Source organism: Cibotium barometz, chromosome 55 (genome assembly GCF_041138505.1).
Source record: "Cibotium barometz isolate CiBa-2024 chromosome 55, ASM4113850v1, whole genome shotgun sequence".
Lineage (NCBI taxonomy): Eukaryota > Viridiplantae > Streptophyta > Polypodiopsida > Cyatheales > Cibotiaceae > Cibotium > Cibotium barometz.
The window spans coordinates 989,826-1,061,914 of NC_141100.1; the positions used below are offsets into that span (position 1 = coordinate 989,826).

The 72,089-nt window shown below is 40.8% G+C and overlaps 1 protein-coding gene and 1 pseudogene across 4 annotated transcripts; one reads left to right on the plus strand and one right to left on the minus strand.

The window, feature by feature from the left end:
• Positions 1-12,803: 12,803 nt before the first annotated feature.
• Positions 12,804-20,484, minus strand: LOC147607237 (expansin-A1 pseudogene; annotated as a pseudogene).
• Positions 20,485-39,578: 19,094 nt separating this feature from the next.
• Positions 39,579-42,503, plus strand: LOC147607238 (uncharacterized). Of its 4 annotated transcripts, XM_086790600.1 has the most exons (3): positions 39,580-40,981; positions 41,203-41,885; positions 42,007-42,503. In XM_086790600.1, exons 1-2 carry the CDS (start codon positions 39,751-39,753, stop codon positions 41,280-41,282), a joined length of 1,311 nt encoding a protein of 436 aa, XP_086646726.1. In that variant the 5' UTR covers positions 39,580-39,750; the 3' UTR covers positions 41,283-41,885; positions 42,007-42,503. The 4 variants fall into 4 exon arrangements, with proteins under 4 accessions (XP_086646725.1, XP_086646723.1, XP_086646724.1 ...); XM_086790599.1 differs by having other exon boundaries at positions 39,579-41,885; positions 41,984-42,503; XM_086790597.1 differs by having other exon boundaries at positions 39,579-41,885.
• Positions 42,504-72,089: the final 29,586 nt, after the last annotated feature.

Genomic DNA, 72,089 nt, shown 5'->3' on the forward strand with positions numbered 1-72,089 from the left:
TGGCTAGTAATGCTCAAGGTATATGTGATAAAGTGGGAATAATCTTGCAATCATATTCTATGATCTACAAGCATTTGGATCAAGGGTTTAAGACCGCGTTGAAGAGGAAAAGGGGTCTGCCTCTCCCAAAACCCTTTAATGTATCACAAGCACAGAAAGTGTTGAATGCAGAGATCTTGGAGCTCATTAATATAAGCTTGTTTATCTCTATCACATGCACATTTATAAATCAGGCTCAAAGGAGGTAATATTCAAGATGAATACTTACAAAACTTGTGTTAGATATGTGTAGGTACAATAATCCAATGGTTAAGTTCTATAACATGACAGTTGGAGAATGTGGTGGTTTGTTAAAATTTGTTTTGAAGCTTAATGAAAGTGAAACTGTAAAGGGCAAGAACAAGTTTGCTCAACCATCATGAATAGAGCATTGAATCCTAATATCTTATTGAATAATCCAAATTATTTTAGTGTCCAGTAAAAAATAGGAATATGTTGGATTTTGGTACATTTAAGGTATTGAAAGAAATATTGAAGGTATTCTTTAATTCAACACAAATACCACGATATTGTGAAACATGAAAGTAGTAGGGAAATTTTAAAGTTTAATGATTTTAATGTGAGTATTTGGTAGAATGGCATCTTTCAGGGGATCTAAAAAATTTGAAGTGCATGTTTGGTGTGCCAAATGCAGCTAATGTAGGGTTTCCTTGCTTATATTATATTTGATTGAGAAGTAAAGGCAAGGATGGAAAGAAACATTGGATTGCACAGAGACAAGAAGATATGGTGTCCCAACCCATGAACAACTTAGAGGTCATGGATGCAAAATGGTGCCAATGGATCCAAAGTAGTATCCTATAAGATCCCTCCTTAAAGCCTCATAAATTGGGAAGTCAAAATTTTCTTATTTTTATAATAAAACAATAGAGAGAGAAAGGAAGTCTAGGAGAGAAGTTTAAGTTCTAAAAATCTATTTGAATGAAAAAATTTCATTTAGCTAAACTCCTATTAAGGTAATTTCATGAAATTAAAGAGAGTTGCTAGGAGGGTTTATATGGGATAAAACTTCATGGAAGCTTGAATATGAGTTGATTGATGAAATAAAAAGGTCCCAAAACTCATAAAATCACCCACATAGGTAATTGGAACCTTTCATTGCCTTAGGGGCACGTGAACCATGTCTGGCACCCAAGTACAATGGAAATATGAAGGAAAAAGGGATAAGTTATATCTTAGATCGTGATCGGATGCCAAAGATTATTATTGAGTTGTAAATAACTCATATGGATTAAATGCAACCCTTTATTAAAAAAGGATCGCTCCACACATGACACCCCCCCAACTAGTATTTTTTGTGTAGCACTCTATAAGTGACCCACCAAAAATAGGGAAAGAGGTGTCATAGCTTAGATGAGAAATCCTTAGAAAAAGCAAGGAAATTGGGTAATTAAAGAGACCTTAGTTATTTACATAAAGAGGTGTCATAGCTTAGATGAGAAATCCTTAGAAAAAGCAAGGAAATTGGGTAATTAAAGAGACCTTAGTTATTTACATAAATCTAAGGTTAATATCCAAAGGCTTAAAATTCTTAAGAAAATGAACTAGGATAAAACATATAACACTACAAGGCTTAAACCTTAAGTAACGAATATTGCAAGGTTCACATACCCTTATGACATTTTTAGCATATGCATATACATAAAAATAAGCTAAGTCAAAAGAAATAGAAAAATAGTGATTGGGAGAGATAAGGGCCCAAAAGCTTACATTGACTTTCTCCATATACCTTATGTAAAATTTTTAAAGTGATGCATGCCCATCGAGCTTGAAGCCTCAAAGGACATTTGTTGTCAGCTAAAAGAATTTCTAAAGCTTACATTGGTCCTTGTCCATGTAATAGATGTGATATATAAAAGACAACAAATGAGCTTGAAGCCTCAAAGGACCTTATGTGTCAACTAAAAGAATTTTTAAGGCTTACATTGTCCTTCTCCATGTGATGCATAAAAGAGGCCCAATCAGCTTGAAGCCTCAAGGACCTTATGTGTCAATGAAAAGAATTTCTAAAGTGGTACCCATGTGATGAGAAAAAGGTCCCAATGATCTTAAAACCTCAAGACCTCATGTATCAATAAAAATAATTCCTAAAAACACCATCATAAGCATAGCTTTACTCGAGATAGGAGCCAATCACAACCTGATATAATATAAAACATGGGAATCCTTCGGCATACTTAAGTTAATAAAAACCAATGCAAAGACCTAAAGTTTCCATGGTAGCATAGCTAAGGTTAAAGGATGTTTAAATGTGTAAATTCTTGTTAGTAGTGCTAACCCTGTGGGGTCAAAAAGGTATATGTCATGCTTGCAGGTGTGATGGAAAAAAAATGTATTACCAGGAAGATAATGGATTATTGTGTTGGATTTTTTCATACAATGAAAGAAACAGACCATCCAAGTGTAAACAAAGGATGGCTGAACAATGGTACCTTTTGAGTCTCGAGTTTGGAACAAGAACTATTTTTGACAATGGCTTAGGGTAGTTCAATCTCAAAGAATGATCTAATGAGCAAAGAGATCGACACCAAGGAAAGGCCAATTAAGGTGACAACTCCAACGATTTCCAAAAGCAACAAATTGCCAAATCAACAACAAGGAAGTAGTAGGTCTCAGTAAACCTTCTTAAGACACAAGATTCCTATGAAGGGAAGAAAGAGGTTTGGCTACTATTGAAGTAGAAGGGAGGAAGCCTCTGCCTCAGACCAAAAAGAATAATGCCATTGACTCTTGGCTAGCTAAACTAAGCCGAAGTTGGGTATCAAATGCAATTCTAATAGTGCAAGGGTACTAACAAGGTGCCATAAAAATTTAGATACCAAAAAGGGTATAGAAAATTAAGGCATCAACCATTGAAACACCGGAGGTCTAGCAACAACGGAATGCTAGGCCAATAAATAGAGGGGCCACTAAAAGTAAATAAGCAATGGATTAGAAAATAAAACTACAAGTGCCATCATGTCTTATATAGATAACAGGGTCGAGATGATCCATAATGAATTGGCTGAACCAAAGCTACCAAAGATGGGTAATATCAGTAACAAGGGTAAGTGCAAGGACAATAAAGAAGGAGAGGCCACTAAAAGCAAACAAGAAGTGGTGTGGAAAAGAAAACTACCATGTCTCATAGAAAACTACCATGTCTCATAGATAACAAGGAGAGGCCACTAAAAGCAAACAAGAAGTGGTGTGGAAAAGAAAACTACCATGTCTCATAGATAACAAGGTCAAGACGACCCAGAAGGAACTATTTGAACCAAAGCTACTAAAGATGAGTAACATCAGTAGTGACAAGGGTAAGTGTAATGTTGAGAAGGAAATTGCCCTAGTTTCTGGTTTTCGTTATTATAGATCCAACAAATAGATCCAACAACTAGTTTTATCCAGTGGTTGGGAAGAGGAGATGCGCAACTCAACGAGGGAGCTGGAAGTAACAATATCCTTCTACAACCAAATAGGGAAAGGCTACCACATATTGGAGGGAGAGGAAGTAAAAACTTAGAAAATTTCACGAAAAAGCAGGTAAATTGACTAAGTCAAGTTCTGCCACTCGTAAGGGGGTCCCTGGTGGAACAAAACTCATGCCAAATATATCACAAGGTAAGGTTAAGGGGATCAATCTTTATGAAGTCATGGGCATGAAATCATGAAAAATAGTTGACGTGAAAACCCAGGATTCGTAAGTAGCTTGAGGTTTTAACACCCAAAAAAGTCTGCATTAAGAAAAAAAGGTATACCCAACAAAAACACAGGACATTATGGTGAAGATGACCGATGTGACTGGCTTGAACAACTCGGCATCTACTACAGATACGAACAGGGGGAGAGGGGCGGCGGGGGGGGGCGCTCATGGCGTCACAGAAGACATTACAGAGTAGAAACATCTTGTAGTAGTTTGAATGACGCCAATTAAGTGAGGCGGCCAGAAAGATGAGTATGGTCACCACCACTGTTAATTTTTTGTTTGATAAGAGTAAGTGAAGGTGGCCGATATAGTCGATGAGGATGCTGCTGTTGTCATGGATAGGAGCAGTTTTTTTACAAGGCTGGGCTATAGATGGTGGAGGTAGCAGTTGTGGGAGATGGCAGTCTTGCTTTCACAAGGTTTTCCATGCAGGAAAACTACTAGGCAATAGCTATAGTGTTAACATGCTCTGATTCCAACCAATTGGACAAGGGGATGAGCTATGGTGGCATGAAGGTGAAGGCAGCCATGGCTACTGAGCAATAGTCAGGGAGAGAGAGAGTTAGATAGAGAAGAAAATTCTTAAGAGAGAGTGTTGAACATGACTCAAAGATGTGATAGATGTGTATATTACTTCAAACAAGTACAAGTACCTTTATAGGTTACAAAGGCTACCTCTTGACATCACTGCTTATGTCACTCACACACAAATATATAGATATTATTTTACCCCTATAAGAGGTGGTTCACACACACAAGCACATACACATGGTACATACACAAACGCATAGAGATAAGGCATTGCTCCTAACACTGAGTATTGTGATGAAGATGTCTTAGTAATATATGATTACCGAAGGTGGAAGAAGGATCACTTGGTTGAAACAAGAGGTGGATACACCAAGATAGACACAAATGAAGTCGGGCTAAGAACCAATAACTTGGAGGCCGATCTGCGTGATCCACCCTACTCCAAAGAGTGCGAAACTTAGCTGCATAATATTTTATTGGTAACATTTTCTGCTCCAAATGACGTAGCTTATTTAGTACCTGCTGCGAGGATGTTGGGATGATGCTACAATGCCAAGACTTTTGGAACCCAACGTCTAACGTTTGTACACCAAGACTGGCGAAAAGAAGGCATCAACTGATTTTCTGCTCCAAATGACGTAGCTTATTTAGTACCTGCTGCGAGGATGTTGGGATGATGCTACAATGCCAAGACTTTTGGAACCCAACGTCTAACGTTTGTACACCAAGACTGGCGAAAAGAAGGCATCAACTGATTTTGCACCCAGACAACCTCATCCGGGGTCCCTGATTTGAATGTCAAAATCCTCCTAAGTGAAGGTCTCCTCCCACATGTTCTTTGTGTCCTCATCTGGGCAATCGCTAGCCTCCATTGGATAATCGTCCCATTAGCTATCTCAATGAGTTGAGCACACTCTAGACGAGCTTTATAACGTTGCCCACAATCGGTCATACACTCCACTGCCTTTAGTCATAACCTTGCTTGTTCCAAAGTTCTTTCTTGGTACATGGATCAAAAATTACAGACATTCCACTCAATAATGGAAGAAACAAACAAAAATCCTCAAACCACATGGGACGGGGAATGTCAACATGAAATTGTTGATAATAACCCAACCCATTAGAAAAATGGACAGTATTATTCAATATGGTTATTGACAATACCCTAATGACTAGCTAATTTAATAGTAGATAAGTCAGCCAAATAAGAATACATATATGATAAAGCATAGGCATCGATAGACATAACCCAAATATAAACTAGTTGCCTTTAGTCTCCAAAAGACATTTGACAATTGCGTGCTTAGATGAGAGAGGTAATCCCTTAACCAATGGTAAGTCCATGATAACGGAACAACATTCCAAAGTAAATTTGTAAAAATCACAAGAGAATTGAATGCAGCAGGATCACCAAAAGTGTCCAACACATACAGTTTAACATGTTAATGCATACTAGACATTTACAAGATAAATAGATATCAATACTACTAGGCATTTACAAGATACACATATTTATGTACTTTTGTATTATTGTAAAGCTATCATTACATTATGAGCTTAGGCTTTGCACTATATGATAATCAAAAAAGATACAAAAAGACACCTACTATTTTAGGATGCTGGTTTATATCTCCTTGCAAAAATAATGAGTAAGGTGACTAAGGTTTTAATACTATATGGGTAATACTATAGATTAACATGAGTAAGCAAAACCATGTTAACCAATGGAGTGATTAATAGGGCACCTCTCCCACCTTGTATTTAACCCACTCATTATATTCCTACCCTTGTGTAAAATCTTAAGCTCTAAGCCAAAATTATAGCCTATGCACATGTGATAGAGCACTCTAGCAAATGACTACGAGTATAGATCCAATGTATATATAGTGATAGTAGTTCATCACTTGAGGGGGAGTGTTGACATAGCTAGTGATGTTGGATAAATGTTAGGATCAAGGGGGAGTGTTGACATAGCTAGTGATGTTGGATAAATGTTAGGATCAAGGGGGAGTGTTATGTAACACTCAATCAATTATATGAGTTGCATATGTCATATGTTGAGATATCGAGCTCATCTAGTGAGGCGGTGGACACTGATGCACCTGGGGGATAGGCCCCACACTTACACCACTGGCATGGTTGGTGAGATCATGGGTGATATGTGGCCAGTGGGATGACACGCTATGTGACAGCCATTCTAGAGACTATTCAGTTGGGTTCACACTATAGAGAACCCTAGTATGTATTTGGTTAAGTACCTTTTCATATGGTGTGTACTCTTATCTTTGTATATGGTGTGTTGAGTGTTGTGTGAAGAAGAAGAAGATTTTCAGCCTCTCACCTTGTGTGTTCTCTTTTAGGGTTTTGTGAGTGTGTGTGTGCTTGCAAGAGCTCAAGCTCTCTTCTCCCCTGTATCTTTTCATGGTATTAGAGCTTGGTTCATGCTAAGGGCTGAGCTGCAAGCAAGAGAAGCACAGGAAGCGGTATGAGGGTAAGAGCTTCATCTACTCTTCCCTATTTGTGTTGACGACTATACCCTTGTCGGGAGCTCTACAGGAGGCACCGGCAAACGATCTCTGATTGAGGAGCTTTCTTCTCGGGAGTAAAGCTATAGGGCAACTATACTGTCTTATGACACAACTATGTTTCAGGCCAAAAACGCGTTTCGGGCGCGTTAGGACCTCCATTTTTCAGAAAGCAGGCAATTTTGAGCACTGCGAGTAAGTCATCGATTCTCTGCAGAACTTTGCTTTAAGAACTGCAGGAAGACAGATTTGTTGTGCAGACATTGTGTGTGCTGCAAGGAGGTCAACAGTTGCCATTGGGTGTATGTATGCACATTGAAATCACTAATTGTGACATTTGAGTGTAGTACAATACCGCTGCAGAAAATACAGCAGTTTGTGCAGGACAAACCAGAGTGCTATTTTTTTTGGTAAATTTGTGAGTCTAGCAAGATATCAAATGATAGCATAAACCAGATTGTTGCTGTGAGAAGCTTGGATAAGAACAACTTCCATGCTTGGAGGTTCAGGTTAACAAACTTCTTGATGGGAAAGGGTTACTGGGACTACATAGAAGGTGAGCATGAAGAGGCACCGGAGATACCGGAGATCAATCCGACTGCCGCAGATGTGAAAGACTTCAAGGATTGGAACCAAGGAGCCAAAAAAGTTATGTATTGGCTCTCTATCAGTATATAGGACACCATGATTGGGCACATGCAGGATGCCAAGCCCCCCAAGGAGGCATGGACAGTTGAAGAATGAACTTCATACTGTGGAGAAAAAGAGTATGTCTGTGAATGACTATGCATTGAAGATCAAGGGTATTGTGGAATCCCTTGCATCTATTGGTGTTTCAGTAGATGATGATGATAAGGTGGAAGTCTGTCTACATGGTCTCAGGCCACAATACAAGGCATTCAAGATATCTATTCAGACTCGGGAAAACATTTCCAATTTTACAGCTTTGGTGTCTATGTTGATTATAGAAGAGAAGAGCTTGGGTGAAGACCAACAGTCTTCACAAAACAAAAACAGTTCAGAGCAACAGGCCTTCTACACAAGTTCAGGAAGAGGACGAGGTAGAGGAGGCCGTGGACGCGGTCAAGGAGGTGGCTGAATAGGTAATTAGAATTATAGCGGCCAGCAACAATAACAACAGTCCTAGAATTCACAACAACAACAACACGCAGGTGGAAGAGGCCAATTCAGAGGCAAGGGGAGTCAAATAGCATGTATTTCCACGTGACACAAATGTGAGCAGAAATGCACGAGATGTTGTGCATTCAGATGTATGGGGTCCTACGAAGACCATGTCTATGGGAGGCTGCAAGTATTATGTGACATTTATTGATGTGACCACACGAAGAAAGTGTGGGTATACTTCATGAAGGAGAAGGGTGAGGTGTTCACTCATTTTCAGAATTTCAGAGTTATGGTTGAAAAGCAAACAGGGAAATATGTAAAGTGCCTAAGGTCAGATATAGGGGGAGAGTACTTCTCCATTGAGTTCTCTGAATTTTTGAAGAAGAATGGTATTCGGAGATAGTTTACATGCAAATACACTCCACAACAAAATGGAGTTGCTGAGCGAAAAAACTGGCACATTGCTGAGATTGCGCGAGCATTGATGGGAGAGAAGAATATGCCGCATAGCTATTGGGCTGAGGCTATTTCTACAGCAGTTTACATCATGAACATGACTCCAACTGCTGCAGCCATACATGATGTAACTTCAGAGGAGAGGTTTACTGGCGGCAGAAAACCTGATTTGTCTCATCTGAAAGTCTTTGGATGCATTGCATATGTGCATGTGCCAGATGAGCTGAGAACTAAGCTGATCCAAAAGCTGAAAAATGTGTGTTTATTGGGTATTCCCTTGAGCAAAAGGGATATAGGTGTTATAACCTTGCTACACGTGAGTTGAGGGTAAGCAGGGATGTTGTTTTTGATGAGATGAGCAGCTACTAGTATGCTGCTGAAAAAGAAGTTGTTGGGGCTGATGTGAGTGGAAATGTGGTTGCACAGAATGCAAGTCAACAATCACAGTCTTTGAGTGGACCAGGAGAGTCCTCATCTAGTGGTTCAGTTGATAGACCATGGAGTGGCAGGCTGCGTCATAATACCAGTTTTGCAAATGTGATTATTACATCACATAAAGGCAAAGAGAAAGTGGTTGAGCCCCTTAGTATGCCTGACATTTCTGCAGGGCATTCTCATGTTGATGGAGAGTCTAGTGGCTCAGAGATGAGCCTTAATGAGGATCTTGGGATACCAGCTATGAGAACACCTGGTGTAAAGAAGGTTATGGAAGCCATGAATGCAAAGCTGCAAAGATCTAGGAGAGTAAAGAATCCTGTGTAGAGGTTTACCTATGATGGTTATGTGGCACATCACTACCTGCATACATGGCCGAGTACAGAGGTGCTGCTATGGCAGCATGTGAGGTAGCTTGGTTGAGAAAGCTACTCAGATTTGGGTCTATCAATGGATAGACAAGTTGTCATTTTTTGTGACAATATTAGCAGTATACAGTTGGCCAAGAATCCAATTTTTCATGCCTGCACGAAGCATATAGAGCTCCACTACCATTTTGTCAGAGAGAAGGTTTTGGCAGGAGACGTTGACCTTGTTTATGTCAGCACACAGGATCAAGTCGTCGTTCGCTGACATCTTCATCAAAGCATTGGGTACAGAGAAGCTCCACAGATTCAGGGCTTCTCTTGGTGTACATGAGATGGAGTTGAGCTCAAGGGGAGTGTTGAGATATCGAGCTCATGTAGTGAGGCGGTGGACAGTGATGACCTGCCTAGGGGATAGGCCCCACACTTACACCACTGGCATGGTTGGTGAGATCATGGGTGATATGCGGCCAGTGGGATGACAGGCTATGTGATAGCCATGGCATAGTTATAGCACCAACTCATTTAGTTGGGTTCACAACACTATAGAGAACCCTAGTGAGCCCAAATATGAAAGAATATGCGGAATATCTAGCTCATGTGGATGCCAAAAGTAGGCACCTACTAGAGCAAGGAGGGAAAGAGGCCAAGTGGGTGCTCACTTCAACAAGAAGGGAGATGGTGCTGAAATCCAAGAAAGATTAGGGATAGTTTAATTAAGCTTTTGGGCCAACATTAGTTGGCTAATGGAGATGTATTCAAGCCTATATAAAGAACTCTATCTAATAAAATGTGTGTGATTTAAGCAAGACCATCTACACGGTAAAGGCATGAGGCTTTGTGATATCTGGGGAGATGGATCATTATAGTACACATGCTCATCTAGCTCTATTCTCCATCTTTTGTCTCATTTACTCCATGCCCATCTACTCATGTCCAAAATGATGTCTTAAAGAACTTTGTCAAGCATTTCCAACTAGTCTACTCCATTGGTGAGGGGCTCTAGTGGGACTGCTCGCCAGCTCCCCACTAGCCTCCCCACCTAGAGCAGCTAGTTACAACATAGTTACAACATCACACTGCTCCCCCACACAACTTTGGATCTAGTTGTGCAGCCTCTACTAGGGGATACAACCGCTTGGTCATCTAGCGATTACAAAAGATGAAGCTCCTAATATCTGAATCCAACTATGGCTTGTGAGATGGGTTGTTGCTACTACTCAGGCACCTAAGTATGTTGCCTTATAAACCCTTGGATTGTTTGCCAAAAGGAGGGTGTATCACACCCTTTCTCCTTCACATAATCTATTAGACTTGTCAAGTACGCACATGCCTGCTTCATAGTAGCTTCCTTGCTTTGCCTTGTTGCCTCCTTCCCTTGAGCTCCATCCTTGCCTCTTTTACTCTTTCCTCTCTAGGCTCCTTTTTATGTAACTTCTAGGCATCTGAGAGAGCATCTTTTTGCATTTTATGGGTATGTCTTGTGGTTGATGTCTTCTAGTTGGTTGCTTATCTCCTTTTTGAGTGTTTTGATTATTTCATTTTCCTCTTTCTACGCTTGTTTGTACTCTTCTATCACACCTTCTGTCCCTTTAATGCGGACTCAAAGTGTAGATACTTCATTGGGTTTTTCATCAAGGCACCTAGTGGTGGTGGCTCCTTGAGGAGGTGTTGCAATGGTACTACATCTATTGATGGTTATTCCACAACACCAGTGCTTTTCCTTCCAAATTTGGCCTTGTTTTCACCTTTTTCCCTTTAGCTTTGAGGTTATAGAACTTTGATTTCCAATTATTCAGTCCTACTTGCAACTTTACATTCTCTTCCTTGAGTGCTGTATCCTCATCAGTTGCTTTTACTTTCACCTAATGTACCCATTCCAAATCCTTCCTTTTGTCTTGCATGTTGTTTGGACTCCGGGCCCTTACCAATCAAAAACTTTTCTTGTTCCTTCTTACTATCTAGATTTTTCGTCATTTGGGAGAAGTAACATCACTAGCTTACAAGCGAGTGTGAGGGCCTTTATGGATAATTTTCCCACCGCCCACAATTCTCTTTTGATGTGTGTTGTCCTAGTCATTCATATTTGTTCTGTCTAGCTTGTAAATTTCCAAAGTTCCATCCACCTCATACATAACACCAGCTTATCTTTGTTTTTTTTAAATGTCCTTGGACACTTCGAATTACATCTTGATGCACTTTAAAGAGGTCCTCTGACCTATTTCTATTATTGCTTGTATTTCTTCTTTTAGTTTCTAGAATTCTTGCTCTTGCTTGGCCACAAATGCTTTGATGATAAGCAACTTCTTTTTCTATGCTTTTGTTAGATTCTTGCATGCACACTATCTACATTTGGACTTTGGGAAATTGCACGACTTTTACTTTCAAGCAGTTCACACCTTGTGTAGAGCTATGTTGTAGTGGGCATCTCTGTCCTTTTCCTTCAGGGCATTTTGCAGTTCTGAATCTCCTTTCGACCTTCTACTACATACATCAAACACCTCACATCTACCCACAATACTTTTATTATTTTCCTAGCCTTGTGTAGAGCTATGTTACAATGGGCATCTGTGTCCTTTTCCTTCAGGGCATTTTTCATTTTCTGAATCTCCTTTTTAGACCTTCTACTACACACATATGCAAATAATCCAATGTTGCATGTGCCTAGTCTGCTTCCACAAAATTTATAGGTTGAGGGGTGGTTGGTGCTAGTGTGGTCCTTGTCGGCCCTTACATTGGCAATGTTGCTTCCAATTGTTGCTTTCCTTCTTATCTAGTTAGTACATTCTAGAAGGTTGGTTGGTGGTGGATTTAGTAGTATTGGGTGGCACAGTGTCTGATGCATTGGTGGGTTGGCACCTCTAGCTTTGCTGGCTTCTACTTGGGTTCTCCGATTCTAGCTTTTTGCTTTGTTTTCTCAAGTCCATATGCGATATTGAGAAGGGTGTCAAGCTAGTCGTGTTCTTGTAAGCTATGCAAAAAGCACATAATATAGAGCATAGCTTTTGGTCCCAATCTGTATGGTTCTCATTGATTGCCTTTTGATACGGATTCCCTTTAGGATTATGTTAGTTGACTCTGCTAGTCTGTGTTGGTATACATTGTTAATTTCTTGTCTATCTGCTCTCTCTCAAATCACTCATAAACTTCATTGGATATTTAAATCTAGTCATGATCACTTTATAGAGGAGTTTTGCTATATTAATGTGGCTTTATGATTCCTCATTGCTTTGTACTCCACCCACACTTATAGTACAGTAGTCTGTTTTCACCACCAGAATGAACTTGCTGCCTATTTACTGAGTTGTTGGTTTGAATGGTACAACAACACCGAATCCTTGTTTCTCGAAAGGCTAAAGAGGCAAATTGGGTTGTGTGGCATTCAGTCTGCTAATACATTTTTCTTCCTCAGTCTCTAACAAGTATCGCACTCTTTTGCAAAGCTGTATGTATCCTTCATTGATGTTGGCCACACCAGAATCCTATCTAGAACACTTTTGGTGTGTGGCTTCTCTAAAAAAATGTCCTCCACTAACTCCTTATATGCTTCTACTAGTACCTACGCTTATTGCTCATGGTCTAGAACACATGATCGATTGCCTATCTTATATAATTGACTAACTACCATGAATGATTTGTTGTTTCCAAGAGCCTGTAACCCAAAAAGTCACATTTATTAGGAACAGTAGCATTTCAACTCACATCGGCTGTCATAAGTAGTTGTGCATGTGGAAAGTCATCTTCCACACTAGTTGGGCTTCTCTCAAGATTCTAATCTTGATAAAAATTTAGCTACTACATGTTCATTCTCCTAGGAGTGTGTTTGATGGTGAAGTTGAATTCTTGAAATAGCATCCATTTGGTAAGTTTTCTTGCCAAATCTAGTTTATTAACCAAGTTTTCCTACCAAATCTGGTTTATTAACCAAGTTTTCCTACCAAATCTGGTTTATTAACCAAGTTTTCCTACCAAATCTGGTTTATTGACCAGGTAAATCTATGGTTTATCATCCACATGAAATTCAAAAGTGTTACTCGCAAAACAAGTAGTGTCTGAACTTCTTAATTGAATAAATAATTCCCAATGCCGTTTTCTCCTTTGTGAAATGGCTCCTTTCTACTTTAGACAGTCTTTAGCTTACATAATAATACATAGGTCTGAACTTCTTAATTGAATAAATAATTCCCAATGCCGTTTTCTCCTTTGTGAAATGGCTCCTTTCTACTTTAGACAGTCTTTAGCTTACATAATAATACATAGGTCTGCTTGGGATTCTTGCATCAAAGCACTTCTAGTGGCTACATGAGATGCATCCGCAAATACATGCAACATCAGATCAAAATTTGGTTGAATTATTGGTGTTGCAAGCATTCTCCTCAAATTCAAAATGCCTCTTGACACCTCTTTGACCAAACATACTTCACAACTTTCACAGTCAAATAGTATAGTGATGTTACCACATTTTCCAATGCCTCAAGGATCTGCTATGCCAGTTAATGTGTCCGAAGGATCTTGCCAATTCTTTGATATTCCTTGGTGGTGACAGTTTTACAATCGCTTCTATCTTAGCGGGATCTACTACTAAGCCTTTTGCTAATAGTGTGTGCCCTAGTAGGGGTCCACTTGCTAATGTAATGTGCGCTTTTGCCGCACAGGTTGTATAGCTGGGGACTTGCCGGACACCGTATGCGAGCCACGAATGGCTGCAAGCATACAACCAGGGAAGGAAGCTCAAACAGAATGCCAAAGGGTGTGTCACTCACACCGCTCAACCGCCGCCTTGAAGGATTCCCGCGTCGCAACCGTGAAGGAGGAGCCACCGTCGCCGCTCTACCGCCTCTCCGCCGCCGTGCCGCTACACAGTGCTCGATCGCTCTCTCACTCTCTCTCTCTCTCTCTCACACACGCAGGAGAAGGAAACCAAAGAGATAAGGCAAGAGCACTCTTGTATTCACAACACATGAGAATGAGGATTTTAGGGTTACATTTGACTCTTATAGGTGACTTGGCCGTTCACACTTGGGCGCCCATACATGGCCGGCCGATCCTAACCCTTATCCTACTAATATTCAAGGTGCACCTCTCATCGGCAATCACCCAATCCCTTCATCCTTAACATATGGTGCCGACAAGCCCGGCCCATGACTCAGAATATTTAAATAAATGACGTAAAACATAGTACGTCTCAATGTCCGTCATGGGTTAACATGCCCCCCTTCCTGATATAGATTCCGTCCTCGGAAGCTATGGTATGGTAAGCTCGAGAGGGCTGTTGTTGACCGTCTGCAAAACAGGGAAGTAGAGTGAAAGTATGCTGGAATTCAAAAGATATAAAGTGTATAAATTCAAGCATGTTAGACCACAATGGATGTTGCTATGAGAACTTAGTTTAAGGGTTACATGAATGAGCTAGTGTAGCAAATTAACAGGTGTTTAAAATTATTGAAAGTAAATCAAGAGTAAGCAAGGTGTCAAAGGTTAATCAAGGTTTATAACTGGCCTAAGTCAAGGAAAATAACCAAGCTTAATAAATAAACAGATGACCACACTGTGTCTACTCTAAGAACAAGTTAATACCATAAGCCTTGGGACACAAGAAACATTAGAGTTACAGGAGCTTTTTGCCTTCTTTTTTTTTAAAAAAATACACGTGACAATTTTTACACACAATGGCGACCTTCCTAAGGCAAAACTAACATCGATCCTGGTACCATGTTTAACACAAGGCATTATCCAGGAATCTATTAGCTTACTTTAGGCAAGGCTACCCCCTACCAACCAAGGCATCGTTCTGGAGTAGAATACTCCTCGCCTACCAAGTATCAATAAGGCGATAGGCCAACATTAAAGCACATCATAGACTTGTATTGCCATTTATTGTAGGCTTTTTTTTTATAATCTATTTCTTTTGATCTTCGCTCCTGAACTATAATTTGTCTTGCATCCTTTCGACAAAGGGGTAATAGCTATGTCCTAGAGGTCAACACACACATGGCCAGGTGTCAAACATTAAGATGGTTTGACCCTAGACCTAAGACAATCGTATTCCAAGGTTAACTAAAGACGTCATGCTGCCTAGGAATATTTCCAATAAAGTTAAGCTCATTAATGATTTACACTAGCATGCAAGCAACTTCAAAAACTAAGTAGTACATTGACAATTTCCATGTGGTCATGCATTATAGTTTATGCAATTGATTGAACAGTAAAAACGAAAGAGAGTGGGTATGGAAGAATTACACCTGTAATTGGAGATCTCCTTGATTCGATGAGACAGCTTGCAATTTGATGTAGATATATTTTGATGAACATTGCGGCAGTCTCAGGACTTGAAAGCGAACCCACCTCAAACTTTTTTAACCTGTACAATCAACTAACAAGCACTATACCTCGAGAGGCACATCAGTGTGAAAATTTCAAGACTTGTTTAAGGAATCTAAACTAGAAAAAACTTAAAAACACTAACCTACCTACCAGTCACCACACTACTACTGAGGATACGGTAAGAGGATGTTGTAGAGTCCTGGCTCTAGCCCTAAGGCTAAGCCTCTATCCGCATCATCCAAACAAATAAAGCCAACCTCAGTAGTGCCATGAGTTTCATCCGTCCATTCATCATTGTCAGATATTTCCTTTTCATTTTCCCATCCACATAAACTCATCAAAAATGTAACCATGCGAGGATAGTCGTCTTGTGGAAAAGGAAAGCATTGGGCTATCGGGGATATGCCCTCTACGGAGTAGGGGTCAGTCATGGTCATCAATAGGCAAATTAGCCATTCTAATTCTTCAACATTTTCCTCTCTGGCTAGTACATCTATATGATCCCATTCAGTTTCAATTACAGGATAGCACATGTGGAATATCTGAGAAAGGTACAGATGATACCTCTCACCAAAGGTAGGAGTGGATGAAGTGTATGATGATCGGGCATCTGCCATATCTGCAAACACAGATATAGCATCAGTAGGTTTATGACAGGTCAATCTAGTTCTTGATTGTATACGGATATTTCTCTTGTTTTTGTGCTCTTGCTCTTTTTACTATTTTTGTTTTTCTCTTTTCTTTTCTATGTATGAAGCTATATATATACATCCCCTTGAATTTGGCAATTACATGGTCAGGGGAGAAGGTTAAGGAGGAAGCAATAGAATTTCGAGCGTGAGTACATGCTCCCCCTTTCCTTGGGTAGATCATATTATTTGCAATGATGTTGCAGCCTCTTGGAACCAATTTGTCCAGCGGGTCATAGGTTGTGATGTGGGCAGATAGCTTTTTATGATCCTTGTGGCCACATCCAATTGCAAAGATGGTAGTGTACGCTCCCATTGACGAATGGAGGAAATGGTTTCCGACGATACTATTACAAGGGGAGACGTAGACTCATCGGTTTTTTGTTGGGTGTTGACAAGAGTAGGTGCAGAGCATGTAGAAACTTCTATATGAGTGTGTGCCTGGCATGAGGAGCTAGAAGCTTCATGTGGCTCCCCCCTTCCTGAGCTAGGTGGTAATGATTGATATCGTTTGGGAATCCAAACTAACTCTGGAAGAAGTGGTGTGGAGCACTCTATTACCTTTCCCTTACCACGGTCTTGAATTGTCATTGGGGTGGCAACAATTGGTTTGCAAGGTTTTATAGGTGATGTAGAGGGATTCAACTTATGTTTAGGGACCCAAATCTGGTCATTCCCCTCGTAGTACCCTTGGGCTACTAATAATTTTTTAGGGATCCATCGTGATGTTACATTGCCCTTTCTCGGGTGGGTAGCTGCTTTCTTTTTACGAGGCTTCTTGGTGGCTAAACGAGATTGAGCAGGGGAAGTAGCTGTTAACGAAGCTTTGGGGACCCATTTGTATGTACTCTTTGGCATAGTAAGCGAAGCTTTAGGGACCACCTTGCCTATTTCCACTCTTAGCGTTGAAGCGTTAGAGGGGTGGCCAACAATCGAAGATGGTTTTGCCACCACTGGACTTTGTGATTTTTCGTTATCCAGCATTTTGTCCAGAGTCGATGGCTTAGGAGCGGGATTTTGAGCGGTCCGACCTAGTGTTGGTTCTTGCGTTGTGACTTGTCTGGTTGCCCAATCGATATTGCACTTGGTGGCCATCATCCATTTGCGCCCTAAGATTACAGTCCCTTCCATGGTACCAGCAGGCATAACCAAAAAGCTTTGAATTATGGTTCCCTTGTGATAAGCAACCGGAGTGTGCAGAATTCCTGAGACATGGGTTTTCTTCTTGTTGATTCCTTGAACTTGGATAGGACTCTTGGATAAAGGTGGGTTTCCCAGTTGACACCACACGCCATATGATAGCAAATTGTGTTGAGCTCCTGTATCCAATAATGCATTATACAGCACCTCCCCGTAAGGACTCTGTAACTCAATTGGGTATCTTAGAGGTGGGTCAGATTCCAGTGCATCCTCCTCTGCTTCCTCGAAAAATACTTGCGTAATTCCCAAGTTGGCTTCTCGTTGTCGCCTAGCACGCTGTTGACGTTCTTTGGCTTCGACTCTCGCTTGTATCTTTTTAAGCTCAGCTTGTTCTTTAGCTGCCTTCTTTTGATAGATTGCATGTAACTCCTCTTGGCTCAGGGGGTCATAGTATCTTTTGAATTTACTCCCATTAAGGAATCCAATGGTTTCAACTCCGTCGAGAGTCTCCACTCTGATGGTACCTTGTGGGGTAATTTCACATACTCTATACGGTCCCTTACCAGCATATTTGAGCTTTTTCTTTTCGTTTCGCACTCCATACATCAGGACTTTATCCCCAACCTTGATGTCCTTGTCCTTTAGATGGCGATCAAACCATTTTTTCCTTCTATCCTTCTCCACAAGGGCATTGTACACAGCCAATTGTCTTTCTTCATTTAGCCGCTCAAGGATATACAGACGCTCTGCTAAGGGATTACCATCCCAACCCTCTTGAGTAGCAATACGAAGACTTGGAATGACAAATTCCCACGGCATGACTGCTTCTTGGCCATATACCATTTTGAATGGTGTGCAATTAATAGCCACTTTGTACGCAGTACGATAGGCCCATAAAGCTATTATAAGCTTTAGATCCCAATCCGTGCGATGAGCTTCAACAGTCTTTGTCAGAACAGAGATTAATGTCTTGTTTGTACTCTTGGCTTGGCCATTCGCTTGCGGATAATAAGGAGTAGATTTATGATGGGATATCATGAAATTTGTTGTGAGCTCCTTAATCACTTCATTTATAAAATGCGTACCATTGTCGCTCACGAGTTCAAAAGGACAACCGAATCGTGTGATTATATTTTCAAAGAGGAACTTGGCTGTTGTCCTCGCATCTGCCTTACGTGTCGCTTTCGCTTCAGCCCATTTGGTCATATAGTCAGTGGCCACAATAATATAGCGAGATTGTGTGTTTCGGGCCGCTGGACTAATTGGACCTACAAAGTCTAAACCCCACTTTTCAAATGGTTGGTTTACTTTGATTGGATGTAGGGGCATCTGATCTTTCCTCTGGGGTTTCTTATATCGTTGGCATTCATCGCAACCCTTCACAAAGAGTGATGCATCTTGGAACATAGTGGGCCACCAATACCCTGATTGTAAGATCTTTCGCGCAGTTAAGTCTCCTGAGAAGTGACCACCGGCTACGCCCATATGTGCCTCTTGCAAAATGTATAGATACTCATCCTCTCGGGCACAACGCCTAAGAACGTCATCCTTTCCTCTTTTATAAAGAGTCCCACCTATCAGGCAATAGGGTTCGCATTCTTTGATTAGCTTTCGAGCTAGATCTTTACGAAGCTCTGTTGAAGATTAATACAAGGATGCAACAAAAAAGATACTTAGGGCTCTTGTAAAGAGTTCCACTTTGTAGATGTATGTGTGGGAGAGGGCTTCACAATAATCCCACATGGGAACTTTTGAGAGTTCTAGAATTTTTGTATGAAAGGTGGCTCATTTGAGAGCATGGACACATTGGGCAAACTCATGTTTGAGCTCTCTTGAGACTAGCTCTCCCTCTTCTTCCATAGAGGTGCAAGCTCTTCTCACTCCCCATCTACATTGTTGTAAGTTCTATTCTTTTGTTAATTCAATGCAATGAGTTGATATTTGTCTCTCTTCTTTTGTCAATTCTCTAGTATGCATGTTTCTTATTGATAGCTTCAAGAGTTGTGTGCATGCTAGGGAAATGATTATTTGAGAATGAAGAATGCTTGATCTTGTGTAAGCAATAGCTAGGCTTTCTTCTTGTTTGGATGTATGGATGAATGGAATGTGGAGTTGAGCAATAGCAAGATTGAGCTTGAGTGTGTGTTGAGTCTATGTCAATAGTAGTAGTTTTCTTAGCATTCTCTCCATCAAATGGATAAGCTTTTGTGCACCGGTACGGGTTGAATCCCTAGCTCCGAAAGGGATGCAAATCCCATTGGATTGAGCTAAGTGTGGATCATACTACTCTTGCTACAAGTGAGAGAGTTATTCCGTCTCTCCATTGGCGCCGCTGCCGGGGAGAAGACTCAAAACCGGTTGAGAAGCTTGCATTACTACCACTAATTCTTTTTGTTTTGAGGTTTAGGGCATTGAGTGTGTGATCTCAAGGGCGCCTTGTGTATTTTCGTTTTTTTTTATGAGAAGCAAGAAAAAAATTTAAACCCCATTGCGGTTGAGTAATCCCGTTTAAGTACTTTCTGTTTTTGTATTTTTGTTGCAAGTTGGCGAGAGGTAGATAGGAAGTAGTGGAAGCGGCTTTCTTTTATTGTTTTGATTTGTTATTGTGTGAGGAGGCGTCTTCATAGGGCGCAGTGAAGAAAAAGAAATATATATATATATATATCTATATATTTATTTCTTTATATATGTACTCTACTGTAGACAGGCGAAGGACAGCAGTTGAAAGCCGGCTGAAAGGAGAATAGAGGCGGCTTTAAAAATATATATATATATATATCATTCTGTTTGTTGGGTGGACAGAAATTGGTGGCCGTCACTACCACCGACCGGTCACTTAGACACCACTTGGGATCGGCAGACGAGTCGCATTTGATCTCAAAGCAGGCGCCGCAGCTCAACCCTCCGTTGAAGATGGCCGTGCTCAGAGCAGCTGTGTTGGTGCCATAGCCGGACGGGTAGAGATCTCCATAGCCACAAGCGCCACCCATGGTACCAGACGCGTCGCTGCCACCATAGAAAGTGGCGTGTGCATTGCTCCACCCACTCTCATCAGAGCTTCCACCCCCATAATATGAAGCCATTGCAGGAGCCCCCAAAACAGATATAGTCAAAACCAATATGCACAGAGACGACGAGGGAGGCGTCATGGTTGGGAGCTACAACTAGGAAGGCTAGGCTTGCTCAAGGACTCTATTTGATATATATATCATTCTGTTTGTTGACGTGGCAGCTGGTCGACTGGGCGGGCAGAGAAAGACGGGCGAGGACGGCCATGTGGAAAGCAAGGCTGTCGACTGCTGGCTAGTGGAGAGGCAAGCAAACGGGCGAAGGCAGCTGAGAGGAAGGAGACGAAGAAGACCGGCAGTTGGCTGCACAGCAGCAGCAGAGCTGTGTAGAAGAAGGCGAGGAAGACGAAGCGGTGAGGAGGCACGTGGAGCAGCGAAAAATCCGGCGAGCGGCGGCTAAGGTTAGTGGATTTTTTATTTTTTTTTTATTTTTTATTTTTTTCAATGTTTTTTTGTATTTTTAAATAAAAAACAAAAAAATAATATTTTTTTTATTAAAAAAAAGAGATTAAAAAAGAAAAAGAAAAAAAAGAAAAATAATTAAATTGAGAAAAAGACATTTAAAAAAATAAAAAAAATAAAAATAAAAATAAATTTATTATTATTATTATTATTATTTTTAGGAGTCCATATTGTTTGCATATTTTTTATTTTTTATTTCTGTAATTTTTAGCATAATTAGAGTGATTTGCATTGTTTTAACTTTTTGTTATTGAAAAAAAAAGACAAAAACAAAAACAAAACAAAACCAAAAAAAAAAAGGAAGAAGAAGAAGAAAAAACAATTTTTATTTTTGTATTTTGAAACCATTGTTCATCATTTAAATTTTTGCATAGTTAAGGTAGCTTGCATTTTTTATTTTTTATTTTTTTTAGAAGTATGTAAATGATGCATAATTAGTAAACTCATATTTTTTGGCACAAAATTTATTTAAAATAAAATAAAATAAAATAAAAATAAAAACAAACAAAAGAAGACAAAAGAAAATTTTTTGATTTTTTAGGAGTCTACTTTTTTGCATAATTTGTAATTCTTCATTCTTTAATTTTTTGCATAATTAGTTTAACCTGCATTTTTTAATTTTTGTAACTTTGTGCATAATTAGTATTTTTTAGTGTGATTCATAATTTTTGTGTAAATTTAAAAAAAGGTAAAAATCTTAAAAACATAAAATCATTAAAAAAACATTTAAAAAACAAATAATAAAAAAAAATAGGGTAGATAGTACACTACACATATTCTTTTTAGTTGCCTTTAGTGGTTAGGTAGGGTGAAAAATATATATATATATATATTCATATATATATATATATATATATATATATATATTTCTATTAAAAAAAACAAAACACAAAAACCAAAACCAAAACAAAACAAAAACACATAAAAAAAACCCAAAAAAAAATTTTGACCTTATGCACTTGCGGTCGGGACGTCGTGTAGATTCTGCCATAGGACCTAGGGCACCTTCTAGAGTACCTGCGCAAGAAAGTGGGACCCAATCGGTAGGAAATTTGGCAGATATTGCTGAAACCCTTTCTGAATCCCAATCCGATACCCTTTCCTCTAGAACAACTAGTTCATTGTCCATGGACAATCTAGGACCGACAAATAGTCATCCCGTAGCCCCAAATAGAACACCCACAAGATCCTTTAATCCATTTGAAGCCGACACCATGGGGTTAACACTCAATCTGAGACTCCAATATGTCTACACAAATGCTCAAGGAGCTGAGATCTTTAGGGACCCACAACAACGGTATCTTGTTAAGATCGCCGACTTTTTCTCAGAACTTGATAGAGCACCTCTAGTCAATGACCAGGGTAACATGTATATGGGTGGAGATGGTGTTCGCTACGAAGTCACCTACCATCCAAAAAAGGTAGACAAATTAGGGGAGCTCTCTAAAACCGAGTTCTTAGACTTATCAGAACTTTCCAGAGCAAGGGAGTTTAGAAATGACTGGCTCATTGAGCCGGACATACCTGGACCATCCAATGCCCAGTCCTCAAAGCCATCCATAGATGATTTACTCCTTGTAGATCTAAATTTGGAAAGGGATAGGAAAGGCAAGAGTAAACTGGATCAGGGGGCTGAAAGCCAATGGGAGTTTGTACGACAAATTCCTGTGACAAAGGTCTTACAGGATGGCCCACTTCAAGAGGTCTATAAGGACTCGTTAGAGGGATATTATGCCACGACTAAATTGCCACAGCTAGATCTTCCTCTAGCTCATGTGGTGGTAGTTGAGAAGCTCGCAGGACACATGAACAGAATAGTTGATAAATGGGCCAATGAATACCAAACCTTAGATTGGAAAGAGATTAGGGAACTCACGTGGAAAGGACAACCATTATTTATGGAAGTGTTCTCAACAAATACAGCCAAACCAGGAGAGACAGCCTTTCTTGGAGAAACTGTTGCTCCTCCCCTACGAGAGTTCACTAGAGAGGGACCTTCAACATCTAAGTGGACCACTGCTAGTAGCCCAACTCTAGCACCAAGATATTGTCCTACACCAAATGTGCGACCACCGGTCACACCACAACAACATCTTTCTCATTATAACAATCGGAGGATAGGGGAGCCAACTCGGCCTCCTATAAATGCACCTCCTGAAATGAGGGCGACAAGATCTTTGGAGGGGTTTGGTGAGGCTGGTAATAGGGTACCCACACCAATTTTGGAAACATGTGGACCATCTTTCCAACGAGAGGAACAATTCCCACTAAGAATGAGAGGCCGTAGGCCCTACGATGAGTATTCACGACAAGTAAGGCCATCAACTCTTCAGAAATTGGTTAAGAAGTATGAAGGGTCAGGAGATCCATACGATCATGTAGCAGCTTTTAGGCAAGCAGTTCGAGCTGAGCAAGTTGCTGATAAGCATACTCAAATAGAAGGGTTTGGACTCACTCTTGAAGGAAAAGCCCTTGCTTGGTTTCAGGCATTAGAAGCTTCTGACAAAACTTCTTTACGAGTTTTGGAAGAGCGATTCTTTGCAGCTTTTTCCTTGATGGGAATTCAACATGACACGGTAGCACACATCTACTCTTTCAAGCAAGGTGAGAATGAGAGTGTTAGAGACTGTGTAAATAGAATGAAGCAGTACATTAATCGTTGCCCAGAAGATGAGAAGCCCGCCCAAAGTCGACCGCCCAAAGTCGATTAATTTCTCTCTTCTTAAAAGGCCTCAAAAATTCGACACTGCATACACATCTCTATGCAAAGAAGCATACAAGTTTCAATGAGTGTTGCCATGATGCTATGGATTTCACCGATAACTTCAAGTTCCAAGATGGTTCTGGCCCAGAGGTGAAACCTAGAAATCAATGGGGTGATGACCAAAGTTCAGGGTCTAACGCGCTAGTAAATCCTGACTAGATAGCCAACCTAGTGCTAAGGAGATTAGGACAAACCTATCATCCACCCATGCAGCCACAACAACAGCAGCAGAGAATGAGGAGTGTGCTTCCTACAGGTCCTCATCTTTGTGGAGCATGTGGCGGTGACCATAAAACAGAGGACTGTAATACCTTTTCTCCTCTAGTCACAAACCAACCCACAAAGAAGTGGTGCCAAGCCTGTGCTTGGAACTTTACCCATACCACACAGGATTGTACTCGCATTGCGAGAATGAGACAGGAACGTGAGCAGCCGAGGGGTGGAGTGGCTCCACAAATGTATCAACAGTATACTAGTTTTGAACGTAAGCCACCGATGACACAAGAACAAGCACGACCTGTTCTTGGTGCTCAACCTCCTGCTCCAGGGACTGCTCCTGTGAGGGTTGTCGACTACGACAATTCAAATATGTGTAGAGAATTGGTAAACCCAGGCTATGTGGAGGAAGAATATGTATCATATTCATCCAAAGAAAATATTTTTGAAAGTCCCGTATACCCAAGCCCAGCACTGGAGACTCAACCAGGGGAACAAAACTCTTTAATGTTGCTAGGCGGCTACCAACCTAGGACTCCAGGCCCCTCAGGTCAATGGTAGCCAAGGAAAGTAGAGGCCAAACCAATGGGCCCCTGTTATGAGTGCGGAGAACCCCATTGGGCTCGTGATTGTCCACATCGCTCTAGGCAAGCATCTCGATCCAATACAACAGTACAACAGTTTCCACCAATTGAAAGATATTGTCTAGGGTGTTGTGTAGAACACTTCCCAAAAGACTGTCTGCTGAAACCACATGAGGAAGGCACCTCTCAACCAAAGGTTTCACTCAACCTTGTAGGGGCAGTTCCATTTCCACCTTCATCTGAGAATGAGGATGTCGTGCCACTTAGAGTCATGACTAGATCACAAACACGAAATGCAGAAATGCAAACTGATGAGACACCTCGAACTAGGGATGCAAAGACAAATCTAGTGGACAAGACCCTACAGTCTAGTAGAAAAAAAACCACTCGGAGGAAGAAGAACCGAAACAAACAAACTAAAAGTACATCCACTAGTTCTCAGGAGACCTCTAAACAAAACATACGGGATAAAACTTTTACATCCCAGGAAGTGCGTGAGGAACATCAACCTCAACCTGAGCCTAGTGTTAAACAAGATGAGGCTAGTACGACTGAGGTTAGTTCTGGGGGTTCTGTTTTTGTGGATAAAGTGAATGAGACTCTAGAGGCCATCATTGATGCTCATAAAAGTCGCATTACAGCCTTATCTGAACTACCCAAGAAGCTTCAAGAATACCCAAACCCTCGTGAGGAGAAGATCAATTTAGCTGTACACCAGCAACTCATTAGGGAAGCTCAGTCAATACTTGAGGGACCACCACCACCTATTCCTCGGGGCCCAACCTCTCTTAAGCCAACATTAGAAACTATACCAGAAGTGTCGTCAAGTCGGGAAATGAAAAGTGAGCTCATTTCACAAGCTCATAGCGTAAGGTCTGCATCAATTGACACCCAATTGAAAGATGAAATTCTGCCACCACCTAGCCTTGTCTTCCCATACAATGATGAAGTTATTGATGCTAATGAGGACATGGCAAATGAAATGTGGGCCGCAGTAACTGAGAAAATTAATGAGAACATGTCTTCTGTTAATTCGCCTCCATTCTCTAAGGTGGATTTTACCAGAGGCACGGAAAACAAATTTAGACACCTGAGCATCCAGGAGGAAGTTCAAACAATTGTTTCTCCTAGAAGTAAGCATACAATGAAAACCTTACCATCATATCTGGGAGAATATGAGAACTGTTCTCAAACCTTGAGGATACCCTCCATGCATAAAAGGTTGACAAAGGAGAAGGATATGAGTATGGTACAAGCTATTTTGTCAGCACCAGTGGCTTGTACCTTACCTTTGCTTGATTTGATAAAAAGTCGACCTGAGTTGTGGAATGATATTGCCACATGTTTGTCAGAGCAGGTATGGCTACAAAAGGGTCACCATGAGTGTACTATACACCCTGAGAGACAAAGCATGTAATGCCAGTTCCTATCAACAAAGTAGGAAAATTTTGTGAAGACGATCAGGGAAATGCTACCCTCCCATTAGAAGTGCGAAAAGTATCTTCAACTGCAATACTTGATAGTGGCGCAGGAGTGGGCATTGTGACAAGGTCCATTTGGGAAAAGTGGGGCAAACCAGCTATTAGGAGTACTAGGATGCGCTTGCAGCTAGCAGATGGAAGCTTAGAACATCCCCTTGGGCTGCTTGAGAACATATTGGTCACCACATGTGGGATTGAATATGAGCATACCTTTGCAGTAGTGGATTTCGGAAAGCATCCAAACTATGAAGTGATATTGGGTAGACCATTCATGCGACAAGATTGGGGATACAATTATTTGTACCTCCGACATGATTCTGTCACATCATCACAAGGGTCAACCTAAGGAATCACTCATATCGTGATGTAACAAGATCTCCAATAGATGAGTTTGATTCTGCTTCATCCGAGGGCTCAAGAGTTACATTGTCTGATGGGCGAGAAGATCTATGGATGTGTGGAGCCTCATGTAGGGATTTCAACACTGAGAGACTTAAGGGTAATCGAAGTGTATCAGACGAGGCATACATTCCACAACCCTTCCCTGAGCATTTAATTGATCCATTAGAATGGAGTCATGTCCTTGCAACATTATCGACATGTGTTTTACCAAAGCCAATTCAATTTTGTGACTCAGATGGATATGATATTATTCCTCTACGAATGGTACAAACACGTGACCTTTTAGATGATTTGTACTATAGAGATACATCCACAATAGCTATGCATGTCGAGGAAATCTCAGTAGAGGATTTGACACTCGAATCTGCTAATGATGCTGATAAGGAAGATGGCTGGGACTCTGATTTTAATAATGAGGTGACAATCCCTGAGGAAGAGTTAGGAAAGGCACGCCTACTCTTGAGAGGAAGGGAGGTTCAGGTAGAGATCCCTAGAAGCCGACCTAAACGTAAATGCTGTAAGAGCCATAAAAAAATCCGTAGACAAGATGAGCGTGAACAACGTGAGAGACTGCAGAAAGAAAAGGAGGAGTCTAAGAGTGAAAACTCTCGACCACCACCTCACTTCTCAAGAAAGAACGGATATCTATACTATGTCCAAGCATAAGATAGTATCAAAGACCAAGTCAAACGATCAGATGGATTCCAAGCAGGGGAAAAGCTAACAACGGTTAGCAAAAATCGTAAAAAGACAAAGAAACAAAAACCACAACTCAAGTCTAAAACTGATTCAAAAAAGAGTGTGGGAAGTGCAAAGACAACGGTTGAACAAAAAAATCTGATGCAAGATAGCAAAGGAGAGCTCAAAACCGCATGGTCTTCAATGAGTGAAGACTCAAGTGGACAAGAGCAAGGTCTAAATGTTCCTCCCAATTTCACACAGTACACTCTTCAAGATCGGAAGATTGTTCTTCAACAGCCCATGCGTCAAAAACCAAGCGTGCCAGGAATTTCATACGATGGTCCTCCAGAGGATGCAAAAAAGATTGATATTGCTAAGCCAGGAGAAGAGCCTCGCTATGTGTGGATTGCCACAGACTTATCCTTGGATGAGGAGAAGTTATTAATACAAACAATAAAGGAGTATCGCGATGTTTTTGCTTGGAGTTATAAAGACCTCAAAGGAGTTGATCCAAGCATATGTCAGCATACAATTCCATTGCGAGAGGATGCAAAACCCTCCAAGCAACGTCCTTATACTTACAATGAAAACTTTGCACGGAAGATAAAGGAAGAAATAGACAAGCTCTTAGAGGCAGAATTTATCTATGAGATTGAACACACTGAATGGGTCTCCCCTATTGTAGTGGTGCCCAAGAAAAATGGAAAACTTCGAGTATGTGTAAACCTCAAGAAGGTAAATGCAGCTACTGTGCGTGATCATTACCCACTTCCAATCTCACGGATCATGTTCTGGAACGAGTTGAAGGGAAAAAGGCATATAGTTTCTTGGATGGATTCTCCGGGTACAATCAAGTGTCAATTGATCCAAAGGATCAACACAAGACAGCCTTTGCTACTGAAGATGGCATCTTTGCCTATCGTGTTATGCCATTTGGTCTAACAAATGCACCAGCAACCTTTCGGCGGTTAATGAGTCATGTATTCAAGGAGTACCTTAGGCAATTTCTTGAGATTTTCATGGATGATTTATGTGTTCACTCACAAGAGCGTGATGATCATATAAAACACCTGAGACTTGTGTTTCAAAAGTGTCAACTTTATCGTATATGCTTGAATCCTGACAAGTGCAAATTCATGGTAAGACAAGGGAAAATTTTGGGCCATATTGTTTCTCGCAATGGGATTTCAACAGATATGGATAAAATTGATGTCATTGTCTCATTACCTCGGCCTATCAACCCTAAAGGGGTACAAACATTCATGGGACATTGTGGCTATTACCGTAGATTCATCTACATGTATGCTGTCCTAGCCAGACCGTTATATGCTCTTCTTGTAAAGTTTAATTGGACTGATGAGTGCGAGGAATCCTTTGAAAAGTTGAAGCAAGCATTAGTGACTGCACCCATTTTACGAGCACCAGATTGGAACCAAATCTTTCATGTCCATATTGATGCTTCCAACTTTGCAATTGGATGTATTTTGGCTCAATCGGGTGAACACAATAAGGATTTCCCAATCTCATATGCTAGTCGACAGTTGAACAATGCTGAGAGGAATTACACCACAACAGAAAGAGAAGGATTGTCCATGATATATGCAGTGAAAAAGTTTCGCCATTACCTTTTGGCAAACAAATTCATATTCTTTGTGGACCATCAAGCATTGCTATATTTGGTGAATAAGCCTTGTGCAACTGAAAGGATAGTAAGGTGGTTTATCATCCTTCTTGAGTTTGATTTTGAAGTTGCAGTTCGAAAAGGAACAACTCATCTAAGGGCAGATCATTTGTCTCGAATCACCTCTGGCGAAGCTCCTGTGGGTGTGGATGATGATATGTTAGATTCAACACTTTTCCTTGTAGAGACAGCTCCTAGATGGTCTGAATCCATTTTAGAAATTTTGACAAGTGGGCAAATACAACTAGCGGGTCCTAATGTGGACCTATGGCGACCATTCAAGCTAATCTCAGGGAGATTATATCGTCAGGGTAATGATGGAGTGTTGAGGCTTATACCTAACCCCGACCACTACGAGGAGATCTTGGAATGGGCACATGCGGGTATCGACGGAATCCATGCATCAGCTACAACTTGTGTGCGACGTATATCTCAAGATGGGCAATGGTGGCCTACCATGCATGCAGATGCTGAAACATTTGTTCGTAACTGTGCTTCATGTAAAATTCAGAAGCCAATTCATAATGTCACATTATTCCAAATTTCAACTACACCAAGTTGGAGTAAGTATATTGTGGACTATCTTCAGCATGGTCATAAGGATCAAACAATTCCTAAACATCGAAAGCAGGCTATTAAAATTGAAGCGGCAAACTATATGCTAATAGAGGGCCAACTCTACAAGAGGGGCAAAGATGGCAACTTACGCATGTGTGTATGTGAAGCTGACTATCTAAAAATCTTAACTCATGCACATGCAGGTGTTGGGGGTGGACACTTTTCTGGCAATACCACAGCAAAGTTGATTAGGTGGTCTGGGCTTTGGTGGCCAACCTTACAAATGGATGCCGAAGAATATGACGATTGTCAAAGGACCAAACCTCCCATCACAAAGGATAACATGCCATTGCAGCCTATGTTAAGCACACGTGCTTTTGCAAAATGGGGTATTGATTTTGTCGGTCCCATTAAACCTCCAGCTCGTAACACGCATGCAGAATATATTATAGTTGCAACCGACTATTTGACTAAATGGGTAGAGGCAAAGGCAACAGTCAAAAATGATGCCAGAACCACAGCCAAGTTCTTGTATGAGTACGTGTTTACACGCTATGGCTTACCAATTGAGATCGTTAGTGATCAAGGTGTACATTTTGTAAATGAAGTCATAGAATTTTTGCTTCAAGAATTTATGGTAATTCACAAGCGTTCTGCACCCTATCATCCCCAGACTAATGGACAAGCCGAGAGTACTAATAAGATTCTCTGCACAGCACTCACAAAGATTGTTGAGGGACATAGGACTGATTGGGAGCAAAAGTTGCACTCAGTTCTCTGGGCATATAGGACAGCCTATAAAACATCTGTGGGCACAACCCCATTTGAACTTGCTTTTGGGCTAGACACAATTCTTCCCATTGAATTTCTTGTACCTACTCTACGAGTAGCTAAACAATTGGATTGGACTGGTCATGAACTTTCACAACGCATTGACGAATTGGAAAAGCTTGATGAGACCCGCTTATTAGCGGTAATGGGGATGTATGCTGAGAAGAGGAGACAAAAGCAATGGTATGATAGAAATGTAACAACTGGCCGATTCAAAAAAGGAGACCTGGTGCTCTTATACACACTTAAGAAGCATAAGAGAAAGCTCAAGAAACGTGGCTTAGGACCGTTTGTGATTAATGAGCTTACCCCTAGTGGTGCAGTGCGTTTAGAGACACTAGAAGGTGAGCAAATGCCTAACTTCATTAACGGAAGTCGTCTCAAGAAATACAATGAACCATTAACTGAAGCCATGCTTCAACAGATGCATGCTGCACAAACACGGAAAAAAGCACTTGACCTACTTAAACGGCAGGCTCAAGAGGAGGCTAAAGCTAGAGTTGCAAAAGCCAAGGAGCGTCGCAAAGCTTCTATGTTAGCCATACAGTTGGCTACTGATGAGCCATATGTCGAACCATTCAATATTCAAGTGTGCCTTCATCTTCATGAGACTACCTACTTTGTCTCTGCTTTAATTGACTCTGGTGCAGATTATAATGTTCTCTCGTTTGACACCTGGATAGCCTTGGGTCAACCACCACTTGTGCAAATTCCTGTGGACCTACGAAGCTTCTCAGGAGAAGATAACCCTATAGAGGGAAAATGTGTCATTATGATGACCATTCATGATCACCAGATGTCAGTGCCCTTTTATGTGGCACGTAAGTCCAAGGCAGTAGTAGAGGTTGTTCTCGGTAGATCGTGGTTAAGTGCTACCAATTGCTCATTAGATTGGAAAAATAGACAATACAAGTTGCAAATTGATTCTGATTGCATCTTGGGATCTGCTACACCACGAGCTTTATCGTGTCAAAGGGGTAATGTTTCTACCTTACCCTACCCACAATCAAAATCTGCTTTTGAAGCTCCAAAACAAATGATGTGGATAATTGATGAGTACTCAAGTGAGGGCCATGGCTGGCATGTTCCAACTACTCTAGTTGCTGCTCAAAGAAGGCCAGGTAAGAAGGAATTATCAATGTGGCTACCCAAAGCTGCGTACAAACTTGTACCATCTAGTCCAGTTGCTAAGCCTCTTAAGAAGCACATCATTTCCAAGCCTAAACCTCGAATTATTACTCGATGGGTCCCGAAACATGTTCTCAAAGCACAAGGCTATTATGAGGGTGCAACAGCAATTTGGCTTCCAAAATGCCATGCTTTGACAGGGGTAAAAGAGTGTTTCAGAAAGATTCCAAAAGTCACCCCTGATTGCCCATATCAGTGGGTGCAAAAGAAATCAACACAAACTCTTCAAGAAAGGAAAGGTGGCTGTGGTAGCACCTACAAAACAACTTGTGTTGATCTTCCTAAAACATGTATTGAAACACCTGCTGTCCCTATTTCTCCTTGTTTCACAATTCAACCAACAACTTGTGTACCTACGACAAGTCCAAATGTGTCTCATTTGAGCATAGATTCTAGCATTTCAATGCCTAAATCCTCTTATCTTGCTCAAATTCCAAGACAATTGCTAAAGTGTCCACCTCTTAAAAAGGATATACCAAAAACTAATGATAAGGCATTAACACTACAATTAAAGCTCTTTGGTAAATCAATGTTTGAATAATGTAGTTCCTTATACCTTTAGAAGATGTATTTTCTTTGAAATAATCTTGTTTTTGATTGGAATTGTCATGATGGATATGAGTGTTCTAAATTTCATTGTTCTACGTCCAGATAACTCCTGATGGATATTTGGCGAGATACATGTCCACCATGCATTGACCCTGATAGTACTCGACCAGATCATCGCGGGGGTTATAGTGCTCCTCCATTTCAAACACATTCTAGGTACTTCTATGCTCCCTTAGGTGAAAATTGCTGTGGGCATCACTTTGTCACATTATTCTATCAACAGCATCACCCATTTCCACATTGTCAAGAGTGTGCACGGCTTGTATTAGAAGAAGCTTCACATATTTGTTGGATATGCCGCTCTTACTTTAGACGATATGGCACGGGCTTAATGAAGCAAATTGTGGGAGTTACACCCCAACGCCATAATCTTCTTAATGTGAGAATACCAGAGAGGGGACCAAATCAACGACGATTACCTGAGGAGGTTCAAGCACAACAATGGAGGGATGCAAGCCTAAATGACTTGCACAACCACCGATCTTGCAAGCCCTCCTTCCCCAAGCCTCCACATGTCAATATTGGATCAATATGAGTACCTACATTGCACAGTTCCAAAATCGAAACTGTCTGATTAACCTTCCCATAGAACCAATGCCATACTTTAGTGAGGAAGCACTCCTTCCTCTACCACCTTCTCCAGCGGCAGGTTTTTGTGAGGGGTTGTCTCTGCATCCTGAGGAAATTGATACCATCTTTCCAGCAGACGAGGACACGGATCCACCACCAGCGCAAGGGTAAGCACATCGACTCCACAATAAGATCGACAAGCCAGGGCACTTTTCTCCCATTGGGTTTTTCCCCTCGGCTATATTCGGTGTTTGGCACCAATAGCAAATTTTATTTTTTTTCTTTTCTTTTCTTGTTTGTTAATAAAAATTTTGCAGAGATCCTCGCTAAAACAAGAGCATCAAACACGCCCCACTAGTCCACCTACCTTGCACACAAATTAGGAAGGGGGGAGACATGCTACGCTTACAAAGATCAAGGAGGAGCAATCTGCACCAAAATCAGCAATGCATCAATGCAAACGAACAACATCAACAGGGCACTACAACAGGTGTATTCAAATCTTAATCTCTACTTCTTTTTGTGCTCTTATCTTTCGAATATATGGTTTGCATGTTCACACAATATTGGCTGGTTTGAGTTTTTGATTAGTTGTTAAAATATGGTGAGTGAGTTCTAGAGTCTTAGAAGACTTAGTAAAAGATATTTCTATCTAAAGACAGTGTAGGATATATACCAAGGGAGTATGCCAAGTACTTATGTTTCCAAGGTATATTAGTTATCCCTAGTGGTAGCTACCTCTTAGATATGAGCTAGGTGCTAGGAGTCATAAAAATTTATGAAAATATACCCTAAAAAATATATATATATACAAAATAAATTGAGACATGAAGTGTCTACCGCTGTGTGAAATGCTTGGTAGGACCTGGGGTTGTCTTAGCACCTTGGGGCCGATGCCTTGGTTTCCATGGGGTGAACACTGATGTCTAAAAAAGCCTCTGAAGAAGACCATTGAGGAACCTATCGCCTTGATAGATGTTGGTAGGACTTGGGGGTACACTATGGGCCCTCAAGACCGATGCTTTCATCTTCAAGGGGTACTCCTTAGGTCATAACAGAAAGAAAAAGGGTCTGTCGCCCTTGAGATACTTAGCGGTCTTTAGATTCTCTTGGCGGAGGTCTCTTGGCCATTGCTTGGGTCTCTTTGGGATAGAACCTTAATCTTTATCACCTTCTACACACATATCAAAAAAGAAAAGGAAAATAAAAAAAAAAAGAAAAAAAAAACGAGAGTTCCAATCACCTTTGCTCATATTTAGGAGTAGATATGCCACTTAGGAATAACTTACATACTTGTAGGACATTGAGACTGCGGTCATAACCGGCGGTGTACAAAGCACACTTGCCTTTGCATAGCATTATCTACCACTTAAGTCTCACTTTGACTAGTCTTTACTCACCTATTTTAGGACTCATTAAAACTTTAACCAGCCTTGCACTTATATGCTCACGTGTGAAATCATCATTGCTGATTTTTCTTTTCTTTTCTCTTCTTTTTCTTTTTCAATAAAAGACTTCAATGTATCAATTGTTTTTTGTTGCAGCTCTTGCTACTACCGCGCTCGAGGACGTGCGCAAAATAGGAAGGGGGGAGTGTTGAAGATTAATACAAGGATGCAACAAAAAAGGTACTTAGGGCTCTTGTAAAGAGTTCCACTTTGTAGATGTATGTGTGGGAGAGGGCTTCACAATAATCCCACATGGGAACTTTTGAGAGTTCTAGAATTTTTGTATAAAAGGTGGCTCATTTGAGAGCATGGACACATTGGGCAAACTCATGTTTGAGATCTCTTGAGACTAGCTCTCCCTCTTCTTCCATAGAGGTGCAAGCTCTTCTCACTCCCCATCTACATTGTTGTAAGTTCTATTCTTTTGTTAATTCAATGCAATGAGTTGATATTTGTCTCTCTTCTTTTGTCAATTCTCTAGTATGCATGTTTCTTATTGATAGCTCCAAGAGTTGTGTGCATGCTAGGGAAATGATTATTTGAGAATGAAGAATGCTTGATCTTGTGTAAGCAATAGCTAGGCTTTCTTCTTGTTTGGATGTATGGATGAATGGAATGTGGAGTTGAGCAATAGCAAGATTGAGCTTGAGTGTGTGTTGAGTCTATGTCAATAGTAGTAGTTTTCTTAGCATTCTCTCCATCAAATGGATAAGCTTTTGTGCACCGGTACGGGTTGAATCCCTAGCTCCGAAAGGGATGCAAATCCCATTGGATTGAGCTAAGTGTGGATCATACTACTCTTGCTACAAGTGAGAGAGTTATTCCGTCTCTCCATTGGCGCCGCTGCCGGGGAATAACTCTCTTCATACTACTCTTGCTACAAATACTCGTGCTATGTGGTCCTAAGCACACCGAACACCATTGTTGCTCTCTTCTTGGGTACATATGGCTATTCTGAGGAGCTCGATTACCCCTAAAGTATTCTTGGAGAGCCTTAGTAAGGTCGGTCACAGACATTTCAGATATCTTGGGCTCCTTGGCAATAGGTTTCATCGTCATTGACTCGTGCCCAGATACTTGCGAACTAACGGATTTTGTTTCTGAAGACACCTTTTTACCTGCAATCATCAAGTTGTCTTCTAACTGGATTGCATTGGCAGTGACTGCTTCCCACGTTGTAAGACCTCTAATGACTAGGCCATTGTAAATGTCCTCGTGGCGCAATCCTCGGATGAATCTATCAAGAAGTTGGTTGTTATTGAAGCGTTCATCGGGAGTGCAGCGAGAATTTAGATGCTTCAATCGACTTATAAAGTCTCTCACTGACTCCCCTTTCTCGCGTTCAGCTTTTTGGAGTTGAGATGCTACCCCCCAAAGCACACCCTCACGTATGTATTCTTTCAAGAACAATCTCTTGAGAGTGGGGTAGTGAGTGCGCTCTTCAACCCTTAAGGTTCGATACCAATCTCCGGCCTTCCCACTCAAGGTTAAGCCTAGGGCTCTTATGCAGCTCATTGTGCTCTTCCAAGGAATCACACACGTGTTCAAAGACTTCAATGTGCTTCCTAACGTCCTCGTTACCACCACTGAAGTTTTGAGTGAACTTAGCCACTTGTACTGCCTTGCTTCTAGGTTCTCTCTCAGGCATGCCCTGCATGTTTTCCGCAATGGATCGTCCGATCGTCTGAGCAAACGCTGCGAGATCACCTAAGTGAGCAGGCATAGTTGGTGGAGGCACTTCTGGGATAGCCTGGCTGATAGGAGTTGGCGTTGGTCTGAGTATGTTGGCAAATGACGTAGGATATGATATGTGGCTAGGCCTAGCTCCCCTTGGATAATGGTTATGATAAGGTGGTCGTGGAGCATACGCCATTGGCATACTAAGAGGCGTAGGAGCTACATGAGCATGAGTAGCGATAGGTACATATGGTTGATAGGCACTGGCACGCACTGTTGTAGGTACTGTTCCACTAGGTAGCGGTGTCGTACTAACTACAGCGGTAACAGGTGCACTTTCAGCTATGCTCATCATTGGGGTAGGCATTGCGGATTCCCTAATGGAAAGTTGAGCCAAGGTTGGAAAGCTAAAGTTACTGCTCGTGGGCTCAACCTGCATTGAGACTCCAGGCAAAACAACATATGAAGGGTCTATGGGACTCACCGAGGGAGTCTCCATTGTGATAGGGTTGGTTGTTTGGCCTTGCTCGTATCCAAAAACCTCATAGGGCCAGTGGAAACTAGGTTCACTCCCCTATTTTGCCTCTCAATTTGGATAATTCTATGAATAACCTCACATATCATTTGCTGTTGCTCTTCTAGATTAGTGGCGCTAGATGTAGATCGTAGGACTTCTAACCAACCCACATGGTATGTGTAACCCGTGTATAGGTCCGTTAGAGTCTCTGTGTGTAGATCATATTCCCAATTTTCATTGAGAAATATCCCATCTAGACTTGGTGTGCCAAACGGTTCTCTTGAAGTGGACGCAATGTCACTTCTTATGGATTGGCTTCTAGGGACCTCTCCTTTAGGAAGAGTATCGGAAGGTGGTAGCTCAGTAGGGCCCTCATTAAACGAAGTGGGTAGAATATCCACATGGACACTCTTTGGGAAGGTAGGGTCCACATAAGATGTGAATGGCGAATCTACTACCCCTCCTTCCTCATTTACTTCGCTTGTCGCATGCTCAGAGCGTGTAGCTCTACTAAAGGTCTCTATTAGACGACTAAACATGCTAGATCCGGGTTGTGGGGCCCACACTGGCATGTTTTGGCTTGTCTCCTCAGGGTTCTTGGTAGGGTGTCCTTCCATGGCTTCTGAGTCAGAGGACGAGTCACTATCCACTATTCGTGGATCTTGGGTTGCACTCCCTTGGGTTCCAGCCGAAGGCCAAGATGCCAACGTGGAGGGATGGTGTGAGCCTGCGTAGACTGAAACGCTTTCTAGTGGCTCGGACTCCAGCACCCGACCAAAGCGTAGATGCATGTGACGTGGGTACCCTACGTGCGTTGGTAACTACCCTTGAAACTCACACAAGTGGTTTCTTAGGTGTTTCGCACCCCGTTTTTACTTGTTTTTGTGTTGTTTTTAACCTGTTTTTGACCCCCTTACATACGGTCGAACTTGGACTAGGGCGTGTGATAGCTCGAAACGAGCGTATCGTTCAAAGGGTCCTAGTGTGCTTTACAGCACCGTGTTCGCCTATCTAGAGCTCCTGTAGTCCTCAAAACAATGAGGGCTTTATCCCACATGCTCACTTTACTCCTTGTTGGGGAGTGGGCTACATATAGGGCCTGACTTCCCATAAGCTCTCACTTGAAAAGAAAGCTATGGAGGCTCACTTTACTCCTTGTTGGGGAGTGGGCTACATATAGGGCATGACTTCCCATAAGCTCTCACTTGAAAGAAAGCTATGGAGGCTCACTCTCCTATATATATATATCAAAAGACCGAGGCCGGGGCCGTGGGTCGTGGGTCAATTGGGGTTCTTTCTTTTCAAAAATTTTTTCTCCAATTAGAAAATCTTTCCTCTCCACACGTTTGGTTCTTTCTTTAAAAATAAAATTTAATTTTTAATTTTTTATATTTTTTTTAATTTTTATTTTCTGTTTTTTTTCTGAGATAAGTTTTCTAGGGTTTCTAGCCTTAGGCGCGGCGCAGTTTGCGCACATAGCACAGCTCTGGGGATTCAGAAACCCCCCTCACACGCAGAAAACCAGATAACCGATCGTGCGCCCACACGCGGAGCGGAAAAATAACAAAAGAAACAGAAATGCAGAAGACAAATTGCAGAAACAGAGATTGTAAACCACAGAAACACCTCAACAGCAGCAAACACACAGTCGCTTTCCTACAGTGTAGATTAAACTTCATGCAGCAGCCGAGCTGCAAACTGGAGCTTGGTGCAGGGCAACTCCCCGGCAACGGCGCCAAAAATGTGCGCTTTTGCCGCACAGGTCGTAGCTGGGGACTTGCCGGACACCGTATGCGAGCCACGAATGGCTGCAAGCATACAACCAGGGAAGGAAGCTCAAACAGAATGCCAAAGGGTGTGTCACTCACCGCTCAACCGCCGCCTTGAAGGATTCCCGCGTCGCAGCCGTGAAGGAGGAGCCGCCGTCTCACTGCTCTACCGCCTCTCCGCCGCCATGCCGCTACACAGTGCTCGATCGCTCTCTCACTCTCTCTCTCTCTCTCTCACACACACGCAGGAGAAGGAAACCAAAGAGATAAGGCAAGAGCACTCTTGTATTCACAACACATGAGAATGAGGATTTTAGGGTTACATTTGACTCTTATAGGTGACTTGGCCGTTCACACTTGGGCGTCCATACATGGCCGGTCGATCCTAACCCTTATCCTACTAATATTCAAGGTGCACCTCTCATCGGTGATCACCCAATCCCTTCATCCTTAACATATGGTGCCGACAAAACCCGGCCCATGACTCAGAATATTTAAATAAATGACGTAAAACATAGTACGTCTCAATGTCCGTCATGGGTTAACATGTAATTGCACACTTGGTTGGATCTACTGCTAAGACTTTTATTGACATGATGTGCCTACTTGCTACTATAAATGCACATTTGGATGGATTTAGACTAAGCTTGCTTTCTTACATTTCTCCAAACACAGCATTAGCTAATATGGTTTTAGACTCACATCTATTTTTAAAGAAGTTTAGCTTGCATGCTCAAGAAAGCTATCTTTTAAGTAAGCGAATTTTGAAAAGCAAGTTATTCTTGAAGAACTCGACATATTTGTAAAGCACACTATTTTGAGCCCCAAAAGCTATCTCAAGAAATATATTTAAGTACACCAAGAGGAAGCGTGGGCTCACTCTTGTATGGGGGCAAATTGGACCCAATCTTGTGTCTTGAGCAATTGTTTATTCTATTTATGCTTAATATTTTATATTGTTGCAATCATTATTTGGGTTCATGCCAACCTCCCACAACAAGTCTCTACATATGACAATGTGGCAAATATGGTCACGAAGACTCTCTCACGAGAGAAGTTTGAAGCTTTTTGCAAAGTTTTGGGCTAATTGCAATTTGGGGTTGGTTAGCCACATGATCCCTATACATGTTCACATGATCACTAGAGGAGAGATTTGTAGCCATTTATATAGTAGTGACGTGTGAACGTAGGCTATTATTGGGCCAGGGTACCTTTTCCCTCTTTAAGAGGTTCTTTCTCCCGAGCGTATGTACACACTCTTATGAGTGTGTGTAAGTGACCTTATCATGTCACTTTACTTGTACTCTACTCATTCTCATCAATTTACTTTGAGTGCTATGTGCTTCCATTCTTGCTTATTGGTGGTGGATGGAAGAACAGAGCTAAGCCCTAGGCTAGTTCCCATCGGCGGCGCGACAGCCGGCCACATAAGTTCAAGTCAAGTGCTCACCTTAGCCTTACCAAATCACATGTCGTTGGGTCTTGCCTTCGAGCTACAATGCAACTCCCTCATGTGTCGTTGGGTCTTGCCTTTAAACTTAGGACATGATGAAAGTCAAGTGCTTATCTTAGCCATGCCAAATCATGTGTCGCTAAACTAAGCTAGTCTACCCAGTCTCGTGGCATTGTAGGAGGATTCATCTCCAAGTCTAGCCTAATTACTTGTGGAGTCACATGGCATGATAAAGTGATTCATCTTCTAACTACTTGTGGTGACTTGCACATTCCTTGATCTCCTTCCCCTTTAGTCCAGGACTAACCAGTAACTGACCTCAAAAAAAGACTTGGATTGTCTTGGATCACAGAGCTCTTTTCCCAGCCGACAAGCTGGATGTCTACATAGACTCGCCCCTCCCGTGCTCGCGATGGTGTTTCGTTTTGCGATCGAGACGGTGGAGAGCTATCCCGCATGGCTATGGTAGCGTGCACGAATTTGGTGGCGCGGCAATTCGTGCCCAGGCCTTTTCCTTGGGCATGCAGGGCGAGGGGAGGAGGAAGGAGATGGTGCTGCGTAATGGCTTCCCTTCTTCCTCCTCCGCCTATTGCAGCATCAGAGGACGAAGAGGGTGGTGCTGCTGCTGTGGTGGCGGGTCTCTCCGATTTTCTGCTCAAGGGCTGCAGCGGATGGCGGGAAGCCCCCAAGTGCCCAGACTATGTGGGGCCGGTGGCGGTCGCTCGGACTGCAGACGGGCGGGGCCGGGGGCTTTTCGCCACTGAGGACGTGCGAGCGGGCAGCCTCCTCGTCATCAGCAACGCCATGGCCATCTCCCACGACGACCCCCACCGCATCCTCCTCCTCTCCAAGCTCATATCCCTTGCACAGGAAAACCATAATTTTTTACGCAGGATTTACTCACTGGCTGCCAGCCTCTCCTCTCAGAACGACATGGCAGTGCCCACCATGGGCTTCCTGACTTCAAAGACTTCAAAAGAGGAGGAGGAGGAGGAAGAAGATGATGACGTCCCACAGCTTGATCCCCAAAGAATAATGGACATCATGCTGCTCAACTCTTTTGAAGGCGAGTTCACCTCCCGCGACCCAGAAAACCCCAAAACCAGGTTCTGTGGCCTCTGGCTCATCCCTTCGCTCATCAATCACTCATGCCACCGCAATGCCAGCCGGCTTGTGGTTGGAGATGCCATGATCATCCATGCTGCCGCTGACATCCGCATGGGCGAGGAAATCACTATCACCTATGTGGATGTCTTGGCCCCTCTTCGGCTTCGCCAAGAGGCATCCCAGGCCATGAAGTTTGGCTTCTCTTGCAACTGTAGGAGATGTGTCTTGGAGAAATCAATCGATCCTTTGCTGAATGATGTAAGTCATGCATTTTGTGGTCTACACAACAAGGCTACAGAGGAGGTACATGCTGCAATCTTCTCTCAAGAGCCTTTACCTCTCGAGTCATCCTTTCCAGCATGCATGGAGCTCTGGAATATCTTCGAGACATTGCACAAGAGAATACACTCATTTGATGGGCTTTCCAAGCTGGAAAAGCAGTGGATCTTGGCTGGTTACTCCTCAGCTTTTCTAGCCAAATGGCTTGTCACCGGTTACTCCACTGGTTTTGCAGATAGATCAGCCTTTGTAAACCAAACTGTTGTGGAATTTGTAGAGGCCATGAAGGCAACGATACCAGGTTTGCTCCACACTCTATGGCTGATTACACTGTTGGTGGGTATTGCTCAGAAGATGGAAGGCAATGAAGCTGTTGCGAGAAAACTGTTCAAGCTAGGCCTAAACGAGTGTTCACGTGTTTATGGGAACCAAAAGCTGGATGTTCTTGTGAAACTCATGGAGCAGTCTACAGAAGTGATACCTTTTTTCTGATGATTATCAGTGCTCTTGATGGATTTACAGGACCAATACAGGTTTTATGGAGTGGTTTCATGCCGGTAGGCATCACATGCTCTACCTATTGCTGTTCTGGGAATCTCTGAAGTGAGGATTCCAACATTTTTCTATGGAAGAACTGGTGCATGACATTCTTGGTGGATTATTTTCTACTCATTCATCTATGGAGGATGACTTCCCAAGCGATTTAAGGGAGTGCTGTTGTGCTTTTTTCGTCCAGGACTATTTGCATTTGTCTGCTATAATTGGCATAGATTAAGAAGGGATTGGAGCCATGTGTTTTTTTGTCAAGGACTTTTGTTTGCCATAATTGGCATAGATTAAGAAGGGATTACAGCCATGTGCATCACCCTCTATACAAAAGGAGCTGTCGTGGAACCATGGGCTCATCCTTTTTGTTTTGTATGGTTCTTAGGTTCATGTTTTCAAGGTCTTCCCAGGTGGGGTTCTGTTTCTCTTTCTTGATGAAGAGCGACATTGCCTATGGCAGATTTAAAAGAAACCTTATGCTGGCACTTCAAACAGAAGCAGCCATGGATAGTGCATTTTTATGCATGTCTCATCGAGTTGAACCTGTTGTCCCACATACTACTGACAAAATCTGAATCTTAAATTCTTGATCTAGATTCCTCAACACCATCATTGAGGTGGAAGACTCTGAAGTGGATGATACTGTATGCTCTTCCAAGGTAAAGTTAAGACTGACTGCTTTTATTGATATAGGGAAGTAGGATTTCAGCATATTCTCTTTGCATCAAGATGACAAGTGATTTCAGCTTCTTTTTAGGATTCTAAGAGATTTCCTTGCAGTATCAGCAAACATGCAATGTGAAGATTTTCATCAAAGCGAAATTACGAGGAACCTAGCATTTCTGAAGGGGTGTCTTCTCACAAAATAACTTTGACATGAGTAAATGAGCTGCCTCAAAACACCATGGCCAATTCTGGTGATAGGGATGGCCTTGAACAAACCTTTACACAAGTTTGGCTGTGGGAAGTAAAGGGTTGTGAAAATTTGATGGCTTGCTTGGATGCAATGATAAGTCACATGTTTGGCTGCAAAGTAAAGAAGAGCAACTAGAGTTCGTCTAAAAAAGAGCTTCTTAAGTTTTGTTGTTTGTTGATGCATGTTAACCACTCCATTGGTTAACATGGTTACGCCCACCCGTCTAAAAAAGGTCTTTTGAAGTGTTGTTGTCTGTTGATGCCTGTTAGCCATTGCATTGGTTAACATGGTTTCGCCCGGATGACCTAACGTAAGGCACTTTGCCATCTTGCTTGCGTAAATGGACACTTAACTTTTGTAAGACGGCATTGGAGATTTGTTTACAATGCGTGCAATGTTAAATAGGGAAAGTCTATGGACTTAGTGTACATAGTTGCTTAAGACTATAATAAGGAAAGTCTATGGACTTACTGTACATAGTTGCTTAAGACTATAATAATGGTTGGATCATTTTTAAGTTTGGTTGGTTTAGTGAAAATTAGTCACTTTTATGTGTGTCAGTTTGGACAATAAACAATACACAATCATTTCCTTGCAATAGTTTACTTGTGAGCTCTCGTTCTTCTCTTTGTTTGCTTGCTTGTATGCTTTTGACTTCATGCTTGCTTGATAAATGCATGCTTGGAGTAGGTTTGATTTCAGGCTTCTCTCTTCAATTAGCTTCTTCTTTTCTTGTCTATTGTGAGAGAGAACTTTTGTGAAGGACCATTTTTTCTTGCTTTCATCTAGGCATTGAGAGCTCTTCTTTTGTTCCTTTAGCAAGGGCCATTCCAGAGTGAATGATAATGACGCGATAGAGGAGCTAGTGCACTATACATGAAGTATTAATTAGGAGATCACACTATGAAAAGCATACGGTTTTGGAGCATAGGATGTGTTTGTTTGTTGCTTTCGATTTCATTTTGAAGTTTATTTTGCATTAGGGCATTTTATGTTTATTTATTAGTAAGGCAAAGCTCTAATTTTTTAGTGATTTGTGTGAAATTGGATTTCATTGCTTTAATCTAAGAATTTGCTTAGTAATTGAGATTAGAACCATATCCATTGTGAAAACATGAGAATTGAGCTTCATTAGATTGAATTAGAGTAAAGTTGTGAATTTTTGTTCATGCGTTTCATAATTTTTTATAATTTATTCATGCATTGTTGAATTGCCTAGAGACGTGAGCCCAGACACGTGAACCTATAGATGTGAGCATGGAAACTTAAGTTTAGAGGCATTAACTTGGACGCAATACAAAAAAACACTTTATATAAAAAAATTTGTTTGAAATAATTGTCAGATACTTGGGATCTTTGATGCGAACCTGATGTGGATTGATTGTTGGAAACGACAATACAGTTGGAGTGTATCAAACCATACCTCCTCAAACCCACTAAGCCTTTGGCTCAAGCAATGACCAGCACTCATCAGCAGAGTGCTTTCGCTCCCCATATTAGAAGGCTAGACTTCTTCGGGTCCACTCAAGCGAGGAGCTTTAGGAAGAAATGAGTCAATGAAACACAAATATGAGTGGAGGAATAGTAGAACACTTGGAAACAAGAGCCGCTATGGTCCTCCAAACTTCGGATTCACCAACTGGCTTTGTAGACAATGCCTTAAGTTTTATAAAGAAGGCATTCGATCGTTCTATCTTTGGGCATAACTCTGGCGAAGGATTGGGAGCAAAATCTAAAACCTTGTCTTATTCCATAATGTTTCAAACATTTGGTATCAATCTTGAGCTACGTTTATTCCAAGCCGACCTTGATCAAATCTTGAGCTGCGTTTATTCCAAGTCGACCCTGATCAACGAACAACTCAATAACCGGAGTTATGGCAATTTTATTGTACCACCAGAGACAAGTGTTCCACAATACACCCAATTGCAAGCATGCAGAGCGCAAGAAGCAGGAGTCCCACTCTCCACAAGAACCCACTATAGAAGTGCCTTTACTGTAGAATCAAGTTCTAGTTCTTCTTCGTTTAGACCAAAAATAGAGAATGCAGGGAATAATCAAGAGCTAATGTTAGGGATTACCTCACACAAAGAAATCCGCAAGGGCCTTCACAAAATGTAACCTAAGCCCGCAATGAGCGTGCAATCTCAAAGCCAACAAGCCGACAGTGAACAAGTTCCATTGTAAATTGTAAAACCCAACCCCATAGAGTAAGAGATCCCATACCCTAAAATAGAGAGTCGCATGCAACCACCTCCTTACATTCAACCGCCACACATGAATACGGAGACGACATGCTAAGGACATCATTTGAAGGGGGGTTGCAACCAACATAGCACCTAGAGGCTCAGAGTTGGGCAAAACAATCCACATCTCAAAGATTGGAGATCCCATTTAGTACCTAGAGAAGCTCGATCAAATTTGCTTGGCCATGGGACGAGTTGATGATCACACCACGATTTTCTCATTATGACTTTGCTTGGAAAAGGCAAAGCAAGCTAGTGGTTTAGGTCATTAAGCCCACTTGAAAAGGCTAGAGGTCTTGAGACAGACTTTCATAGTGGGATTCTCGCCCAATGGAGCCAGACGGAGCCCTATTTCACAGGTCTATAACCTTAAGCAAGAGGAGGAAGAAACCATGTGGGACTACATTGCTAGAACCAAGTATCTCCACATGGATAGCTTATCGCTCATCGATTGATTTATGATTAATCTTAAGAGCAAGAGGAAAGTTATAACCATCTCTATAGGTTTAGACACTCTATCTTTGATGAGTGCTTCCATAAGGAAATTGACCTAGTAGACAACCTACGAGACAAGGATGATGTAGAAGTCATCCAAACAAACTAAGAAATAGGGAACACATCATCTAAAGCCTCATCGTTGGTCAAGGGTGCCCAACCAGAACTAGTTAGAGCCTAGTTAAGGACATGAACATGGATGAGTTAGTAGAGAAAATGCTCAATTGTTTAGGCCAATAATGGCATAGATAGCCCCAAGGGTAACCTTAAAGCCAACATCTCAAGCATGACACCCACATCTATTCCCACAAAGATATTTGATTTGGTGCACAATTCTCGGCAAAGAATCATACAAGTACACAATGTCCATTGCTAAGACCTAGACAGTAACAATATTGCTAAGACCTAGACAGTAACAATATTGCGCTCATTGCCAATACCACTGGAACCATGACACAACTCTTTGTTAGTACCAAGGAAGCCCAACACCACAACCTATGTTCTTGGCACCAAAACCCATAAAAAATGCTTCTCGACCGGCTCATGACCCAGTACCCTTTCATCATAACTTTATATAAATGTGATTGGTTTCCCAATCATAAACCAACCTTGCATCTCTCAAATAAAGCCTTTCGAGGATCATGGTGTATGGAAACTTAGCTCGAAGGTCTTAATATTTGCATCTTGAAGGATGCCCAAAGGTTTAGATATGTCACGCCGGCAAGCTTTGACCATGAGGCTTATGCCTACGAGTGGTGGGCTTCCCCAAGCCTTCCAACAATCCTTGGTGATTATGTTGACACTAGCACCACCATCCAAGATTATAGAGATCTTCAATCCTTTGTACACAATAGCTAACACTGCGTTTATATTGTCACTTTCAAAATAGTGTCCCAGCTTGTTTATAGGGACATCGGGCTATCCTTTGGTTTTGGCTATGAGGGGCATGGTTCGTCTTCTTCCTCTTCTTGCTTAGGTTTAGATGTGTGGGCTCTTAAATTCCCATTCATCTAGTTTACCATAGGTGGGTGTGGTATTGGTGGGTGGCAGTATGTACGTACCTCTCAGTATAGAGTCTACACCATGGCTTTGAACACATAGAGTATAGTCAATGGTTGGGAGTTGATTTGGATATCTATACAAATCATATTACTTATATGACTCAAAGATCTCTTGTTCTAGACTCTCGGAGTCTGTTGGCAAAGTCACCAAGTATTGTTATATACTAGTGCAGTTCCAGGAGAAACCAGCTGGGGTGGTAATACTAGAGGTGGGTGTGGCATTGGTGGCAGTTTGTCCATACCTCTCGGTATATGCAAAGGAAATAGTCCCTTAAGATAAACTTGAAAATAGGGAAGAATCATTCCATGGGGCAAGACATTCTTGTCAAATGAGTCACACACAACCGCTCGAAACCCTTCAGTCAATATTGCAAAGTATGCGACGTAGAAGCTCACACCGCTTTGATTGACATCTGTAGAGCTTGTAAAACAAGATATTGGATGGGGAAGATGAGGACCAAGAACATGAGCCTCTCGCATTCAAGATAGAACCAATAGTGAAACTAGCTCACCTTGAGAGTTAGAGTTCTCCCAAAAAGACTACCTAGCTACATGGCCCACCTTGGTTGACATCGGGGCGGCTAGCAACATGTTGTCTTAGGAGACATAGACCTAATTAGGCAACCCATCCCTCATGCCATCTATTAAAAACCCAAAGATCTCTCTAGATAATTGTTATGCATAAACATGCATAAATCAGGCATAAACTCAACCACCCAACCACCCCCAAGCCCAAGGGATGCACACATGAATTATAAATGAAATACATCATACCTCTACCTTGATGTCCCATACCATCAAGAGGTATAACTCCAATCCAATAGCATGTAGCTAACCCATGCTCCACTAGAGCTTGTTCCCATGCTCCCATGCTCACAAGCCTAATGTGGGTTAGCCTCCTAGAATATGCACACATAATGTGTATATAACATAGCACACATAATGTACATATAACATACTTCCCCTCTCTCAAAACATTGCACTCTTGCAATGAAAAGAAGGAGAACTGCGCTGAATAATCTCAACTGACTCCCAAGTCGAATCCTCTATTTCCCTATCTTTCCACCTAATTTAACCTCAGAGATTAGTCAACTACAAAGTTTCCTTTCCTTGAATTCAAGTACCTTATCAGGTTCATGTGGAACATAGAATAAATCTTCGACTTCAACAAGTTCTTGAGGAGTAACTGTGTTATCCTCACCTCCCAGTTTCCCTTTCAATCTATTGATATGAAAGACTGGATGAACTCTAACATGTGGAGGTAGTTTTAGGTTCAAACACAACCGTGCCAATCCGATGTATAACTCGAAAATGGACCACAATATCTAGGAGATAAATTCGAGCATTTTTCCATTGACAAAGTCTGAAAATCTTTAGGAACATTAAAATAAACCAACGCTCCTGGTTCAAAATACCGAGATGAGTGTCCCCTATCTCAGCATAAAACTGTGCCCTATCTTGAGCACTCCTGATAGAATCCCGAGCTTCGGTTAGCATTTCTTACATATCTCGCAAGAAATCCCTCGATGCATCAAGCTCGATGTCCTTAAGACCGACATTAATAGGTGCCCTGGATTGATACCCATACATAAGTGTGCACAGACTAAACCAATAGCCGTATATTTAAAACTGTTATAGGCAAATTCCATTATTGGAAGATATTTTTTCCAATATAATGATTTTCTAGAGACATATGCACGAAGCATATACTCTACAATCTGATTCATACACTCTGTTTGCCCATCAGACTACGGATGATCAGGCAATTCACATTCAAAGTAACTTCCTCGTTGTAAACCATTCGGAATAAAGTAGGAAAACATGGCATTATAACAGCAGAAACCAGGGATTCATCGGCGCCCCGATATACCCACATCTACATATGAAATAATCGACGTCTCGAGTTACCCATATCAACATAGAGCGTCATTAACATCTCGATGAGTCACAAATGTCCATCCGTAAACCACATCAGGTTGACTGTATAAATCACCTAAAGTATAGAACCAGAGAAAGAAATGCCAACAAAGGAAGAATCCAAATTTCCTTGTCCGAACACAACAAGATAAACTTGTTTGAACTCTAAAGAAAGAGATTTCAACAAGTGAAAATGCCGATGAGATTACCCTCATCACAATATGCAGGCTATAGATAAAAGAAGTTTATCTAGAAGAATGCCCACACTATAACTTCTAGTGAATTTAGAAAATGAGATTGTCTTTGAATGTTGAGGACAACATGCTAAGTGATCTAAGCAAAGCAACAATCTTGAGCCCAAATTATCCCATAAGATAATATATGTGAGGGATCACTAACGTCCCATACCACCATGATACCACCCATACATACCTTAACAATTTGAAAACTCCCTAGTATGCTATCTAGGAAATATGAATAAAATCCTGTATAAAAGGAATAAGATGGTCTTATCCAGACTTTCACATACTAAAACCTGTCTCTATATACTTGAGACTACATCAAGGAATAACTCCTTCTGAGTACATCATTAGAAAAGAAATTGAATTATTGGCGCCTTTCTAATGATAACTACCCAAAACACAATAAAGTTAGGATAGAAAAATAACTCACCTAGATATATAAGCAACTAGGTATCCGAGTTGGAATATGTACAAGAGTACAAGAAATATACTCCAAAATTACGTGCAAAAAATGAAGGCAAATGCTACCTTCAAAGCACATGTAATTATTTAAAAGATCAAAAGATCCTTATAAAACCATGGATAAAAGCATAGAAGCTCCTCGAATCCATAAAGACCATAGTTGATCATAAAAATCAATGCATACCGTCTAATGGACATTAATCATGCCAAAAGAAGCATTAAAATTGGTGGCCAACTCATCAATCCCCGGAGTATATGAACATTGTGTTGTTCAAGCAAAACTCTAAGCAAGTGAAACACATGTGTGTAGCACTCAATAAAAAACCCCTAGACACAAGTGATCTAGGCAGAACCTGATGAGTCCATATAAAACTTGGAAAACATCCAATAAAAATCCACCAAAACAAACCGATCAACTAACCCATGATAGAATTTGTCTTAGGCTTAAGAAATTAAGCACAATCCACACTTAAATAAGTGCAAAATAAGTTATCGTGGAAAAGTGTCAAAGATGAAACACACTTTGAAGGCAAATTATAGCCATCAAAAGAAATTAAGGAACATGTCCAAAAATAATGGCTAAACAATGGTAAAAAATCATGAATACATTGTTTAGAATTAATCCAAACATAAATATCCATTATTACGAGATATAATCATATTAATAATATGCGAATAACTCGCATCTATCTAATGTCAGTACGAGAAAACGTACTTCAACATTAAATAACCCTCGAAAATATTAAATTCTAGAGAAAAAAATTATCATGATTTTTTTCTAATTTTTCTTAATTTTCTAGGGCCTCAAAATATGATAATTTTGAACTCCACCAAACCTATCTTATGGCATTCCAAACCTATATTTTTCCAGAAAATTTTTAGCAATTAATTTTGTCAAAATACCATTGATATTTTAAAAATACCAATTTTTAGGATTTCTAAAAATAATTTCTAGAAATTTCCTAATTTCTCCTGAGAATCCCATCGTTCACGAAATTTTCAATTCCACCCGACAATTCTCAAATCCAATGAAAAATTTTAATTTTAATGGATTTTTTTAAATTTTTGGGTCAAAAAATATATTTTAAAGGAATTTGAATGGTCACGGGCGCCCGAATGGACACACCACATACCAAACACCAACCCCACATTTTCCCAAAATTTAAAATAACCTTTGTCTAATTTTCCACTAATTTTCAAGAATTTTTTAAAAATTTTAAATTACCCCGAACGCATTTAAAATACAAACGGTCAAAAAATTTCAGAATTCCAACAGTTTTCCAAGAATACGGAAAGCCAAAAGTTTTGGGAAAATGAAAAGACAAAAAAAATCGGAATGTGAAAGGTCAAAAGTTTCCGGAATACGGAAGGTCAAAAGTTTTTCCAGAATTCGGAAAGCCTAAAGGTTTCGGGAAAACGGAAAGCCAAAGGTTTTCCAGAAGATGAAAAGCCAAAAAAATTTCGAGAAGAAATTTCCAAAAAAAATTCAGAGATTTTTCCTCGAATCCCATAATTTCTCACTATTTTTCAGGCTTTTTTCAAGCTTCTTTTTTTTGAAATATTATCAAAAAGCTTTTTTTTATTAAAAAAACTCATTTTAAAAAAATGGAAAAAAATAATAAGCTTTTATTAGCTTATCCATGTTTTGATTTTTTTAAGGGGGGGACATTTTTTTTTCCGTCGGCTCTACTGCGCACCCCCCCGCGCGCCTGTGCGCAGAAGAGAGAGAGGATGAGTGTGATTCCATCTCTCTTCTCCCCTCTCTCCTCTCCTCTCCTCCATTTCATTCTCTCTCCTCCCATCTCTTCTCTCTATGTTAATCAGAGAGATTAACTTTAATCTTTGATTAAAGTTTTTAATTAAACAATACTTAATCATAATTAACATTAATTATGATTAATGTTTAAAAAATCATTTTAAAGAGAATTTCTCACGGAAAAAAGAAGGAAAAATCATATTTGAGAGGCGAAACGAGGACCCCACGCACACAGGAGAGCATTTCATGCATCAACACGCTGTCCTCTCCTCAATTTCAGTAGAAAATTGACAGAAATTTGATCGCAAACCTGCGGAAAAAACTCACAAAAATGTATAAAAATACATTTTTAAATCATAAAAATGCTCCAAAAATTTCTTAAAATTTAGATAAAAATTCTAAAAAATCTAGAAATTTAGGGAATCCATTCTACCAAAAATATCCACCATAAAATATGTGGTATTTTTATAAAAAATTCTATTAATGCTTGATTTAAACCATTAAAAATAAAGAAAAATAGCATTAAACTCACGGAATTCCCCTGCAACGTCGATTCGTCCATTGAATTATAGTAACACACGTTCCAATCACCATATCAATGATCTACGTGCAATTCATCAACATAAATCAACAAAATAACATTTTATTAGTAAATATAAAATTTACTAAAAAAGAATCAACAACAACTCTGATACCACTCTTAAAAACCCTAAGATCTCTCTAGATAATTGTTATGCATAAACATGCATAAATCAGGCATAAACTCAACCACCCAACCACCCCCGAGCCCAAGGGATGCACACATGAATTATAAATGAAATACATCATACCTCTACCTTGATGTCCCATACCATCAAGATACAACTCCAATCCAATAGCATGTAGCTATAGTGTGAAATAGTAGATGAGTAGATATGGACCTCTACACAAGAGACCATAGCATAAGCCTCCAAGCCTCCAAGCCCCCAATCCTCCCTTGAGTGTGCCCCAGGCCCCTATTATATAGGAGGGTCCTCAAGTGACTCTTGACTTTCCATTTCCCATGTGTGACCCTTGGATGCCTGACCCTAACCTTAACCCTTAAGGTTAGTCCTAACCCATGCTCCACTAGAGCTTGTTCCCATGCTCCCTTGCTCACAAGCCTAATGTGGGTTAGCCTCCTAGAACATGCACACATAATGTGTATGTAACATAGCACACATAATGTACATATAACACCATCCACAATAATTGTTATCGCGCCGGTAAATAATTCCCAATCTATGACCGTTGGTTATTTTGAAAGAGATTTTATTATTAGATCTAAGCCTGCATCGTGTAAGTTTTATGTGACCCCCATAAGTACATTAAAAGAGAGCATCAGCCTCGAGAGGGGATGGATTATGGCTATGGATTGCATCATCTGCTATTGGCAAAGAAGGACTGAGATGCTTGAGCTTCCCTTTGGAATGGTTATTTCACCCTTGCTGGATGAGGGCACTCCAAACCTATCCACAACATCCCAAGCCTCATCCTCTAGTTACAAATCACCACCTCAGTTTACCTCTAACATTAAATAGCCCTCTTACCTCACCATGTGTGGGGCACCCCCTCTAACATTAAATAGCCCTCTTACCTCACCATGTGTGGGGCACCCCCTCAAACCATTATGGAGATCTAAAACCCACTCGCAAAGATGAATACCCCCCCAAACCTCAACGTTGACAACTCTTCAAGGTGGTCTCACCAAAAAAGAATGGGTACCCAATAGTACCCTAGCGCACCAGGGAAAGTATGATGCCCATGCAAGGGCCTCTCACAGCCATTTGGCTCAAAGCCCAATTGTGAGCGGAAATCCACCGAGCAAAAGTCCCATGTAATAGTGTTCTACACAAAGCCCATGCCTTGCTGGATCCTCGCTACTAGAAGCCCAAAGCTACTATTTGCTCTGTAATAACTATTACTGTAAATAATTCCCAATCTATATAACAATTGGTTGTTTTGAAAGAGATTTTCTTATAGGATCTAGGCCGGAATCGTGCAAGTTTGACATAACCCCCGTAGGTACATTAAAAGTGACCCTCGTATGTAAAAGACAACATCCTCGAGAGGGGATGGATCGTGGGGGCTATGGATTGTATCATCTTCTACCTGCTGCTCTGCTGCTGCTGCTGCTGGAGAAGGAGGACCGTGATGAAACACGTCTATGGATTGCATCATCGACTGCTAGCGCACTACTGCTGTGGCAAAGAAGGACTGCGATGCTTGATTTCCCCTTTAGAATGGTTATTGTACCCTTGGTGGATAAGGACACTCCAAAAATATCCAACATCCCAAGCCTCATCCTCTAGTTATACACTCTAGTTACACACCACCACCTCGCGTGACCTCTAACACCAAATAGCCCGCTTGCCTTGCCATGTGTTAAGCACCCCCTCAAACCATTATGGAGATCTAAAACTCCACCAGAAAAGACGAAGGCCACCCCCCTAAACCTCAACCTCAATAACCCTTCAAGAAGGTCTCAACAAAAAAGAATGGGTACCCAAGAGTACCTTGACAAGCTAGGGAAAGTATGATGCCCATGTAAGGACCTTTGGTGGCCACCATTTGGCCCAAAGCCCAATTGTAAGCAGAGATCCACCAAGCAAAAACCCCATATAACAGTGTTCTACCCAAATCCCAAGCCCCATTGGATCCTCACATGTCCTTCACTCATTCTTATCAATCTACTTGAGTGTTTTCTCTCTCTCTATCTCTACTTGCTGCATCTCTATGTGTGTTGCTACCTTAATATCCACTTCAATAATTGGTGTTAAAGCATGTTCTCTTGGCCCTCACCCCCTTATCACCCATCACCTCCTCAAGTTTCTCTTCTGATTATCTCAAATTAAGCTATCCTTTTCAGTGGAGAAGATATACCCTATAGTGTATTGTTAACCAGGTTTATTATGCTAACAAAATCTTTGTCCCTTTTTGGACATTTTTAGTACATTTTAGGGCTTGTTTGCATGATATTATAAGGTTTTTGTAGACATCTTGATGGAGTGTCAAACAAACTATCTTTGTTCAATTTTAGGTTTTTTGTACTACTACAATGGCATACATTCGTGTGTAGATAGGGATGCACTTCTTTGTCATCATTAACATTGTATCTTTCAAATCATTATCAATAGCTTTAATAGCATAGTAACATTTCTACACTCTCTATACTCTATGCTCTACACTTTACACTCTCTATACTCTACATTTCTATACTCTATGCTCTACACTTTACACTCTCTATACTCTACATTTCTATACTCTATACTCCATACTCTACATTTCTATACTCTATACTCTACATTTCTATACTCTATACTCCATACTTTACATTTCTATACTCTATTCTCTACACTTTACACTCTCTATACTCTACATTTCTATACTCTATACTCCATACTCTACATTTCTATACTCTATACTCTACATTTCTATACTCTATACTCCACACTCTATATTTCTACACTCTACACTCTTTACATTTCTGAACTCTATACTCTACATTTATACACTCCCTACATTTCTACACTCTCTACATTTCTATACTCTATACTCTCTATATTTCTATACTCTATACTCTCTATATTTCTATACTCTATACTCTATACTCTGTATATTTCTATACTCTATACTCTACACTCTCTACATTTCTATATTGTACACTCTACACTGTCTACATTTCTATACTCTATACTCTCTATATTTCTATACTCTATACTCTAAACTCTACATTTCTATACTCTACACTCTCTACATTTATATATTCTATACTCTCTGTATTTCTACACTCTACACTCTACATTTCTAAACTGCACTCTTTACATTTCTACACTCTACACTCTACACTCTCTACATTTCTACACTCTACACCCTCTACATTTCTACATTATTCTATACTCTAGACTCTCTACATTTCTACACTCTATACTCTACACTCTACACTCTCTAAATTTCTATATTCTCTACATTTCTACACTCTACACTCTCCACATTTATATGCTCTCTACATTTCTATACTCTATACTCAGTCTACATTTCTATACCCTCTAAATTTCTACATTCTACACTCTCTACATTTATATACTATAGGCTCTCTAAATTTCTACACTCTACACTCTCTAAATTTCTATACTCTAAATTTCTACATTCTACACTCTCTACATTTATATACTCTCTACATTTCTATACTATACTATAGGCTATCTACATTTCTATACTCACAACACTCTCTACACATTTCTACACTCCTGCATTTCTATACTCTACACTCTCTACCTTTCAACACTCTACACTCTCTACCTTTCAACACTCTCTACCTTTCAACACTCTACACTCTACATTTTAACATTCTACACTACATTTCTACACTCTACATTTTTTGTTGAAATATATGATGTAAAAGGTAAAGGATAAGAGGAAGAGGTAATGGAGGTGTGAACACACTCAAATAAAGTGGGCATATGGGTGGAAAAGGGATATAGGGTTAAGGATGAGAGGAAGAGGTAATGGAGGTGTGAACACACTCAAATAAAGTGGCCATGTGGGTGGAAAATGGATCTAGGGTTAGCCCAACCCTAGCTCTTGGTAAAGCCTATATAAAGAGCAAGAGACCGTACTTTTGTAACAAGACAAGTAACACATGAAGGAGAAGGGTAAGCTAACTTTGGAGTGGCTGAAATAGAAAGTACTACAAGAAGCTTTCTATACATCTTATGTCTTCTCTCAAGCTATGATGTCTTTATGATGATTTAGTAAGTTTCTTATGCTTGTTCATACTTGCTCACCTCTTGTTTCTATTACTTCCATTGTTGCATGCTCTAGATACCCATGATTCTTAACATGGTATCAAAGCCTTGCTTAGGTTAAGATCCCCTTCTCTCTCTCTCTCTCTCTCTCTCTCTCTCTCTCATATAAACCATTCCCAATCAAGAAGGGGGTGGTAGAAGAAGGAAAAAAACTTCAAGAAGGAGTGGAGGTGAGAGTGAGTGTTAAAGAGCTTCATTAAGAAGAGCATAACCATCATCGACAAGAAGAAGAAGAAGAGGAAAAAGGAAAAACGTAAACTTAGTTCCATATTTTTCATCAATGATGTCTTTTGGAACCTTGGAGCCGCGTGCATGGGAACTGTTTTATGAGCCTATGAACAAGCTTCTAAGTTGTTGTTGTCTTAGCTTCATAATCAAAGGGGGCGAGAAGCAAGACGTCAACAAAACATGCAGTTGTAAGTCCATCTGCAATGCCATCGCCATCTGTCCTCGTCGACGGGACACCTCTACTATGCCTACCGTCTTGCTATCCTATGCACAATAAGCATAGCCGCTTCTTTGGAAAAACGCGTCTGCATTTTTTTCTAATGTTAGTTCTAAGGTTTTTTTAATTAAAAAAAACCTTTTGTCAAGTTTTTAGTACCCTTTTCTAAAGGTTCTTTAAAACTTTCTATGAGGTTTCCTTTAAACCTTTTTCTCTAAGGTTTTCAACCCTTTTTTCCTCCAAGGCTCACAAAGCCAAAAGATTCAAGATGTCTCTTATTCTTCAAAAATCAAGAGGTGCTTTTGTTCATCAAAGATCACTTGTCAATCTTGAATTAATTTTTACCTTATAAATGGAGTTAGACACTGTCCTTGTTTATTGCAAGTGGTAAGACCTCTCCTACCCCTATCAATCATGTCAAAGGAGATTGAAGCCTCGATTGCGAAGTTTGATAGCAAAGGTTTCCATACTTGGCAAGTTCAAGTAAAATATATGCTCAAGGTTAAAGCAAAGGGTGGATCTACATCTACATCAAAAACTCAAGCCTTTGTGATGAAACATGGTACGTCCAAATCCAAATTGAAATGTACTTTTTTCAAGAAGAAGGGACATGTTGAAGCTCAATGCTTTAAGAAAGAAAAATGTAACAAGTGTGGTGAAATAGGTCATTTTGGAGAAGAGATTGTACCAAAGATGTCACTAAGATTGAGGGGAATTTTGTAAGTTTCTCACATGTCACGCAACTCTTCTAGTTGAGGAGTGAAGCATGCTTGCCAAAATTGGGAGTGAACCATATTACTCTATAACTCATCTCTTTTGTAAAAGCCTATCATATAAAGGCTACCTACCTTATCTTCTAACCTATGGTTGAGAGAGGGTCTTTTTTTGAACTTGTATGTCCAATGCTCACCTTGTCCCATGGTGGCATTGAGAGGGGGTATTGAAATATATGATGTACAAGGTTAAGGATGAGAGGAAGAGGTAATGGAGGTGTGAACACACTCAAATAAAGTGGGCATGTGGGTGGAAAAGGGATCTAGGGTTAGCCTAACCCTAGCCCTTGGTAAAGCCTATATAAAGAGGGTAGGAGGCCCTATTTTTTGTAACAAGACAAGTAAAACGTGAAGGATAAGGGTAAGACAACTTTGGAGTAGCTGAAATAGAAAGTAATACAAGAAGCTTTCTATACATCTTGTGTCCTGTCTCAAGCTATGGTATCTTCATGTGATGATTCGGTATAAGTTGTTTATGCTTGTTCATTCTTTCATGCTTGCTCTCCTCTTGTTTCCATTGCTTCCGTTATTGCATGCTCTAGATACCCATGATTCTTAAAAATTTATACACTCTACCCTCTACATTTCTACACTACACTCTCTACATTTCTACACTACACTAGATTTCTATACACTCTACATTTCTACACTACACTCTCTACATTTCTATACACTACACTCTACATTTCTACACTACACTCTCTACATTTCTACACTCTACACTCTACACTCTACATTTCTACACTACACTCTTCCAATTTTTCATACACTTTGCAAGTTTCTTTCTCTACTAGGAGCTGTCTTGATTACATATTCACTTGTTAGGCATTGAGATAGTACCTCTACATGTTGTTGGGTTTCCTTATCATAAGTGATCTACTCGGAGCTATCTCACGGTGGTTATATATTTAGTGGTGGTGGATTATTTAGAATATCCCTTAACCCACTCAAATGCCAATTTCGGATGAGAGATGGAGTAATACTAACTCTATACTAGCTTTATCATGTCCTTTGTATACATACTTATATAAATATTTCACAACAATAATGGTAGAGCATACTTCTATGTTAATATGGGATTTGTATCTCATTGAGAGAAAAGGGTTATATGTAACAACCCATTGACTATCCACCCTATGATCCTTTACTTGTATGAAACTACTATCATCTTGCCGCCGCATGTAAGTTGGATACCCATTGTCATCAATTATAGTAGGAGAAAAGGGTTATATGTAACAACCCATTGACTATCCACCCTATGATCCTTTACTTGTATGAAACTACTATCGTCTTGCTGCATGTAAGTTGGATACCCATTGTCATCAATGATAGTAGTGTGAGAAAAATTTCAAGGATAACGATGTTTGCAACTCCCATTAAGCATGCAAGGAGAGCACATATTTAGTTCCCCACATGGTCCATGGACATTACAATGACTGATTATGTTGTGAAACTTAGGAAACATTGCCTTATCTAGAAGTTCAACACATGCCAACTTGTCATAATGAGCAATCTCAATTGGTTTACATCCATTTTTCAATATTAATAAAATATGTGCATGTTGCAAGCCTCTTTTTTGAAATTCAATAACAGAAACAAATCCCACTACCCTTCCAAATAATGTTTTTTTCACCAATAAGTCCATCATATCATTATGCTTCTCATAGAAGACCCGTACAATCAAGTCAAGATGATCTTGAGCAGCCTGACCTGGTAGTAAAGAATTGCCTATTTCATCCCCCTTAGGATTGATTAAAGGTAATAAAGAGGTCGAGTTTCTCATCTTCCTAACAATTGCCATTGAATCCTAACAATTTCCATTGAATCCTAATACAATTGATGCATATATCAAGGCCCCCCAGTATATATGGATGGTAGAACTGTCCTGCATCCAACAATGCCACCAGAGACTCTATTGACCCCATCCCTTATATTAACCATATCTTTAAGTCCTTGGTATACTTTAGCATGCAATGCTTTTTTGTTATTACGTATCCATACTAATCTTGATTCTTCCATGATGTTATATGCATCAACAATGTACTGCTGCAATAGTCGACCACAACAGCGTAGAAGGCACACATTTGTATCTTCCCTTATTTGTAATCTATATGCATAATATTTATACTGAGTTACAGTCTTTATCTCCTTGTCTGAACGTGTCTATCTTCCCTTATTTGTAATCTATATGCATAATATTTACACTGAGTTACAGTCTTTATCTCCTTGTCTGAACGTGTCTATCTATTTCTACCATGAAGAGGAATTCCAACATGCCAACCATCCTCTCCTCGAGGAAACAAAAGAACATATAATAGATGCATATATGAACGATGCAAGTTATATATTCTTTTTATAGTACATGTGTGCGAGACATTATTTGAATATCTCTATGACCTACATGAAAATCATCCCCTTGACCCGGCATGATAGCAACGATGTCACTACCCTTAGGAACCAAGTATTACCTTGAGGTTGATTGAGATTCGATGATGACCATTCTCAAATCTACATGTTGACTAGACTGTAACATTTCTCTCATTGTATGAAATGCACATACATACGGATTGTGTTCATACATCACTGTTTGTAACTTTTCAAGCACGTTATGATTTAAAGAAGACACCCCATGAAGTCTATTCTCCAGTTCATGCTTTATATCATACACATAAAATTAGAAAATTTGAGGAGCGGCATCTCGTGTTCCATCAGGTATTATAGAGCCAACACCATAATATGTAGTACCATGTATTCAAAAATTAAATACACAACTCCCCCTAGTGAACTGATTATCCAAATGAGCACCCAATGAAACGAATGCTAAGGCATTGTTATAAGAGAGAATATTTTTCATGTATGCCTTACTTGCATGTATCATCACTAAGTAAAAGATCAACCAATGTAGGAGAAGGATTTTCCAGAGAAAGTAAAGAGATGTTCCCACTTGCACAACAATGTTTGCCCACATATTGTCAAAGCTTTCTTGACGTCTCACATTTCCAAATTAGTACAACACAAAAATGGCACTTATAAGCAAGGGCTCCTAAAGAGTGAAGAGTATAATCTCTAGAACATAACACCATGGTTGGATGCTTAACATTGTGATGAAATGAAAACACACGCCTTATAGAATGACATTCAGATTTAATACCTTTCACATCCCGACAGCATAGGAAATAGGTTTAAAATTATCAATATGACCAATATCATCTATAGGTAGCTCATTTAAATCAAAAGAAATAGGGCCTCTTGCCATATCTCTCTCTACTTTCTTGAAGGACCACAGTAGGAGTTGCTCCGTTACGTAAATCTAAGTGGATTCTAGCATAGAATTCTCTATGCTCCTCTCCACCTTCAACCCTTCCAAATGTTTCAATTTCATTTACATTAAAGTACTCCTTTAAATTAGCATTTTTTTGAATGCAAGCCCTTGTTCACGAATAATTACGATGAGATATGTGTGTTGCATCCAAAATTCAAAGCCGACGAACTTGGTTCAAACATAGGTATATACAACTCCTAACCATCTTCAACCTCCTTCAAAAAATAAAAAAGTAAATACTAATTTGCTTGTTTTCCTTTTACAAACATTCTTAACTTCAAACTGACGAGACAAAATATTATCTTATTACATTTATTCTACTTCAAGAGCCTTTGTTACCAAAGAAAGTTTATGCAATAACTAAGAAGATGTTTTAAACCCACCATTGATATAAGCACCCAAAACTACTATTATATGCCCACATTATCCTCGCATATGATCTTGGAGGCCTATATCATGACATGTGACCCTACTCTTAGGGATAGACTCCACACAGTGGCAAGCATGATATAATTAGAGAAATTTAAAATAGAAAAGTGCGGCTGCTAAAGAAAAAGTATAGTAGATCTAACAAATACAATCCATTTATCTCTCTAATTTCTATGTATGACACTAATAAATGATGACCACTCTCCATCTAATACCTTTCTTTGCTAACAAAGGAATTACTCCAAAGAGAGAGAGAGAGAGAGAGAGAGAGAGAGAGAGAGAGAGAGAGAGAGAGAGAGAGAGAGAGAGAACAGAGAACTATAAAACATATTGAGAGATAAAAATAGAAAGAGCAAGAGAATATAGATAGAAAGAGTGATATAAAGACAATGAGAAAATAGAGAATATAGATAGAAAGAGTGATATAAAGACAATGAGAAAATAGAGAATTCATAATATCACCACGAAGAAGCAAGTTGTAATAAGATTTTTCCCTTGAAAAAACCAAAAACTTATGATCTCTCTCTTTCTTTCCCTCTCTCTCTATTTCTCTCTCATGTTGTCATCACTGCTCTGTTCTCTGCTGCACGTTGTCACTGCTCCTACATCTACTACGCACAATATAAAACCCATCTATTAATCCTAATGCCTCTTTGATTAAGAGGAGCTTAAGATTGTCATCTAGCCTATAAGGGTCTACTGTTGAATAAATATATCGTGGATTAGCATCATGCCATCCATTAAATCCATGAACTTCCCATTTTGGGCTGGGTTAGTATACATGGTATCCAAGATCTCCCAATTATGGATCCTGGTAAAAAAAGAACGTATCTAGAAATTTATTATTTTCTTAGAACACCTTTAAAATGTCTAACGACATATCTCTGCATAAAACATAAATAAAACTTTATATTAAATAACAATCATGATCTTTTTTTAGTGGGCGAGAGCGAGAGAGTATAAAGAAAAGGAGTAAGAGAGACAAAGATAGTATATATATATAACATTTAATTTCTATTAAATTTATACTTTGAAATAAATTTAATTACTTCATCAAATATGCATTTGACTTAATCTTCATCTCTATAGACAAAATAATCTATTTCATAAAAATCTATCAAACCTAAATTTTCTTTAATATACATAAGGGCTATATTTTCATCCAATTTATCTGGCCCTATATGTATATAACTCAAGGATATCTATCATCCCATCCAGTAGCTTTGACAGTCCATGGCATAACCCATTTCCTATAAAATAAACAGTGCTTGAACTCTCTAGCCAAATTCACCCTTTCCTTACAGCAAAGAGTGCTCCTCATGTGCTCAAAGTATATACAAGTTACCTCTTCCATCTGTGTCATACATACATACATACATACATATATAGTAAGATGTATGACATATGTATATACATGTAATACGTGCATGTATGCAACAGCATATATATAAACACGTGGTTTCAAAAAAAACATAAAAATTAAAAAGCAATGTATATTTTAAAAAACATAATACTCCCTCTCACTTATACGCTCATGGAGATTTTTATACAAGCTTTATAAAATGAAAAAAAACTATATTAAAAAACATTATTCTCTATGTATCTCTTAATTGTAATGACCACACTTAATAACTTTGTCAACCAACAATGTCAATTGTTTAAGACAACCATAGTATAATTTACATCTCGAATATTTTGGCTATATGTATCTACAACTCTCTCTCAACTTCTCTCTCTCTCTCTCTCTCTCTCTCTCTCTCTCTCTCTCTCTCTAGAGGCTCTAGAGTGCAAGAAAGTTTGAGATTAAGAATCAATAATGATGGGTGGATTGTTTAAGTCACATTTAGTAATAAAATTTTATGTACATAATATTTGTTATCTCGTATATATGGATAAGCAAGCCCCTAGACTAGTCTATTATGGTAAAAACATGTGAACATATAAACACTTGTCTACATATCTGCATATTAACATGTGTTATGTATAGAGCCCTCTTTATTCAAAATTTTAGGCTTAACTCAAATTTAGGAATTTTGGAAAATATGCACAATTTTGGGACAATTCTTTGTTAGATCCAATACAATGTTTATTGTGCGATATGCAAGATTTATTATTGGATGTTCTCAACAAGCATTCTTTGTTAGATCCAATACAATGTTTACTATGCGATATGCAAGATTTATTATTGGATGTTCTCAACAAGCATTTGAATAATGCGATATGATTTATATACTATTGTACATTTGTAACAAGTATATATGATAGTGGTGGTGGGATGTAAATTTGCCTGCACACTTGTTGTTTTTATCAACATCACTTGTTGTCACTCCCAACCATATTGCGTAATTTGCATCACAAGATTGTACAAGCACAAAATCTCCTTTAGACACATCAAGAGTCGGGTTGAACTCTTCAGCAGGTTTGTTGCGCATTGGACCACAATAATGGTCCTCATTTACATCAAACCCTTCATCTACATTATCCTCCACTTGAAGGTTAAGAGGCTCAGCTTTTTCGCATACACTCCTTGGCCAAAAGTCATGAAATCCAATGTCTTCCCTTGCACTAGGGGTTTGCATGTTTAGCAGAAGATTATCCCAATAGGCAAGGACCGGATTGATCCACTTAGCATAATCACTTTGGTCTCCTTTCTCTTGCAAGTGCTTTTTCCACCAATTGACATGTTTTTTTAAGCCCTCCACAACCTTCTCATTGTCCTTAACATACTCAAAGGGTGGCAATACTTTTGGAAAACCTTCAGGAAGCTTGGGTCCTCCCTGGTCATTTCTCTTCCATAACTCTATACCGCTTTCTGGTAACCAATCAACATTTTTGGGGTGTACTTTGTATTGCACCAAAGGTATTCCATCACTCATATAAAACCTAAATTGCAATGGCTTTGAATGTCCAATCAAGCTATCGGCTCCATCATGTAAGCATCCCTTGACAAAGCCTTTGAAGTCTACCACCTTTTGTAGGAGAAAGGGTGCTAGATGCATGCTAACACACTCATTAAAGATCTTCATCAAATGTGGAAATGTGAAAATGGTTTGTTTCCTCAACTTCTCAGAGAAGCGACTAAACAATGTATCAATATCTTCATGAGTATGACCAACCATAAGAAAACCAAGCTACACCATGTCAAACACTCCTCGTGCAACCAATAGGGATAGATAGGCAAATACATAACGGTTCTTATTTTCAGAACCACAATTGTCAAGTTGCAACAACAACGTCCTTGGCAATCTCTTAAAAAATGTCCTTGAATTTGATGGCATTAAACTTGAGGCATTTCCATTGCCCCTATCCTGCACATGTGTGTTAGTATGAAAGACTGATTGCATATGTGAAGAACAATTTCCCTTTGTATCCACATTTGTTTCTATCTCTGCATCTGCATCCTCAATGCTCTGCTTGCAATATGCATTTCTCTCCTTCAGCACTTCCATATGCTGATACAGGGCCATAATAGACAAAACACAATCAAAAAGATCTGTTCGTGGTTCAGCATCTGAGTTTTGTGAGCTCAAGTCACCATACATGTGTTGCTCTCCTCTTTCTAAGTTTCTTAAACATTTTGAGAGAGATGAAATTGTGAAGTTGGGATCACTTGGCCATAACCCAAAGGCAAAGTGACCATAAGCTGTTTGTCCATGTCCATGAGTGAGCATTCCTGTTAAGGATACTGGAAGCCTCTCAACCCCATTGAGAGATTTAGGAACTGGTTTAATTTGTGATATGGCAGTCTTGCTCTGGTCCATCTTATCATGTATAATACACAAATACCTGTTTGGGTTCATTTCGGAAGAGCTCCTCCAAGCATAGTATAGATTTCTACAACTCATTTGTTGCAACATGTGTGCCCTTCTTTGTGCCATGTATCTAGCACGCTCCTCTTGATTTTTTGTTGATTCCAACTTGACCTTGATTGTCGTACAAATGTCGCATTTTGAGAAGGTGCTGGTTTTTTATAAACTAACTGTCTTGAACTCTGTGTTCCACAATCTTGAGAATGATGGTTGTGACAGTGGCCGGTATTCGAATGAGACAAGTGTGTCATTCACTTCATGCAATATGTCCACCTGTTTATACATTGTTGGTAGACCACGTTGGGTCTCGCGGGCTCCATGCATAGTTGTCCTTGACCTATGTGGCATTTGATCAGCATTATTATCTATGAAGCCCTGTATGATTAATTTTGCCATCTCAACATGTGTCATGCCCTTCCGTATTATCCCACTGTTGCCATGACTGACATTACATGCACCATTCAAGAACTTCTTTCTGAGCCTATAGAACGTTGACTTACCGATGCCATGCATTACATACCATGCTTTACTACAAACCTTCTTCCCATCAAATGTGAACTCAAAGCACTCGTCATCTTGACCTTGTCTATAGGCCATGCCCATGCAATCTAGTACAAATGTGTATTGTGTACTATAGCTCTGTCCCCAAAAGTGTACCCTAGCTTGCATGATTTTGGATCTATCTCCAATTTGACAACATCGGTTATTGCAACAATCAATGGTTGCGATGTTGTGAATGTTTGCAACATCACATTTTTTGCTAGCTCCATGGGTTTTATCGTAATTTTTCATTACCCTTACCCTATGGACATAGCTCCTTTTCTTATTTGTCCCTTCAATGATATCATAGTCAGTGATCATGGCATCATGGTGTCTGTCATCAGAACTATCGCCATCATTGCCCTCTACATCATCATCCTCTTTTTCATCACTTGAATTGTTTAGGCTGTCAAAATTTTTTTGCATGAAGTGCTCTTGAATACCCTCATCAAATAGAAGAAGATTCTGTGTCCTTCACTAATGGTTCACCATTCTCAAATGTGAGTTGCCTGATCGGCTAACTAACCAAATTCAAACCTGAAACACAAGTTGAACTTGGATGCAAAGATCCTTCTATAATGACACCCAAGCTACTCTCCCCTAGTTCTCTACAATTTATAGCCTCGTATGGGTGGACCAACAATACTACTCCATTGCCAAGTTTTGTAGATCTGTTGTCATCCCAGAGGAGGACACTTCTCTTTCCAGCTCTCCCTATCTATAAAGTGATCTTCTTGATCAACAAGAAGTTCTACAAAATTATCCTCTTTGGTATTAGTAATGTCTCTATCCATAACAAGGTTGACCAATGGTCATTTGATGATGCTTCCAATTGCTTGAGACATTGTTCTTGCAAATGGAATGAGAAATGTGTCATCAAAGCTTTGTTGAACATGTATTGCTGCACATGTCTCACCAATGAATTGAAAACCACATGTTTGAGATGCATCAATGGAATGAATAACCCCGCGTGCCTTCCTTGCAGAACCATCAATGAGAAACACTGAAGCACCTTGTTTTAGACCTTGCAATCCCTGAGAAAATCAAAATCTCAATAAGAAAGACTGAAGCGATGTTTTTGCGGTAGTACACAAAACTATAAATGTAATTCAATCTCAACATGAGTTCAGGCTCCAACCAAAGTTTGAATCTCACCTATCAATGCTAATTTTCTAGGAGGCTAGGCTCCATCTAAAGCTTGAGCCTTTGCTTGCATATGCTAGCTTGTTAGTAGGAGTCTCCATGAGGCTCACCGTCATATGTTAGTTTGCTAGGAGGCTCCAGTTAAAGTTATCATCCTCACTTGCATCATATATTAGTTTGCATATGTTAGCTAGAATGGTAGGCTCCTCCAACAAAAGTTAAAGCCTCACCTGTGGATGCTAGTTCGCTTCTAAGAAGCTGAAAGTAAAGTTTGAACCTGACCCACAGATGCTAGTTTGCTTGGAGGCTCCAACCAAAGTTTGAGCCTCACCTTCATATGCTAGTTTGCTATTAAGAGGTCCCAATTGAAGTGATAATCCTCACCTCATGTATATGCTAGTTTCCCAAGAGGTAGGCTTCATCACCCTCTGCATCTAGCCACACCGTTTCATTGGGATATTGAGTCAAGATATGGTGTCAATTAGCCATCAATGTTTCATAGCTACCAAAGGCAAAGGTGAGTGGTTACAACAGCAGAGCAAAGGCAAAGAGAAAGCAATAGAGAGAAACGATATGCTAGTGAAGATAATGTGACATGGAAATGAGCAAATGGACATTGGATTTGAGACTTTTCTCCTTCGTGAGACTCAAACTCAAGTTTGAGCCATTGTGCATTATATAGACTTTAGTTGAGTTTTTAATCGCATAGTTTATAAGTATATTTGGGTGTATGGGGAAAGAGGGAAGAAAACAAGAAATCTCAAGGTCAAGGTCAAGCTCAAGGCTCGAACTTGAGTTTGAGCCTTGTCTATTACACAAGTAAGTAGGAATAGAGAGGGAAGCTAGGATAATCCAATAGAACAAGTGGGGTGTGGGTGAAGATGGGTATATAACCAAAAGTGAAAGTAACTCTGATTAAAAGACTTGGGACCTGGGCGGCCTAGGCTTCGGCTTCGGCTTGGGCTTGGGGAATGAGCCACTGTGCATTATATAGATTTTAGTTGAATTTTTAATCACATAGTTTATAAGTATATTTGGGTGTATGGGAAAAATAGAGAAGAAAACAAGAAATCTCAAGCTCAAGGTCAAGCTCAAGGCTCTAACTTGAGTTTGAGCCTTGTCTATTACACAAGTAAGTAGGAATAGAGAGGGAAGCTAGGATAATCCCATAGAACAAGTGGGGTGTAGGTGAAGATGGGTATATAACCAAAAGTGAAAGTAACTATTATCAAAATACCTAGGACCTGGGGCCTGGGCCTGGGCTTGGGGGGAATGAAACCGAAACCCGGCTTTCTGCCGCTCCTCCGTGCTCCTCTCTCCCGGCCCACCCCCCTCCTCTCCCAGCGCACGCCAGCCCACCCCCCCTCTCCCGGCGTAGCCCACCCCCTCACTCTCTCGGTGCATGCCAGCCCAGCCCCTCGCTCTCTCGGCGCAGCCCACCCCCTCCTCTCCCGGCGCATGCCAGTCCACCCCCCTCCTCCGTCGGCGCACGCCAGCCCACCCCCCTCACTCTCCCAACGCACGCCAGCCCACCCCCTCGCTCTCCCGGCGCAGCCCACCCCCTCCTCTCCGGGCGCATGCCAGCCCACCCCCTCCTCCGTCGGCGCACGCCAGCCCACCCCCCTCCTCTCCTCTCCCGGTGCATGCCAGCCCACCCCCCTCCTCCGTCGGTGCACGCCAGCCCACCCCCTCCTCCTCTCTCACCCTGTCGGCCCACCCCCTCCTCAGTGGGCGCACGCTAGCCCACCCCCCCTCCTCTCTCTCCCAGCGCAGCTCGAAATTTGAAATTCAAACTCCCCCCCCCCAAATTCAAAATTCAAAATTCCCCCCAACGACCCCGAAATTCAAAATTCAAACTTCCCCCCAACGACCGAATTTCAAATTTCCCCCTGCCCGCACCCCGAAATTTTCCCATCGACCCTAAAAAATTTTCACCTTCGCCTTCTGTCTACACCAATATAAACGCTTACTTGATTGCACGCTAAGTGTGCCATTTGTCAATCGTTGCTCGTCGTAGATTGTTTGCACCTCTTGCTGCTCTCTTTTGTATCTTCACATATGTTGAGAACCTGTAAAACTGATCTTTGTGCACATTATATAATCTAAATGATAAGGGTTCCCTATAGAAACATGGTATATGTGTCACATATCTAAGTGCACAACTTGGATATAGACTCCACCTTAAGTTCGAGCCTCCCCTACATAGAACTTATGTGTTAATGCTTAACCTAGATTGAGTCTTTGTTCTCCATGTTAGTGCACCGGCCTTAAGGCTCGAACTTGAGTTTGAGCCTTTGCTCTCCATGCTAGTGTACCCCGCCAGCCTTAAGGCTCAAACTTGAGTTTGAGCCTTTGCTCTCCATGCTAGTGCACCCTGGCCCCTTAAGGCTTGAACTTGAGTTGGAGCCTTTGTTCTCCATGCTAGTGTACACCGGTCTTAAGGCTCGAACTAGTGTACACCGGCCTTAAGGCTCGAACTTGAGTTGGAGCCTTTGTTCTCCATGCTAGTATACACCGGCCTTTGTTCTCCATGCTAGTATACACCGGCCTTAAGGCTCGAACTTGAGTTGGAGCCTTGGCTCTCGATGCTAGTGTACAGTGGTCTTAAGGCTCGAACTTCAGATTGAGCCTTTGTTCTCCATGCTAGTGTACTCTGGCCTTAAGGCTCAAACTTGAGTTTGAGCCTTTGCTCTCCATGCTAGTGCACCCCGGCCCCTTAAGGCTCAAACTCCAGTTTGAGCCTTTGCTCTCCATGCTAGTGCATCCCGGTCCCTTAAGGCTCGAACTTCAGATTGAGCCTTTGCTCTCCATGCTAGTGCACCCCGGCCCCTTAAGGCTCGAACTTAAGTTTGAGCCTTTGCTCTCCATGCTAGTGCACCTCGGCCTTAAGGCTCGAACTTCAGATTGAGCCTTCGTTCTCCATGCTAGTGTACACTGGCCTTAAGGCTCGAACTTGAGTTGGAGCCTTTGTTCTCCATGCTAGTGTACACCGGCCTTAAGGCTCGAACTTGAGTTGGAGCCTTGACTCTCGATGCTAGTATACACCGGCCTTAAGGCTCGAACTTCAGATTGAGCCTTTGCTCTCCATGCTAGTGTACTTTGGCCTCAAGGCTTGAACTTGAGTTTGAGCCTTTGCTCTCCATGCTAGTGCATCCCGGTCCCTTAAGGCTCGAACTTCAGATTGAGCCTTTGCTCTCCATGCTAGTGCACCCCGGCCCCTTAAGGCTCGAATTCTCGATGCTAGTGTACACCAGCCTTAAGGCTCGAACTTGAGTTGGAGCCTTTGTTCTCCATGCTAGTGTACACCGGCCTTAAGGCTCGAACTTGAGTTGGAGCCTTGGCTCTCGATGCTAGTGTACACTGGCCTTAAAGCTTGAACTTCAGATTGAGCCTTTGTTCTCCATGCTAGTGTACTCTGGCCTTAAGGCTCGAACTTGAGTTTGAGCCTTTGCTCTCTATGCTAGTGCATCCCGGTCCCTTAAGGCTCGAACTTCAGATTGAGCCTTTACTCTCTATGCTAGTGCATCCCGGTGTCCCTTAAGGCTCGAACTTCAGATTGAGCCTTTGCTCTCCATGCTAGTGCACCCCGGCCCCTTAAGACTCGAACTTAAGTTTGAGCCTTTGCTCTCCATGCTAGTGCACCTCAGCCTTAAGGCTCGAACTTCAGATTGAGCCTTCGTTCTCCATGCTAGTGTACACCGGCCTTAAGGCTCGAACTTGAGTTGGAGCCTTTGTTCTCCATGCTAGTCTACACCGGCCTTAAGGCTCGAACTTGAGTTGGAGCCTTGGCTCTCGATGCTAGTGTACACCGGCCATAAGGCTCGAACTTCAGATTGAGCCTTTGCTCTCCATGCTAGTGTACTCTGAACTTGAGTTTGAGCCTTTGCTCTCCATACTAGTGCATCCCGGTCCCTTAAGGCCTCCTTAAGGCTTGAACTTCAGATTGAGCCTTTGCTCTCCATGCTAGTGCACCCCGGCCCCTTAAGGCTCGAACTTGAGTTGGAGACTTTGTTCTCCATGCTAGTGTACACCAGTCTTAAGGCTCGAACTTGAGTTGGAGCCTTGGCTCTCGATGCTAGTGTACACCGGCCTTAAGGCTCGAACTTGAGTTGGAGCCTTTGTTCTCCATGCTAGTGTACACAAGCCTTAAGGCTCGAACTTGAGTTGGAGCCTTGGCTCTCGATGCTAGTGTACACTGGCCTTAAGGCTCGAACTTCAGATTGAGCCTTTGTTCTCCATGCTAGTGTAGTCTGGCGGCCTTAAGGCTCGAACTTCAAATTGACCCTTTGTTCTCCATGCTAGTGTACTCTGGCGGCCTTAAGGCTCGAACTTGAGTTTGAGTCTTTGCTCTCCATGCTAGTGCACCCCGGCCCCTTAAGGCTCGAACTCCAGTTTGAGCCTTTGCTCTCCATGCTAGTGCATCCTGATCCCTTAAGGCTCGAACTTAAGTTTGAGCCTTTGCTCTCCATGCTAGTACACCTCGGCCTTAAGGCTCGAACTTGAGTTGGAGTCTTTGTTCTCCATGCTAGTGTACACCGGCCTTAAGGCTCGAACTTGAGTTGGAGCCTTGGCTCTCGATGCTAGTGTACACTGGCCTTAAGGCTCGAACTTCAGATTGAGCCTAGTGTACTCTGGCCTCAAGGCTTGAACTTGAGTTTGAGCCTTTGCTCTCCATGCTAGTGCATCCCGGCCCCTTAAGGCTCGAACTTTAGATTGAGCCTTTGCTCTCCATGCTAGTGCACCCCGGCCCCTTAAGACTCCAACTTAAGTTCAAGCCTCTCATACATGGAACTTTGCCTTAAGGCTCAAACCTGAGTTTGAGCCTTGTCTCTCTATGCTAGCGTACCCCTAGCATATGAGTGCACAACTTGGATCTAGGCTCCAAGCTTCTATATAGATTAAGTAAATGCAAGTGAGGCCCCTGCTATTCAAGAAAACTTTTTGTAGCATGCATTAAGTTTCTTAAGTTTGATAGGTTTTGATTTAATATGTAGCATTTAAATCCATTTTTTTCTAAGGTTTTGAAACTTTTTTTGTGCTTCACAGGAATGGAAGCTAGCAGAGCGCCCGCTACCTCGCAACCACATGGTGCACCAATCTTTACTCTGGATGCTCTCGAAACAACAACTCAAGCTAAAAATGTCACTCCTAGAATTAAGGTGGATAAAACCTTCGAATTGAGTAACAAAGAAGGAGTAAAATGGTTTGTGGATAGCTACGATGCTACTGCAAACTTCAAAGGAGTCCTCCATTTGTTTCTATCTCAAGGTGATACATCATATGGAGATATGGGGATTGTGGTAGGTGCTAAGGATGATGTGGATGCAAGAGTAAACCCATGCTTCACATGCACTGTATTGCCAGAAGGAGAAACTACAAAAGCAAATAAGTTTTGCTTATCATTGGAAACTTTTCACCCAGCAGACATGACTAGCAGTAAACTAGGAAAGGACAATTCTATTGTAAAGTTAGGATTGAAGATCATTGACTTTTCCAATCAAGAAGACTCAGGGGTGGATAATGTGGAGGACCTGGTGAAAGCACTGAGGGCAAAGAAGGCTTTGGATTCATGAAAAAAGTCCATACCTGAAAAGGAGACAACAACCACTCAAGTTAGGAAAATTGTGGAGAAAAAAGGCAGGGCCATAGTGAAGAGTGCACTTGAAGCATCTACAAATGCTGGTGCAACTTCTTCAAAACATAAAAAGGAGGGTGACAAAATAAAAGTCCTTGATGTAAGCACAATAGCAGCTGAAGACATCGCAGGCTCTCAGGTGCAAGAAGAGGAGCAAGCACTTGCAAAGAAGAGAAAGGCAAAGCACTCTACAAAGGTTCAAGAAATCTCTTTAAAGAGGCAAAGGACAAAACCAGCAAGTGGTTCAAAGGAGATAGATGCGTCCGATGACAAGCTAATGGAGGTTGAGACTTTAAACAAGGGTAGCAAAGCAATTATCTCATTAGAAATAAAGAAGGGATATTATCCCTTTGGTCTAAATGAGGTCTTCAGCATTGATGTGATGAAATGTTATCCTACTCCTTCAAACTATGTGTATAGAAGGTTAAGTAAGGATTGGGTTTGTATTTTGACCCGACTTTATTGAGGACCCAAAGCAAGAGGAGATACTTGCAAGTTTGATGCCCTGTAATCATGCTACAAAACAACCCCTTGATAAAGTCGCAAAAGAAGATATTCATAAAGTTGAATATTGGATTATCTCTGATCAACACTCCATTAGTGCTGCAAAAAGCTTGCAAGCTCTAAATATGGCTAAAGTGACCCCTCCACTGCGTCAACAATTTAGGTTCAGGAGATCAAAGATAATTGTAAATTGCCCGCCCAAGATTTCTCGTGACATTTCCAAGGATGCGAATTTATCTGTTGCAAAGTCAATGCAAAAGGAGCCATTCCTCGATCAACTTCTACAAGCTCAAGCACAATGGCATACAAACGGTCGTCCTAGTAAACCTTTGCCTGGTGTCA

What these genes read in the sequence shown, in the direction of transcription:
- LOC147607238 (XM_086790599.1), top strand. Translation starts at nt 39,751, where the DNA reads ATGGCTATGGTAGCGTGCACGAATTTGGTGGCGCGGCAATTCGTGCCC.